The following is a 72,089-nucleotide window of genomic DNA, read 5'->3' as shown; positions in this document are numbered from 1 at the left end:
ATTTAGTTCCTCACATTTTTAATAACCTCCGCTACAAAATGTGGGCCTCTATTAGAGAACATTCCTAAAGGGACTCCAAACCTTGAAATTATTTCTTTCAACAAATGTTTCACAACCTCTTTTGCTTTGTTGGTTCGACACGGGAAAGCTTCCGGCCATCTAGAGAAGGTATTTACCAATAAATATCGGTATTGGTTACGTCGCGGTAACTCTGAAAAATCTATTTGCCAATACTCACCGGGAGTTATGCCTCTCTTTAACTCTCCAGGAGGGGGTCGGATTTGTATTTTCGGATTATTCCTAAGACAAATCTCACATTTATTACTCACACTTTTAGCAATCAATAACATTCTGGTTCCTATCGCATATCGTTTTATTGATTCCACCATTGCCTCTGCTCCCATATGTGTTTCAGCATGGGTTTTGACCATTAATTTCTTCATAATTTCAGGGGTTACTATACATTGTCCACGTGAAGTTATCCACCATCCTTGATCATTCTTCTTACAATGTAATAGCATAGCTAATTTATTTTCTTTCTCATTATAATTTGGGGATTCCACCTGAATTTCTTTTGATGGAATTAAAACATAAATCATAGTATTTAATGCTACACATTTAGCAGCCTCATCTGCTTTCTGATTTCCTTGTATTACTTTTGAGTCCCCTTTTTGATGAGCCTTACAATGAATCGCTGCAACTTCTTTAGGTTTCCGTACTGCTTCAACAAATTTAAAATCTCTGTTCCATATTTTATAGGGGTACCACTGGCAGACAAAAGTCCTCGCTCCTTCCATATTGCTCCATGAGCATGCACAACTCCAAAAGCATATTTAGAATCTGTATAGATGTTGACTCTTTTACCTTTAGCCAAATTTAAGGCTTTTGTCAGGGTTACAATTTCTGTTTTCTGGGAGGATGTATTTGGAGGTAATGCTTTTACTTCTTGATCTTCAGTTAAAGTTACCACGGCATAGCTAGCCCTTCTTTCTCTTTTTACACAAAGCTGCTTCCATCAGTAAATAATTCTTCATCCGGAGTTTGGAGAGGGACATCTTTCAGATCTGGCCTGCTGGCATATACCTGTTCAATGACTTGTAAACAATCATGGTTAAGATCACTCTCTTTTTCACTTGGCATTAAAGAGGCAGGATTTAGAATTTTTCTAACAATTTTTCAGGGCCTTTGGTTGCCTCATACAATGGTTTTGCCATCAAACCATAATTTAGAATCCAAAGGCGACACCATCCAGCCATTCCTAGAAATCCTCTCAACTCTCTTTTGCATTGAGGGGGTGCCATTCTGCAAATGGCTTTTTTTCTATCATTTCCCAATCTTCGCTGTCCTTGGGAAATCTCAAACCCTAAATAAATTACAGTTTGTTTTGCAATTTGTGCTTTCTTCTTTGACACCCTATACCGGCCATTCCCAAAAAGTTTAGGAGGCGAACAGTCTTTTCTTTGTAGATCTCAATAGTATCTGCTCCCAATAGGATGTCATCAACATACTGAAGGAGAGTGATTTGATTTTCCTTACCGGACCACTGTTCCAGTTCCTTATTCAGGGCTGCTCCAAAGATGGTTGGGCTATTCTTAAACCATTGTGGCAGCACAGTCCAGCAGAGCTGAGTCCTCCTCCCAGTCGACGGATCTTCCCATTCAAAGGCAAAAATCTTTTGACTGTTTTCTTCCAGAGGTATACAAAAGAAAGCATCTTTCAAATCTATAACAGAAAAATATGCATTTGATTCATTGATAGTTGTTAGCAGCGTATATGGATTAGGGACTACTGATGTAGTAGGTATAGTTTGTTCGTTTTGTAATTTTGAACATTGTATACTGTTCTGTTCGTTTCTGTAATTTTAAAACAATGAAGATTTGATGCTTAAAAAATTAGGTATTGTGTTTGCAGGTGTGTAGTATTGTTAGACTCTAGTAAAGATTAACCTTAAAATCAAGAACCATAAATGAACGTGATCCAGACGTGGCTCGGAGACAAACCTCGACCTTATAAGGGAAGAAAGGAACAGGTTCATGAAGAGTTCACTACCCTGCCGACCACCAGAGACCACTGGAGACCCTCAAGAAGACCCCAAAGACTTTAGTGCGCATGTGTCTAGGATGATGTAATATTATAATTAGTTCTTGGAAATTTAATGAATATGTAAAAGAGAAACTTAAAATATGTATGAGAAGCATAGATATAAGCAGAAAGATGATTAAACCAGGTGTACTTGATTTGTGGCAAGTCCACCGAGCACCCAGGTCTGAATAAAACAATATCTCTCCTGAGCGTGTGGAATTGGTTACTTGCACGCTGGGCACAAATCCGCTTTTCGGACAACAGTTTTTGGCGACCCAGATGGGACTGCTGTGAAGCCTTGCCCGGATCGACTTGCCGGCTCTCAGTGGGGAGACCCTGCTCTCCGGACTCCAGCGCGCACCGACCTTTTGATCGGGGACTCCGTGAGTATTCTCCCCGACCAGAGCAGGTGAGCGACTCAACGGTGCAACGCTAAGGTAAATGAGATATTGTTCTGGAGTATAAAATTGCGCATACATTTGGTAAGGAATTGTGGCCAAAGGTAAAAAATAAAAAGGTATATTCATATGCGTTTGACAGTGACGACTGGAGTATATGAAATGGCGCCAAAGGTAAAAGGTACATTCATATACGTTTGACAGTGACGACTGGAGTATATGAAGTCGTGGTTAAGAACATTCTTTTGGGGTAAAAATATGGGAACTCAACAGTCTAAAGTAACTCCCTGCTCTCCCCTTGGATGCATCATAAAACATTGGGGAAAATTTGGGGGAGATCCTTTGAGAAAGGAGAAATTAATTGAGTATTGTACTAGATGGTAGCCAATGTATAAATTGGAAGATGAGGAAAAATGGCCAGAACTGGGAACTCTACAGTATAATACTATCTTGCAACTGATGTTATTTTGTAGACGACAGGGTAAATGGGATGAGGTCCCTTAAGTGGACTTGTTTTTTAGCTTGAGAAATGATCATGAGATTCGGAAGAAATGTAAACTTTTAGACTCAGATTCTAATGTAATGATGATGGTGATGGAGGACAAGGAACTAAAAGCGCATTGTTGTTCTGCCTGTAGTATAGGAAAATGGTGTTTAAAAGTAGGAGAAGAGGAAGAAGATTAGACTCAGATTCTAATGTAATGATGATGGTGATGGAGGACAAGGAACCAAAAGCGCATTGTTGTTCTGCCTGTAGTATAGGAAAATGGTGTTTAAAAGTAGGAGAAGAGGAAGAAGATATACAGATGTTGGTAGCACCGAGTAGAAATGAAAGTTCTGAAATTGGAGCAAGGGGAAGTAATACATTTAGTCCAATAGCTGGCAGAACTAGGACGCAGCAGGGGTCTGTTTGACTAGCACCCCTTCGTCAGGCTGTGGGCCCAAGGGGGGAACCCGTATTTGTGAAAGTACCTTTTACAACTTCTGACTTAATGAATTGGAAAGAACTAGCAGGGTCATATAGAGAAAATCCTGAAAAGATGTATAGATCCTTTAGGACAATTATTGAAAATCATAATCCAGATTGGCAAGATATTCAAATTCTTTTAAATAATTTGCTTACTCCTGAAGAAAAGAGGGTAGTATTGGAAAAAGCTAATATGGAAAACGAAAGAATAAATGCAAGAGAAGGTCCTGCTCATTTTATGCCGACACAGGACCCAAACTGGAATCCTAATAGTAATGATGGGAAATTAATGATAAAACAGTATCAACAATTGATTTTATATGGAGTAAAAAATGGAATATCCCGTCCAAAGAATTTGGCAAAATTAACCCAGATAATTCAAGGGAAAACAGAAGATCCATCCACCTTCTATGAACGCTTATGTGAGGCAGCCAGAAAATGGACGGATTTAGACCCTGAAAGTGATGAGAACAGGGCAATATTCACTACTTTGTTTGTTGGACAAGCAGCCCCTGATATTCGAAAGAAATTGCAGAAAGTGGATGGCATTACAGGGATGACTATATCACAGTTGATTGAGATTGCCTATAAAGTATATAATAATAGAGAAGAAGAAGAAAAGAAAAACCAGGAGAAAGAAAAAATAAAAGATAGGAAGCAGAAAGCTGCTATTCTGGCAGCTGCTTTTGTGAATGCTCAAGGATGTGCTGAAGGTAGGCGAAGAAGATATTTGAAAGGAAGAGGCAGAGGCTATTTAAGGGGCAAAGGTAGAAGATGTGGAAATATATTTAAACGGTCTACTCTGTTAGGGATCAATCAACGTGCTGCATGTAACAAACAAGGACACTAGAAAAATGAGTGTCCAGAGAATAAGAAAGTTGCTGTGATTCAGCCACAGCAAATCCCATCTGAAGCTGATTTACTTATGATGGGAGAGGATTCTGAATGATGGGGACTGGGGGTAGAAAATTATATTCTCCCAGCTGAGCCCCTGGTTCCAGTAAAGCTGGGAGATGAAGTAGTCAATTTTTTAGTGGACGCTGGAGCAAAATATTTTGTTATAAATACATGTAAAGGACCAATGAGTAAATTTAATGTATCTATTGTTGGGGTCACGGGAAAGAAAGAGGTAAGGCCTTTTTGAAACCTTTAAAATGTAAAATTGGAGGAAAAACATTGATGCATGAATTTTTATATATACCAGAATGCACCATGCCTCTCTTAGGACGGGATTTATTGAATAAATTGGGAGCACAAATTACCTTTAAAAAAGGAAAAATCCAAGTTTATTTTCCTGACGCTAATGCCTGGCAAGCCCAAGTTTATTTATTACAGACAAACACAGATGAATCTGAAGAAATTCCAGAAGAGATTAAAGATGCAGTTTACCCTTTTGTCTGGGCAACGGAGAAACCAGGAAGAGCGAAGAATGTGGAACTGGTAAAAGTTGAATTGAAAACAGGAGTTCGACCGGTAAGAAAGAAACAATATCCTATTAGTATAGAAGCCAGAAAGGGTTTGGAACCAATAATAAATAACTTTCTTAAATATGGACTTTTAAGAGAATGCCAATCTAATTACAATACTCCTATCCTTCCAGTGAAAAAGCCACATAACCAAGGATATAGGCTGGTTCAAGATTTAAGAGCAATAAATCAGTTAGTGGTGGACATTCATCCAGTAGTCCCTAATCCATATACGCTGCTAACAACTATCAATGAATCAAATGCATATTTCTCAGTTATAGATCTGAAAGATCCTTTCTTTTGTATACCTCTGGAAGAAAACTGTCAAAAGATTTTTGCCTTTGAATGGGAAGATCCGTCGACTGGGAGGAGGACTCAGCTCTGCTGGACTGTGCTGCCACAAGGATTTAAAAATAGTCCAACCATCTTTGGAGCAGCCCTGATCAAGGAATTGGAACAGTGGTCCAGTAAGGAAGATCAAATCACCCTCCTTCAGAATGTTGATGACACCCTATTGGGAGCAGATACTATTGAGATCTGCAAAGAAAAGACTGTTAGCCTCCTAAACTTTTTGGGAATGGCCGAGTACAGGGTGTCAGAAAAGAAAGCACAAATTGCAAAACAAACTGTAATTTATTTGGGATTTGAGATTTCCCAAGGACAATGAAGATTGGGAAATAATAGAAAAAAAGCCATTTGCAGGATGGCACCCCCTCAATCTACAATGTCAAGTTCTGTTAGTGGAACAAGACGACATCATTTTGAAGTAAGTGCGATTTTAAATCCTGCTTCTTTAATGCCAAGTGAAAAAGAGAGTGATCCTCATCATGATTGTTTACAAGTTATCAAACAGGTATATGCCAGCAGGCCAGACCTGAGAGATGTCCCTCTCCAGACTCCGGATGAAGAATTATTTACTGACGGAAGCAGCTTTGCTGTGAAAGGAGCAAGGAGGGCTGGCTATGCCGTGGTAACCTTAACCGAAGATCAAGAAGTAAAAGCATTACCTCCAAATACATCCACCCAGAAGGCAAAGATAACAGCTTTGACAAGAGCTTTAGATCTGGCTAAAGGTAAAAGAGTTAATATTTATACAGACTCTAAATATGCTTTTGGAGTTGTTCATGCCCATGAAGCGATATGGAAAGAGCAAGGACTTTTGTCTGCCAGTGGTTCACCTATAAAGTATGGAGCAGAGATTTTAAATTTATTAGAAGCTGTACAGAAGCCTAAAGAAGGCAGTAATTCATTGTAAAGCACATCAAAAGGGGAATTCAAAAACAATACAAGGAAATTGAAAAGCAAATGAAGCTGCCAAGCATGTAGCGCTGAATATCACACCCCAAATTACAATGAAGGGGAAAAAAAAAAAAAAAAAAAGTTGGCTGAACTATTACAGTGGAGAAAGAATGATCTAGGATGATGGATTACTTCACGTGGACAATGTATAGTAACTCCCGAAATCATGGAGAAAACTGATGGTCAAAACCCATACTGAGACACATATGGGAGCAGAAGCAATGGTTGAATCGGTAAAAAGATATGCAATAGGGACTAAAATGTTATTGATTGCCAGAAGTGTGAGTAATAAATGTGAGATTTGTCTTAGGAATAATCCAGAAATACAAATCTGACCCCCTCCTGGAGAGGTAAGGAGAGGCATAACTCCCGGTGAGTATTGGCAAATAGATTTTTCAGAATTACCAAGGTGCAATCAATACCGATATTTATTGGTATTGGTAGATACCTTCTCTGGATGGCCAGAAGCTTTCCCGTCTCGAACCAACAAGGCAAAAGAGGCAACAAAACACTTATTAAAGGAAATTATTCCAAGATTTGGAGTCCCTTTAGGGATATCCTCGGACAGAGGTCCACATTTTGTGGTGGAGGTTATTAAGAATATGAGTAAGACACTAGGAATCAAGTGGGATTTGCATGCCCCTTGGAGGCCACAATCTAGCGGAGAAGTAGAAAGAATGAACCAAACATTAAAGAGACAGATTTCTAAGATATGTCAGGAAGCTCAGTTGAAATGGATCGAAGCTTTACCACTTGCCTTGTTAAGAATTAGGGTGACTCCGAGAGCTAGAGAAAAAATAAGTCCATTCAAAATTTTGTATGGTAAACCTTACAATGTTAATCTAACAGGAAAATCTGAACAAATGCATGTGATAGGGGAAAAAGTATTAACTGAGTAAGTATTAACACTCTTGTCTTTGAGTAAAGTATAATACTAAAAAGTATTAACTAAGTATTAACACTCTTGTCTTTGAGTAAAGTATAATACTAAAAAGTATTAACTAAGTATTAATACTCTTGTCTTTGAGTAAAGTGCTGAGTTCTTTACACAAGTATGTTCTTTTGAAGACACCTTTACCTCTTGAATTTCCAGTACATTCATTCAGTCCAGGAGATCAAGTTTACCTGCGAACGTGGAAGGACGACCCCCTTGGAGAAAAGTGGAAGGGACCCTTTCAAGTGTTATTGACAACAAACACTGCTGTAAAATTAGAAGGAATAGATTCTTGGATTCACTACACTAAAATAAAGAAAATACCTCCTAGTTTGTGGACATCTATACCTAAAGGACCATTGAAGTTAACTTTAAGTTCAGTGCTACTGAACTATTTGTAATAGTTAAATTTTAACTGTTAGAAGGGAAACCAAATTAATTAGGAAATTGTGAGTTTAGGAGTAGAAAATGTGGAGCCTGTTGATATTAATTATGACGATCAGTAAAGCTGAATCCCAATTTCTATTGCCAAAATGAGATAGAAATCGAAATATCTGGGAACTTTTAGTCCAAGAAATAACCAACATGTCTTCTTTTGGAATTGCAAACAAGTAAAGGACTTAACATCTGGATTTAAGGAACGAGAAGGGTTAGACCTTTCTTGGTTATTTTCGTGGCTTCCAAATTTGAATTGGCTCAGGCAATTGTTTTTATTTGTGATACTGATCGTCATTTTAGTTATAATTACTTGTTGTATGATTCGATGTGTGTCTTTTTGTAGACCAAATGCTTATAAGTAAATGGTGTGATGCGACGAGCGAGGGAAGGCAGGCAGTCGACTCAATGTGAGTGATAAGGCCAGCTTCAACTTTATTGTAAAACCCTACACATATTTATACACTAAGTTCTACCTTATGCATACTTGTCTCACAATCATTGGCTTAGCTCTAAAAATTACATTATCATATTCCTCCTACTTTCGGTTACTGCTACGTGGTCCGGGTTCCATCCTGTTTTTCTTATACTGTACTTTCTCAAAGTTGCTTATCTGCACAGAGCAAGGTCAGCATGACTTTCTTTTCTCCCTTGTCAGCATGACTCAGAATTTTCCCACCGCGGCCTAGTCTAGCTAACTTTCTCCAACAGTGTGAGACTCATGATGCTTAACATCATAAGTCTCAAAGGGGGGAATTGATGTAGTAGGTATAGTTTGTTTGTTTTGTAATTTTGAACATTGTATACTGTTCTGTTTGTTTCTGTAATTTTAAAACAATGAAGATTTGATGCTTAAAAAATTAGGTATTGTGTTTGCAGGTGTGTAGTATTGTTAGACTCTAGTAAAGATTAACCTTAAAATCAAGAACCATAAATGAACGTGATCCAGACGTGGCTCGGAGACAAACCTCGACCTTATAAGGGAAGAAAGGAACAGGTTCACGAAGAGTTCACTACCCTGCCGACCACCAGAGACCACTGGAGACCCTCAAGAAGACCCCAAAGACTTTAGTGCGCATGTGTCTAGGATGATGTAATATTATAATTAGTTCTTGGAAATTTAATGAATATGTAAAAGAGAAACTTAAAATATGTATGAGAAGCATAGATATAAGCAGAAAGGTGATTAGACCAGGTGTGCTTGATTTGTGGCAAGTCCACCGAGCACCCAGGCCTGAATAAAACAATATCTCTCCTGACGTGTGGAATTGGTTACTTGCACGCCAGGCACGAATCCGCTTTTCGGACAACACTACTGGATGAATGTCCACCACTAACTGGATTATTGCTCTTAGATCTTGAACCAGCCTATATCCTTGGTTATGTGGCTTTTTTTTTTTTTCACTGGAACGATAGGAGTATTATAATCAGATTGACATTCTCTTAAAAGTCCATATTTAAGAAAATTATTTATTATTGGTTCTAAACCTTTTCTGGCTTCTATACTAATAGGATATTGTTTCTTTCTTACCGGTCGAAATCCTGTTTTCAATTCAACTTTTACCGGTTCCACATTCTTCGCTCTTCCTGGTTTCTCTGTTGCCCAAACAAAGGGTAAACTGCATCTTTAATCTCTTCTGGAATTTCTTCAGATTCATCTGTGTTTGTCTGTAATAAATAAACTTGGGCTTGCCAGGCATTAGCTTCAGGAAAAAGAACTTGGATTTTTCCTTTTTTAAAGTTAATTTGTGTTCCCAATTTATTCAATAAATCCCGTCCTGAGAGAGGCATGGTGCATTCTGGTATATATAAAAATTCATGCATCAATGTTTTTCCTCCAATTTTACATTTTAAAGGTTTCAAAAAAGGCCTTACCTCCTCCTTTCCCGTGACCCCAACAATAGATACATTAAATTTACTCATTGGTCCTTTACATGTATTTATAACAAAATATTTTGCTCCAGTATCTACTAAAAAATCGACTACTCCATCTCCCAGCTTTACTGGAACCAGGGGCTCAGCTGGGAAAATATCATTTTCTACCCCTGGTCCCCATCATTCAGAATCTCCTCCCATCATAAGTAAATCAGCTTCAGGTGGTATCTGCTGTGACTGAGTCACGACTGCTTCTTTGTTCTCTGGACACTTACTTTTCCAGTGTCCTTGTTTCTTACATACAGCACATTGATTAAATCCTAATGGGGTATATTGTTTAAACATATCTCTACCTCCTCTACCTTTTCCTCTCAAATATTCTCTACCTCTACCTCTCAAATACCTTTTACCTCTTCCTCCAGCTGATCCTTGGGCATTTACAAAAGCAGCTGCTAGAATAGCAGCTTTTTGTTTCCTGTCTTTTATTTTTTCTTTTTCCTGATTTTTCTTTTCCTCCGCTTCCGTATTATTATACACCTTATAAGCAATTTCAATTAACTGTGATATAGTCATTCTTGTAATCCCATCCACTTTCTGCAATTTCTTTTGAATACCTGGAACAGCTTGCCCTACAAACAAAGTAGGAAATATTGCTCTATTCTCATCACTCTCAGGATCTAAGTCTGTTCATTTCCTAGCTGCCTCACATAATCGTTCATAAAAGGTAGATGGGTCCTCTGTTTTTCTTTGAATTATTTGAGTCAATTCCGCCAAATTCTTTGTGCAGGGTATTCCATTCTTTACTCCATACAAAATTAATTGTTGATACTGTTTAATCATCAATTTCCCATCATTACTATTAGAATTTCAATTTGGGTCTTGAGTTGGCATAAAATGAGCAGGACCTTCTCTTGCATTTATTCTCTCATTTTCCGTATTTGCTTTTTCTAATACTACCCTCTTTTCTTCAGGAGTAAACAAATTATTCAAAAGAATTTTAATATTTTGCCAATCTGAATTATGATTTTCAATAATTGTTCGAAAAGATCTATACACCTTTTCAGGATTCTTTCTATATGATCCTGCTAACTCCTTCCAATTCATTAAATCAGAAGTTGTAAATGGTACTTTCGCAAATACTGGCTCCCCCCTTGGGCCCGCTGCCTGGCGAAGGGGTGCTAACAATACAGACCCTTGCTGGGTTCTAGTCCTGCCAGCTATCGGACTAAAAATATTGCTTCCTTTGCTTCGATTTCAGAAGTTTCATTTTTATTTGGTGGTACTAACATTTGTGTATCCTCCTCTTCTTCTCCTAGTTTTAAACATTGTTTTCCTATGCTACAAGCAGAACAACAATGCGCTTTTGGTTCCTTGTCCTCCATTATCATCATCATCACATTAGAATCTGAATCTAAAAGTTTACATTTTTTCCAAATTTCATGATCATTTCTCAAAGAAAAAAAAAACAAATCCACATAAGGTACCTCATCCTATTTTCTTTGTCTTCTACAAAATAACATTAATTGTAAAATAGTATTACATTGCAAGGTTCCCAATTCTGGCCATTTTTCCTCATCTTCTAATTTATACATTGGCCACTATCTAGTACAATATTCAATTAATTTATCCTTTCTTAAAGGATCACCCCCAAATTTTCCCCAATGTTTAATGATGCATCCTAAGGTGGAACAAGGTGTTACTTTTGATGGTTGAGCTCCCATATCTTTACCAAAAAAGAACGTTCTTTACCACAACTCCATATACTCCAGTCGTCACTGTCAAACGCAGATGAATATACCGGTTTACCCCTGGCGCCTACAACTTCATATACTCCAGTCATCACTGTCAAACGCATATGAATATACCTCTTTACCTGTGGCCACAATTCCTTACCAAATGCATGCACAATTTTATATCCCAAAACAATATCTCATTTACCTTAGCGTTGCACTGTTGAGTCGCTCACCTGCTCTGGTCGGGGAGAATACTCACGGAGTCCCCGATCAAAAGGTCGGTGCGTGCTGGAGTCCAGAGAGCAGGGTCTCCCCACCGAGAGCCGGCGAGTCGATCCGGGCAAGGCTTCACAGCAGTCCCATCTGGGTCGCCAAAAACTGTTGTCCGAAAAGCGGATTCGTGCCTGGCGTGCAAGTAACCAATTCCACACGCTCAGGAGAGATATTGTTTTATTCAGGCCTGGGTGCTCGGTGGACTTGCCACAAATCAAGCACACCTGGTCTAATCACCTTTCTGTTTCTATCCATGCTTCTCATACATATTTTAAATTTCTCTTTTACATAGTCATTACATTTCCGAGAACTAATTATAATATTACATCATCTTAAACACATGCGCACTAAAGCCTTTAGGGTCTCCTTGAGGGTCTCGGGTGGTCTCTGGTGGTCAGCAGGGTAGTGAACTCTTCATGAACTTATTTCTTCTTTACCTTATAGGGTCGCAATTTGTCCCTGAGCCATGCTTGGACCACGTTTGTTTATAGTTTCCAAGGTTATTCTTCACTAGAGCCTAACAATGCTTCCGGGATACACAATTTAGACTAGTTACAATTCTACACACCTGCAAACACAACACCTGCTGGTTACCTAACTTCTAAGCAACAAGTCTTCATTGTTTAGAATTACAGAAGCGAACAGTAAAATTACAGAAGCAAGCAGTATGGAATAGTAGATACTGTACCTACTACATCAGTTACATACGCCACATCGACCCCAAGCAAGTGGGCAGGTTGAGAAGATGAATCATTTGATAAAACAACAACTAGCTAAAATTCGTCAAGAAACTAATCTATATTGGTACCAAGCGCTTCCACTTGCGTTGCTTAGGATCAGAACAAAACCGAGAACTAAGGAAAGCATAAGTCCTTTTGAAATTCTGTGTGGAAGGCCATACCAATTGCAATATAGAGGAGAAGATTTGAATCAGATAGGAGAAGGCTATCTGCAACAGTATATGATTGCTCTAGGAAAACAATTGGGCCAAATAGAAAAAGTTGCCTTAGGAACCAGAGCTAGGGGCCTAGAACAACTGGCTCACCCTTTTAAGCCAGGGAATTGGGTTTATGTCAAAGTTTTTGCAGGTCAACCATTGGAAGAATAGTGGAAGGGACCGTTCCTGGTGTTGCTGACGACCTTTACTGCAATCAAGATCAAGGAGCAGACACTCTGGATACACCATACTTGTGTGAAGAAAGCTCCACCTGGAGAATGGACTTCTGAGAGGACAGGACCGTTACAGTTGAAACTTTCTCGAATGCAGTAAATTACATTTGGGACTTTGACGTATTATATACTGATATTAGCTTTTGAGTAAGGAATGAAAACACTAAGAGACTTGATATTCCTTTGTTGCTTTTGGATAGAATTACTCCATGAGGGATCAGGGAATCCATGGAAAGGAAACCTGCATATAGACTTGTTGCAAAGAACAGTCCAGATCGCTAATAAGTCAGATTGTTGGGCCTGTACTCATTTTCCGGAGCATTCAAAGAAGGAAGTTCCCTTAATTGGAATCCCTATACCAGCTAGTATATCTTGGAACACTCTGTGGGTAAACACTTCCTTTAATGTAAGTAAGGAAATGAAAGAACAGGAATGGATAATTGAGACCCCAACTCCAGAACAAAAATATTGTACCTGTGTACAACGGTGTAACCCCCCCCAGAGGAATGGACGAAATCAGATGCCTCACAAAGACTGATTTTGTTGGAAATTATTCCCATTGTATTAGGACTATAAATATTGGGGGCTTAAAACTTGTTGAATCTTTTGAATGGCCGGTACCCGAAGGAAAGGGTTGGTATTGGATTTGTGGAAATAAGGCCTGTAAGGTCTTGCCACCAAAGTGGTCAGGGATATGTGCTTTGGGATATGTACCGTAGTTGAGAAATTAGAATCTAAAAATGTGGCTAAGAACATATCTTCGAAGAAGTAAGAGAAATGGAAATAACCCATTAGTAGAAAGATCCACTGGGTTCCATTCTTTCGCACGATGGTTTATGCCATGGTTAGGAGTTATTGAATTAGAGAAAGCTATAGTAAACATATCTGCTATGATTGAGAAAATTGGGGACGAAACCTATGATGCTATAAAGGCCTTGCAAGAAGAAGTATCTGAATTGGCAGAAATAAGCCTCCAGAATAGAATGACTTTGGACATGATGTTAACCTCTCAAGGAGGAATATGCACAATGCTAAACACAAGCTGTTGTGTATACGTAGATCAAAATGGTAGAATTTCTACTGATTTAGAAGAAATCTGGAAACAGACAAAAATACTCCATGAAATACAGAAAGATGACACTTCATATGGAGTAGGGGAAACATTCAAATGGTTAACTTCATGGATTCCCGACCTTAGTCAATGGGTGAAAAAGTTGTTAGGTATTCTTATGATTGTTATATTGGGTTTTGTTTGCATATATATAATAATACAGTGGTTTTAGAAATGTTGTTCTATAATTGGAAACAGTGAAGTTCTCCTTTTATAGCCTCAAAGGAGCTTAATTTATTGAGGGATATAGCTTTAACTATATACCCTCAAAAGAAAAGGAGGGATTGATAGGGAAACCAACAGCCCCAGCACATACCTGATAGGGATTAAGGTCAAGTACAAAGGAACAATGAAGACATTTACAGTTCTTTGTTGAAATGATGCAGATGGTTAGGAATACCTTATGAATAGGCCCACTGGACACATAGTAGATAAAAAGGCCTTGAAACTTAGTATTCTAGATAAGGAGGCCAACCTTGTATCTTGAGATAAGAGGGTGGTGCTAGTGAGAATTACGCTACTTAAGCCAGGAGCTAGAACTAAGTATGTGTGAAGACTGAGACTTTTGCATATCTTAATAAATTCCGGGAAATGTAATGAATATGTATACTCTAACTGTATATAACTTCTATGGTTAAGTGATTTGGCACGCACACTAGGTGGAGCGATCCCCTGTGCGTCCAGTGCTGCAATAAAGAATACCTGCTTTCTAAAACTCCAAACTGAGTCTTAGAGAGTTTTTCGGAGACTTCTTCGTTTCAGTGCTGATGATGCCATGAAGGAACAACTCTGAACTGGAGACTGGGCATACACTAGCTCTGACACATCCAACTGTCTCGCATAGACCATACTGTCTCTCCCTTTGCAGTTTGGGTCTAAGCTGAAGCCTGAAGCACCGAGGACTGCACATAGGGTGGAAGAGAGCATCGCGGGCACAGCCTCTCAGTCCCCTAGGCAGCACGGTGGCTAGAGGAATATGGAGAGGTGGTGGGAAGTCTGATTTGCTTCCCTTCACATGTGAACAATTCTGGGAATCTCATGTGTGCTGGCTGCCCCAACAAAGTTCCTCCTTTAACAGAGAAATAGAGTGAGAAATAGAGCATGCAAAAGCTCTCATCAGAGGCTGGGCTTGAACAATCCGCTACAACCATTTATGCACCACGCCAGGGTTGTACACCAGGCTCCCTGGCGATTTATTTTCTTATGCGGAGTAGCCACAGACAGTATGGAGAAGGCTCCAACACAGCACTGCCAAAGCCCCGTGGCCTGGCTCCTCAGACCCAGACCAGTCTGAACACTGGATGGCTAACAAGGAATCTCACCTCTCTTCAGTCAGACCATTCTGAGATGTGCTGCATCTTCTCTGTCCTAGTGAAGCTGCTGTTCTGTGCTGACCAACCTTATGGCCCTGTGGGTAAAGGAGCTCATTCACACTGCTCCAGTACTTTTCTTTCCCTTTGCCCTAATCTAATTGAGAAGGCCTATTCACCCCACATTTGTTTTGCTTCACTATTGTGCAGAAGATAACAGGCTAGATTTACATCAGCAAACAGAACCAGAAGAAATTCACAGTGCAGGTTAAACACATTAGGAGCTAAAGCATTGGTTATATAAACGCAACCATGGGCTAAGCAAAGGCTTTCAAACACAAAAGACCTAGAACAGGTATACATTAATACTAAGGCAAAAGGGGCTTTGTAACCCTGCACAAACCTCTCCATTCCTACACACACACGCTTTTAGAAAGTATGTACTAGAAAATGCTGGATTGAGCCACTCACCATAGTCAAGTGAAGTGCCACATAGTAACATGGTGTGACACATGAGGTAGGCAGAATTTTTTACACTCAAGATCTTTTGGATTACAGATCTGCCATCTCTCCACACAAAATGCACCTGGCCAGAAGGTTTTCAAGTAGGCTGAAGTACCAGAAACTGAAAATGATCAGGGAGAGACCTGGATTTGTCAGTTGTTTGGGAAAGTGAATGATTCCTGACCAGGGCTTCTCTGATGAGACCACAGACCACCGGCAGCTGCCCTGTGGTTCCCTGTGTCAGAGTATGTGCCACACTGGTCTGCCAAGCAGCTGTCCAGGATAGCCAGTTGGTCAAAATGCCATGTCTTCTGCGGGACTCACATGAAATACATCTCCCACTGTCAGCTCCAAATTCCACAAGCTGAAACCAGTCTGTTCTCCCAAGCACTCCCCATCACCCTCCACAGGAACAAAATGATGCTCTCCCACTCACTGTTATTCTTTACATGAGGTGAGGGGCAGCCTCACACAATGGGTGCAGAAGCTACACCCCACTCTTGGCCCCATCACCCCAGGGCCAGCACTCACCCATGGGCAGTCTCAGGCCACGACTGCATTGATGCTCCTCTCTGAGGCTGCTGCAACAGGCGAGGCTGGGCTATGGCAAGGCCTCGTGGCGTCCCCGAGGACTGAGGACAACAGCTGCCACTGTCATCGCTGCTGAACGGGCGGCTGCCAACGGTCTGGCACTGGTTCTAACGGCCCCGCGCACAAGCGCCCCCAAGCGCCGGCCGTAGCGGCTGCCTCCGGCACTCCCCGCCGGCACTTCTCACGGTGCCCCAAGCTGCTGGTTGCGTCCTGCGGGGGTTCTCGCCGCACCAGAAAGAAAAGCGTCATTTTCTCACAAAATGCCTCATACGGCTATCCCAGGAAACCGAATCTTGTCAACTGGGAATGACTATCTGTCTTTTGATGCTACATCATTCAATTTGCCTTCAGTTAGCCTTCCTACCTACCAGGAAAACACTTGCGTGGAAGGGTTTTCCTGGTTGCTCCCCTCTCAGCCCCAAGACTGAGGGGACTTTCCCTGGGACAATCATTACATGATGGCCGAGTTCTTCCAGCTCTCACCCTGCCTGTACCCAGCTGAGGGCTTCTCCATCCCATGGAAGACACACAGAAATTCCTCCTGCGGTGTGCCAGTCTCCTGTCCCTTCAGTGAAATTAGCTGCAATATAGGCTAAGTTAAAATGTGTCGGCAGAAGTTGAAGAATATGTAAATAAAGCAGTTGCTGGGTATGGGCACAGTCTAAACACATTTCTTCCTCTGGACCCTCCTTCTCATTTCCTCATTTCCCTCCCTCCCCCCTTTCCTCCCCCATATCTCCGGATTTGTTTAATTTGTATCACAAGAGGGCACTCTTCGCCCGACTACAGTTAAGTTTCCCATCCACAGCTTGAAAGGCGAAAGCTGAAAACAGGAAAGTCCTTGGACTGAAATGGGCTTACAGGGAGAGGGGCACCGAAGGAAGAGCCACCGGGGAACAGCCAGTTGCATCTGCAGTGGCAGTGACCTCTCCTCGGCTGAGAGTGATAAATATTCACTCTCCCTGTAGGAAGACAACTCCTGCAATTTTTAAAACTGAATTCAAAAGTAGCAGACTAAAAATAAGGCATTTAAACAACACAACTATATAACATTCTGCTCTGAAAATGCTCTTTCAGTCATGCTGAAGCTAACTGAAATGCAACTCTTCCTTTCACTGTTAACTCTTCAGACCTCCAAGCAACCCAACTTGTCAAAGCAATTTAAAACTATTATTTTGCCAGGTTATGCAAAGACCATTTGGCCATCAGTTGCTTGGCTTTCTCCCCTGCTGACGAGGTCCCAGGCTCCCGGTGAGCATTGTGCCTGAAATATTCTGTTTGCTGGAGGTACGTGCCTGCAATGGCCATGGCCAGCAAAGGAGGTGACTTTGCCCTCTAGGCCCCTTAGGCCTCTAGTACCATTCAAGACATGCTGAAGGTTTCTCTCAGCCCCTCCCTGCAGTTCCTCTGGAAGGATTTGGGTGTCCCCTAGCTCCTGAGCCAAGCCTGCCAGTCCACAGGTGAAGAATATCTGATACCCCAGGGCACCTGAACCCCTGCTCTGCCTGTAGGCACCTGAAATACACCCCTGGGGAGCCAACTTTAGACAACACTGAACACTCAGCAGCTTTTCTTGACTATATGTCCATTGCTAGTAATGAGAGTTTACATATCCAGCTCAGATGCTGGCACCTGCATTTAGACACCTTCATCCATGAGCCAAGTCCCACCCCTATATTGTAAAGGAAAGTTCTTTTAGACTGGCAGCCCCACAACACGAATGCAGGGACACCTCCTTCCTCTTACATTGCTGTGAATTTTGGTTGAAACTGAAGAGCAGTGTCTCATCAGGTTTACTCCCTCACTAACATTCCTGCTAACACTTTTACCAACATTGACCCTTTCAACACAGTACCATGGGCTAAGTGTCACGGATTGGCTCCTTAAGCTGATGAGTGCTGACCTCTTCCTATTAACAGTGCGCACAGCCTTTCACGCTATTCACAGGAGAAGATTCCTGCCTGGCTAGTTTACTGAGTCCTTTATACTCTGAAGCATTTGAAGATGTATAACTACAAACGTAATTTTTTTTCAGAATAAATTCCCAGACCAACTGTCCAAAATCTTGGGGAACAGAAACCTTTTTTGTGTACCCCCAGTTATCAGCATCAATTGTTCTGCTTCCCTCAGGTTACATTATTTTGCTCATTTCCCCTTGGTTAGTTTTCTACCTTTTGGTTTCTGAGGCCAAGCAGCTGTTTAAAACAAGCCATATTAATGTCATTACTAGCCAACATACTCACAAATAATTACTGAAAACCAGCTAAATATACAACTGCTACTCATCTCAAGACATTATGCAACTAGGATTATTTTGCAAGGCAGTTAATAAAAAGGAAAGAATTTTATTCTTTGCAAAGAAAAGCAGCATTTAAATAATCCAATGAAATATGCTTCTACTATATAAATTGAAATTTTATATAGACAGAAATATAAATGGACTTACATAAATGCATGCTTTGCTTCTAAAGAAGGTGACTAACTGTTTAAGTATAACAAGTATGCAAGTATATAATACAAGTAATACAAGTATATAATACAAATAATACAAGTATATAATAGCACATCAGCAAGAGGTGTACTGTGTCCTAAAACTCTGTATTATAAAAGCAACCTTCTCGGATGAAAATACTTGATTTTGTATGACTGTAAGGAACATTTTGTCTGTTAAAAAATTAACACTGTGATGCACTGTTCTCATACATTTACCTTTCCTTTTCCTTGAAACCTGATCTAATAATGACATACCCTGTGAATATTGCTCCAGAATATATTTTCATTACAGTCTTTTGTGAAAACAGCTCAACAAGTATTGCAGTTTCAAGTTTTCACTGTAAACCTGTTGAAACAGAGATTCACAGATCAGATCTCCTTAATGCTCAACCCTCAGAATCCAAGTTGGGTCTTCAAATGAGATCTGTTCTCTGTGAAGTTGCTTGAGAATATGTAATGCCGTAAACACTTTTTTATGGGGGACAAACAGCCTCTGAATACTAGTTCTGTTGATTATCAAATTGTCTGGGCTTACACAGGTATCAAGGAACACCACCTGCTATTTCCTCTACGCCATACAGAAATGAGTACCAAAAAAGTAATACATTTGCTCAAACAGAAATTAAGGGGAAATGGTAACAGTCTCCATTGTTAGCATCAGAGTAGATTGGCACCCTGGCAGCAGCAGTAGCAAGAAACATCATGTTGTATGCACCCCAATAAACATATCCTTTACTTGTTTTTTCTTATGTTTCACATGCTAATTTTCTAAACTATCACCTAACCGCACTGGTAAGTATATTCTTTACAATTGCTCTGATTTTATATCAACTTCTGCTGTCATATTACCAGGTTACTCTAGTTGGAATTTCACGTTATTTCCTTTTAAGCAAGAGATCACTATTGCCTGGTTTAGCAGTTATAGTATATCTCTGACTCCCTTTATAAAAGAGTCACTATGGAATTTCTAAGTATGAGTGGACCTTCTTTGCTAGCAAACCTGAAGTTCAACATATGTATGTCAAACAAACTATTGTAACCTAAACTTCACTTGCTTGCACTTCTTTTTATTCAATACTGCTGGCCACGATTAGGTGGTATGTCTCAGGAAAGGGATGCCAATTCATTTCGTACCAGATCCTCTTCTCTATTACTCCGTAGATCCTCTACCTTCTTTTACGGAAAAGCAAAACAGCAACTGTCTGAACTGTCCGGGGAAGAGGAGGTCTAAGGAAAGTGTAACTCCTTCTGAAATTACTGACTTGCTCCCAGACTGACTTGCTTACCAATCTCTAGTAAAAACAGTCCTCCTGTGTGTGTTAAGATCAGTAAGAAGCATAGTTTTTCACATGTATTCTGTCTTGTTTTCATACTTTCAGTTTTGAGTAGGTTGGCAAGATTATAAATGTGGAAGATGGCCCAGTTCTGAAAGACACAGCAAAGAAAACATTAGTGTGTTTCTCTGTTCCTAGAGAAATAGTAAACCCTCTATCACAGTTACACACACAAAGAGAAAAAACAAAGGCTCTGCCCAGGAATGTTGGTTGTCCAAATGTGTGAGTACCTTCATGGTTAAATAGAAAACAAAGTTTCAAGGCGGTTGCTTTAATGCCTCCCACAGTAGCTTCAAAACATACTTCTGTCGTTAGAGGCAGCATTATCAATAGATGGATCATCCATACAAATGGGATCGATCTGTTTGATTGACAACAAGATGAGCTGCTTTGAACTTCTTTGCCCACATCATTCACTCTGTTCTGAATCACCAGCCTTGAACTTTCAACCACAGCTCTTTGTGATGGTCTTCTATATACACTTTTCTCCCAGGAAAAACACATTTAAAAAGCAGTGAGGAATCCCAAATGTAAATGCTATCAGACAATAAAGAAAAGCAGTTGAAAGGTCAAGGGACTTTTTTTTTTTTCCTTCCCACTGGTGTTTATTAGCGCTCACTGGACTGGTTTAGGCTTACTGTTTTTTTCTAAGGAAAGCTATTTCCTCTTTTGACCACTAGACCAAAGTTCGGGGCTTACAGAGGATCCTGCTGTAACACCAAGACAAATTCTTTGTTTTGTTTGTCGCTCTCTGGAATGGACTGGCTCCAGATGCTACTTTCCACTGCAGCTAGAAGTCCACCTACGAACCACTTCCCCTTCCAACCTCTGGACTTCACAGGGCAAGGGAGAAAAGCACTAACAGAAAGCAGAAAATCCTGCCCCACAGTCATTGGCACTCAGATTGCTTTGGCTACATAAATAACTGATGAAAAACAGCTGCTTTATTCACATTATCTTTTACATTTTTCTTCCTGAAAAGTCATCTCCATGAAAGAAGGACAGTGTATTTACTTGGCTTATAATAAGACATCCTTTTGGGTCATACTATAGCTAAAATTTTCTAATAAAGGAGAAAGAAAAAAACATACTCCATCAGAGCTTAATGCAGCACAGTGGAATAATGGCAAAGTGTCTGTTGGCATCAGATGATACACTTTCTGGCACTAAACTTGCTTCTAAACTCACTGAACTTTATGAATTTTGAGTCTGAAATGTCAGCTTAGCAGATGCCTAACAACAGTAACTTTGTAAATAGACTAGTTTCCTTGAAAATCCTTATCAGCCGTGTTCTCAAGCTAAAAAACAGCTGATGACACAGGACCACATGACCATAAAGCACAGGTTAAGATACAGTTGCTTGGTAAAAGCAGGCTATCCGGATCGGACTGACAGCAGCAGGACAGATGCAGCTGTAAGGGAATGCATCTCTAGGGACTAGCCTCTCCCTTTATGTGGGGAAAATCTGCTCAGTATGACCAAGATGAGACAGAAAGGAGCAGAGAGAAAAAGCAGACACTGGTGCACTACCAAAGGACTGTTCTTCTTTTCCAGTGGAAATACTGCAAGAAGCCCACAAGGGGTCCTGCTGCACACAACTAGTACAAGGAAAGCCACCCAAAGTGACAAGCAAAATTCCCCAAAAGAATGGAAGTCTTGGAAAATTAATGACATTTTGCCTATTTTCCAGACAAAGTTCTTTTTAGTGCTAGATCAAGTACCAGTTTCAGCTCTGTCAAGAACAGGCTGTCTAGGAAGGCTGAAAAAAAAAAACCCCAACCAAACCCCCAAAAAACATGTGGAGATATAGGTTCTTGCTTGCTCTTTTAGAGATGACAGTTGTAAATAGGCTTTTGCACATTATTGCATGCAACTGACTATTCTTTTCATGATGATGCCATGAAGCTGTACCCAAGTAGGAGAAAAGGGAAATATTTGGACAATAAGGACAGGTATTGTTCTTGTGGGCTTAGCCAGACACCTAAACTCTTTTGAACAAGTTGGTTCATGTTGGTCCGTAAGACTCACAGTTTTTGTCTCTGCACCACAAGAAGAAAGTGCGCCACAAAGAAATAAGCAATGTTTAAGCCATTTATACAGGAGACTTCGATGTTGTTTTTATCCCCATTAAGCACTGGGCAGCTGTCAGCACTGAGCTGGGATTTTCAGTCCTGGCTGAACACTCAACTTGTAGAGTTAATGAGTTCTTGTAACTCCTCATTTCAGAGAGTTTTTGATGTTTCCTTTAGGAACTGGTTAGCCATTGAAGAGTCATTTTCTCTCTCATTTGCCACAGACAGGTGTGAACAACTGTTTCCAAGCCAATGGTTCAACAGTCTGACAGTAGCTCAGGATGTTCAAAATTAAAGCTCAGCACAGTGGCTGCACCAAATGATGGAGCAGAGGGTACAGTACACGATGAGACTCATATCACTCTAACACCAAACATTGAGCTCACTAATGCCCACAGCAGCCGCCTCTGGCTTGCCTGGGGCTAGGGCAGTCCCCTTTCAAGCACCAGTCATAGGTTCCTGCACCTGCTGCCCAGCTTCTGTGCCAAGGCAGCAGCTGCCTCCTCCATAGCAATCACCCTGGTATGTGCTGCCTCTTCTCAGCAAGAAGCTGGCCCACAAGACAACACACAGAGCCCGCCCTCTGGATGAAAGCTGCATAATGCTATTTCTCCTTTTATTTACAAAGGCTTCATGCCAACTGCATAAATAACAAAGGAATTTCTAAACCAGGCTAGTAGTCAAATTGTGTTACAGTGGAGGAGGAAGGAGAGAAGTTATTTTTTACAGGTAAGCTATCCCTTTGTTCAACCCTCTGGCTTTCCCTAGAACTAAAAATGTAAAAAAGCAGGTTAATGAGGATAGCAACTATTGCATCATGGAAGCTCATTTATGTACCTTATAATCATATCATCCTGCTTCCAGAAGATGTGGAAAAGGAATACACAACTTTCCCCAGCTTTTTGCATAAACTAAGTCCTGCCTATAAGCCTTAACAATGGGGGAAGGGTGTAGAGGGGAAGATAAGAAAGACCTCACCTGATGAAAGCTGGGAGGTAAGTCTGTGAACTGCAGAAGCAGTCTCCTCTTTTCAAAGCGTTAGCCTCTTCTTTCTCCTTCACTCTAACTCAGTGAATGGGAGAGGAGGAGAGGAATCCTCCTCCACCGTCAGGGCTCGAGGCCCTGGTGCTGGTGCTCATGGAATATGTCACTCAGTGACTTCCAGCACCTTGTACCAGCGAACAGGCTGTAGTTAAGGACAGCATCCCCATTGATGAAGGCTACTTCAGCATGTTCTTACAGAATTTTAAAATTAAATACTTGCCTGAAAAGGCATAGACAGAACATAAAAACCAGCTTACCTGAAAACTCAAGAGATGCAGTGCAACAAATGGATGTATTTATTCTTATTTCTTTTCTTTTTTAAGTAACAGTGGCAGGATAATTGCAAATACCTTTTTTTGCCAAGCATGTGCTTTTGCTTAGTGATTTTGCATCCAGGGTGATCTACAGCTACAGGGTTTTTTTTCCCTTCGGGTTCTTTCTAAGATAAATAGAGTGACTAAGTATTCAGAGCTACTACAAACTTATTAGATGTGTAACACAGTGAACTACTTCACAGTCATAAACATAATCCATAAAGCAAACACATAGGGAGACTGTTTTGTTCACAGCTGTAGTGGAGAAGAAACCTCATCTTTTTTCTTTTTGGCATCTTGCTATTTCAGTTGAAGTGGGTTATGTTCTCCATTGTTACCCTTTCAAAAAAAAGCAATTATAAAAATGACTTAATAAAAACATACTTTCATATTTCAGTGTAGTTTGCACACCAGTTTCTCAAAGACTATTCTAGAAAAGTCAGCTTGTTCAACCTAATATCAGAAGAAGGTCAAGTATGGAAAATTAGAGTAACAAAACCGTATAGTAAAAATAAGAATGTCTGTAGCATGTAGTGGTTAGTTGTAAACAACCGAAAGAAAGAAAAAACCTCCCTAAAAGTTGTAAAATAGTCCAAGATACATAGCTACTATATTTTTGTAGCAGATGTGTTTTCTACCACAGCCTTGATTTTTATTACTTTATATTTTTTAAATAACTTAGAATAATAATGAGTTTGCCTACCAGCAGCCAACTCAAAAACATAATGGGAAAAAAAAATCACAGCCACCATTACAGCGGTGGGGAGAAACCCCCCCCAGCAGCCAATTTGTTGTGTCCAGTCCTTTCCCTTCTTAGCAATCCCAATCAGGCAAAGTTCCTGGCTATATTCAGCTTATTAGGAATGGAAGTTCTTCAATGCAGACTCGGGTTTCACTGAAAGGAATGGTGATTTCTTACCCTCCGTAATCTACTATCAATTTGCAGAGTCCTTGTAGCAGCAAGCTGCAGCAAAAGGAAGGGGAAAAATATCCAGGTGTGAAATGATCCATAGGCAGCATGTGAGCTCTTCAAAGGATTCTGTCAGTGCTGTCCTCAATCAATACTTAAGCCTGAATCACAGCTGAGTGGGCTGTGATTTTATCTCATCTGTCAGATGTGAGAAGCTGCCTGTTTGTTCTTGAGTTAACTTGTTTCATCTTTGCTGACACAATATCGCAACTGACTGCACACTTTTCAGCATTTTGAATGCCACTCGGTGTACAGAAAAATAAACCAAGCCATGCCCCTTGGTAACCCACATAACGTAGCAACGGCAGAAACAGCAGCCATCTTGTGCACTAGACTCTGCCCAGAAGCGCTGACCTGAAAGGAAGAGGGAAATGTAAAGACAATCATTAGAATGATGTAAATCTTCACAGACAGCTTCAGAGTGCCTCGGATAAGGATCCTGTGAAACAGGTTCGTGTTATCACAGATTTTCAAGCTCAGAGTCTTTGTCTGTCCATCTTGCCACCCTGCATAATGTGGAATGTCTGTGCACTGATGTGAGTAACCCCCTTTCTATCCTCTCCCCAAAATGACTGGGATTAATCAGACGGAATTGTTACATCCCCTTGTGATATGCCAGGAAAAACCAACATGGCCTGAGGACGATCCTTAGGGTTGTGGTGTACGGCTGTCTTTCTGCGGTGCTGCAGAGTGGATCAGAAGAGTTGAGATGTTATATCCATATGTACCTCTAGGTGTTAATGTACCAGCTGCCTGCAACAATGGCAAGAACACCTGACTAATGGTCAGTTCCTTGGGATATCGGTAGTTTTAAGACTAAAGTGGAGATATGGCTTAGGGGTGAAAACACAGACTATTCATACACCTGTTTAATTCTGTGTCTCCATCTATGCACCTGATTAGTTTTCTCTGCTGCCATGAATTCAACTTTTTTTAAAAAAAAAAAGTTGATTGGCAAAGCACGAGCTAAAACACTGCCATAATGGTTCATGTATCCTTCCACAATTAGTAAAATGAAAGAGTTGATGAGGCTATGTTCAACCAGCAGTAGAAGAAAAGCCAAAAATCGGATTTTGCTTAAATTTGTTTTTCCCAGCCTGGACTCTAAATTGTTACCTGATTTCATTAATGCATTTGCCTCAGAGTGATCTTTGGGCAAACCTCATCCCTATCTGAAAGGCTAGGTGCATAAAGGAATGCAATAGCTGCAGAAACATCTGCTTGGAAACCAGAGTGCTCTGTACAGTAGCTCTGTATAGTATATCTCTACTTGTGAGGAAGTAGAGATTTCTTTGAAGTTTAGAAAGTATTTTTTCCTACACTGAATAATACAAGAAATTAAGATACAAAATTACTTATTCTAATTCTCATCCCCTAAGGGAGAGAAGGCTTGAGAGGGTTTAAGATAAAGACTGACTGTTCTCTTTTTTCCAAGAGTCCCAGATTGGAGGGGGGATTTACACTGATGTTGTGCCCCATCTGTTGAAACATGTAGCATGCCATTTGGTTTTAACTGTTTGATGCCTGCTCTGTATCCCATTCTCTTTATTTATTTATGCGGGTAACCTCTGACACAAACCTTAGTGTCTTCCATCTGTCTTTTTCAATGTGATTCTCAGGACTTTCGCTCTCATAGGAAGCCAAGTAAAGTGCTGCAATCAGAAGCAAATACAATATGTTAGGCCTACTGGCATTTTAAAATTTGCTCCCCCTGGAAAGGGACTGAAGTTAAATGAGGCTTGTATTATCCATCCCTCAGATTAGGGCTCCAGAATCCCATTAGGAAGTATAGCATTGCTTATAATTACATCCAGACAATACCAACACATACAGTACATGAGAACAAAAACTACCCTGAGGGGGAAAAAAAACAACTAGCAAAAACTCAAAAGCACCAGAGTGTAAGAAAACACTCAAAAGAAAAAACTGAGCCCAGGGCCATGGTGCTTTGTAAGCAACCAGCAAAGTCCCCATTTTCTTTCTCAAGCAGCACCCTTTAGTGTAAAGTGTCATGAAAGTCCATATAAATACACTTCAGATGATATTTTGGGGACCACATATCCAATCAATTTTTTTCATTCCATTTCAGAGAAAAGGATAATGTCAATTCCCACACACTTGCACATAAAAAGAAAAATCTTATTTTCTCTCTCATTTGTAAGGGAGAAACATTTTTTACTTGCCAGACAGAGATGTTTCAGGACATAGTCTTCCTTTACTGTGAGGAAGCAACAACTTAACATGGAGAGAGACTAAACAGTAGTCAGTGACACCAGACCTGCAGGAAGTCCAGAGCTCCTTACCATCATCACTGAAGACTGGGACAGTGAGCAAGTACTGCAGAATCTTCCGATCCCTTTCAAAAGGACACTCCACTTGCTTCCATGTCATAAATTCACTGACTTGTTTTGCCAATTCCCAAAATTTCTGTCAGAAGAGAAAACAGAAGAGGTGCTATATATTGAACAGTACAATTTACCCTGAGCATTTTTTAAAAAGAGAGAGATCTTGATTTCAAGTCCAAGGCTTGGATTCTCCCCAGCTTATAAGCTAGAATTGAACGTGATCTGACTCAACAACTGAGCTTCTAACTTTTGCATTTTTGTTTCAAACTGGAATGACTTTCCCACTCCTCCACTCTGGTAAAATTGTTGTTATTTATGAATATAAATAGTAGATCATGATCTGCACTCGGTTTCTTTTCAATGAGCTGATAACACTCCTTATGCCCGACTTTTCACTTTGATTATGCTCATGCTTGTTTGTTTCGCAGTGAAATATTTAGTAATTTTCATATCAAAAGTCTCTAGATGCTTAATATTGACATTTCAAAATCCAGATGTTCCATTTTAGTTAGTTAATCTGAAATGCTCAATTTTCTTCCTGGAAATTCATGCCAGAAATAAACATTCCCCATGTAGTGTGTTGATGCCATTCATTGATAAACTCTTTCAATTAAAGTTTAACATGCCTCAAGTGCACGTGGATTCCTTGAGTAAAAGGACATTCCAGATCATCACATAGTCTAGCTTTAGAACCAGGCTAATTCAGGCCAATGACTACAAGTGAAATATACTGTAATTTTGTGCAAGTGACCCAGGCATCTTGAAAGCTGAAAGCATCAGAAAACAAATCATTGGGTAATCCACACTGTCAGATGACAAGCATGAAATCGGAGGCAGAAGAACTACTGAAAGACAAGGGACTCAAAACTCCTTCACTGCTGCTCTATCACATGTTTCTTCAGAGACAATCTGTGACTTCTTATATGTACAAAAATACTGCATATATATCTTGACAAAGGATGAACTCACCTTTTGCATGTAGAATTCAAAAAGAAGCTGTAAAAATACTAATTTGAATGATTTTGTGGTTAAGTGTAATAAACCTGTGAGTTGAAATGTTTAGGTGAATTTGAGCACTGGGAAAAAGCTCTGACCTTTTTCCCCCCACTAAAAATTGTGAATATCAAAAGGATTTCTATAAACATTCCATCTTTAATAAAACTGCTTTTTCCTGACTACCTCCCAGCCCCTGTGAGAAGTAACAGATACACTCAAATTCCAGTCTAATTTTGCTCTCCTGAACAATGATCTGCTTCAGTTTTCTATTAAAGGGGCTGACCCTGTATCCATATCCCACTCAGTGCTCTACTTACTTCAAAATTGACGTGACCATTTGGAAGACGATTGGCACAACCCTCATTAAGGAAGTAAATGTCTTTGATCAAGAGGCTGAAGAAAGGTATTACGATCTAAGGAAAGAACAACATTATTCTCAGTCTGGTCCTGAATCAAAACATAACGCTTTACAGATAAAAATAAAAGGAAGTCAGGTGGTACAAAAGGAAAGCAAAATACCAAAGGACTAAAATCTGTATGATATCTCCCTCACTACACAAAAATTTTGCATTCACTACATTTTCAAATACATGATGTTTCTCTATAAAGAAAGTCCTCCCTTGGATGGTAAGCTAATCCCTATAGTTTTATTTCCAGCTTTGTGCCAAACTGCTTCCACTACATCGAACTCTTCTTGGCATGTAGCTCCCTCAAGGTCACAATTAAAGTACCTGTTGGCACTCCACTGCTTATCAACTGTGGCTATGAGGCATGTTTAGAAAAACAATATGCCTAACTCATTTCATTTCTGTCATGTCCCTCTTGTTTTCACTTCTCATTCTTCCTTGCAGATTCCAGAACATAAGAGCTCAGAGGTGTCTACTTCTTACATGTAATTCCTGCAGGGTATCTCTTAGTGCAGCTCTCCCTCTTGACAGGGACTTTTTTGCTAAATGAGAGGAGATGCACGTTAAAGCACAGCATGGAAAATTTGGGGCTAGCAGCACAAACAGCTTTTGAACTACAATTCCCTGAGTTCATGCAAGAAATTGAAACTTGGCTCAAAACGAAGCATTTCCTGCCAACTGAACAAATCAAAGTATTTCTCTGTGGAGAATTTTGGAACATTCTTACATTCTTAAAATGATTGTATTTTAATTTGCATCCTACAAAAATTTTCACAGCTGCACATCCTTGTTGCAACTGGGGATAAAACAAATATCGCTTATCACTATTTCCATGGAAGACTTTGCTGCACCATTTCAATATCTATAAGTTCTTTCTTTGAAGTCTTAAAACTCACTTCTCTCTGAAAAGAAGTAAGCATCTTATATTTAAACTGCTGATACTTCGAATGATATGTGAGCAGATCCTTACAACTCAGAAAAAAATCCCTGTTTTTATTTATACGTGTATTAACAACAATATAGACCAACAGGCTGCACATGGATTTGCTTCATCCTGCCTGGTAGTTTATTCCATGAGCACCAAGATCAGGTTTATTAAACACACCAAGTCGTTAATATTATAAGCAGTTGATGAGCAACGCTGCTAAGTGGGAAGCAGTTAGGAAGCTATTTGTCTCCTTTCCACAAGAACTACAACTGAGATTCTGCATTAATGTGGGACCAAATCCAGTTTATTTCTCAAAAACTAGTTTATTTTAAAGAGTAAAGAAAGATGCCACTTTTATTAATGCACATTTCACAGCCACTCTTGAATCTGGAAGGTGGATTTTAACCCTCTGCATTACACAAAGACCTGATTCATCTCACCATTTCCACTAAAAAACTCTAGAGTATATTTAAAGCTCATCTAAAGACTTCACAGGAAGGGGACTCCACAGAATCTAGACAGAAGCTCTGTCTAGATTTGAGTTTTAGAATACCTTTTCTGAGTAAATTTTAAAGCTTTTCCACCCTAAAATTGACCATAAGTAGCAGCTATAAGAACAAATTACTGGCAACCTCATTTCAGTCCTTAGCCTTTCCATCTGTAGCACTTTTTTGCAAGATAACGTTCTCTTGTCAAAAAGAGAGGCAATGTACTTATTTTATTTAAATAACCAAATCAATCACTTAATGTTTGCAGCTTTCAGTCAGCACCAAACTGAATTGGCAGCCCTAAGATGGTAATTTTCATTGAGCCACCTGGTTTCTTCAAATATTCCGTTTACTTTCCTGGTGGCTTATAGGTAATGTTTAGACATTCCCAGTAAAGATGGATTCAGTTTTGAGGCTTTTTGTTCTTTTTAAAAGCTCACCAGGGGTAGAGTTGCTGAGAATCAGAATCCCAAGACAAAAGCTTATCATGCAACTTAACAAGCACATTTCATTTTTGCCCACTGCCAAGTCAAGGCACTGTAAAACATACCTTCTCTCTGTTGCTATGAGCTGTCAAGGACCTTTGAGCGGCTCCACGCAGAGCAGTTCGGTAATTATAAAAATTGCTAGAAGGGTCCATCTGATGCTACAAGGCATGAAAAAATATAAATAATGAGCCAGCGTCATCACCACACACGATTCTTTTTCACTTGAGCAACTATTTTAAAAAGCAAGAGGTCTGCTGAACAGCAGCACGAATACGACCTTTTAGAGGACTGCAGTATTTCTTTATCTGTTCATTCGATCAGAAGAGAACCTTGTTTTAAAAAATGTTCACTCAGGACAACAAGGGATCCAATACAAGTCAGGGGCAGGAAAGCAAAGGCAGGCTTCATGGACCTTCTTTACCTCTCCACAAAGAAGATAGCTCACCTTTAATTCAAAAGCCAAAATCATGAAACTAAGACAACAATGGGTCTTGGCACTAATACTAGTATGCTGGATTCTCAGAGCTGATTCAGTTGCAATGGCAAAGTAAGGTCAGACACCTAAAGCTGTTAGTGCTCCCACCTCATTGCTCCAAGACTGACTGCTGCACCTCAATGACTAGGATGACTGCATGGCTCACAAAGCACATCCTTAACCAGCAAAGTCCAGTCCGCATAATAAGGTCGAATGAAATAGGGCTGTAACTTTAACAGCAACTTCCTAAGCTATGCAGCCACCCTTGACACAAGGAAGGCTATTTCCCACCCAAGGGTGGGGGAAGGAAGTGTGAGGTGGCTACAGCCATCCAGTTTTAATCTGTTGTCATAACACAAGTCAAATCTCCTGATGATATTAATAAACATTTCATGCTTGCGTCAAGTACAAAACATCACATTTTCTTTATCTTACTCATAAATAACCTGAATTAACCGATTACCATTTACAGCAGGATAATTAACTTGTTGGTAAATAATCTGTTGGGTAAACCACAAACTCATACACTGCTGCACCTACATGATCTTTGACAAAGTTCTCTACTACCTTAAGGTAACTGGCAATCAATTAGTTCAAGACAAATTTCTCTGAAAGGGCAAGGCAAGCTGCCTTACTGCTCAATTTGATTTTCAAAGGCAGAACTGCATTAGGTTAATCCATACCATCCCCCTCAAATACATCTCCCTTTCAAGACGTTACCTACATTTTTTTTTTTTAATAATTCTTAGGAGGTGGGTTTGGGAATTAAAAAAAAAATTACTTCAATTTTCTTCTTCCAAATCAAAAAAGCCTAAGTCAGCTGAACAATTCTTATTACATCTTCTAGAATTTCCATTAAGAGCACAAACATACTAAATTAAACATGTCATAATGAAGCCAAACTCGCATTTTAGAGCACTTAAAAGTAAAATGCTATTAACAGCTCCAGTCCAAATATGGGCCAAACTTACCTCAAGAATATCAAATTTGGCTGTCTTCACTTTTGCCCAAGTTTTCTTTAACCGAGACACAGGACTCATGTTCATGCCAGCTTGATATAAGAGAGAGAAATTGTTGGAGTATTTAAAAAAAACATTCTTGCAAGTAGCTAAGGCGAGTAAGTATTTCTAAAGCAAAGGAACTATTAACAATAACAAATATTTTCAACAGAGCTACTCAGAAATCAGACTCATCGTTTTCTTGAAATTCCAACGTTAAAAACAACTTTGGAAACAAAATCAACATCTCTTACAGAATGAAAGCTCTAAAAAAATGCTATGACATTATTTAATGTGGTTTTGATAAAAGATGAATATACAGTAGAAAAGCGCAAATGAGTTTCTCAACACCATCTCTTACATATTTCACATATCTATGAAGTTTTAGCATTTCAAATTAAAAAAATATTCCCAATATTTTCCTATCGGATATAAAAAAGGTGTGGAATTGTTAAATCACTAGGATATTTGTGGTGCGGTATCAACCCTCCACATTACAGGAAGAGTTTCTATTCCAATGTAGCACTAAAGTTGGTTTCAAAAAGTGGGGATTTAGATCTCCGAACAGTTTGAAAACTTTGTTTTTCTGTAATTTACACTATGGCAGTAAATAATTTCTTACACACGTAACACTACAATAATGTTGAGCAATTCTCCACCACTTCCCCTCCCAACTTCACACTGCTGAGCATGCTAAGCAGCAGACTTTTGTATAAACCACCACGCTTCCTTTATCCGGATTCAAACAGGGACAAAACATGTCTCAGGACACATACTTACAAATAATAGCCATTAAGGAGTTAAAGTTGCCAATGTTAAAACATTCCCGTGCCACATCAATGAAATATTCTATCACTCTTGCTCTGTGCTTCTTCTTCACAGGCTGCAAGAGATGCCATCGGAGTGTTACGCTCAGCAGGAAACAGAGCACTCTGACCCATCCCCAAAAGAAACAACACCCCTGTTAAAGTCTTTTCCACATGTACCACAACTTCACACTATGCTTTACATGTAGAGGAAGCCACACTATTGTATTCAAAAGCCCTCAGGACAGCAAAGATAACCCAGATACCAGGCAGGTAGAGAGCAAGGACAACAGGTAAAGAGGCTCTGCCAAGAAGAAGGGTACGAAGAACAGTAGAGCAGAGAAGGGGGTCAGCACAGAGGACAGAAAAGATGCCTCCATTCACAAGGGGCATTCACAGGAGAGAAGGGCAGGCCAGATGCACTCCTGTGCCCAGAAAGGCTAAGCCAGCATAACATCACCACTGTGTCACATGAACAAGGCTGAGGCACAAGTATGATGCTGAAAACATGGAACTTATTTCCTCTTCAGCCCTGCGCTGACTTCATCCACATATGAACAAGTACAGAGCTAAGAGAATAAAAAGTGAAAGGGCACACTGAAGGGGCACCAACGCTGAAAAGGCTTCACAGTTTTAGACAACTAGACTAAACAAAACCTTTTAGCAGAAAAAGTCTTTGCTCACCATACAGATTTCTGTTGCAACCAAGTAACTGAGCCTATTAAACCATTCCACATAGGCTTCCAGATTCTGGGTCTTCTTTCGATCTCTGTAGCAGTTCTGCAGACAGAAGAAACATAGCAACTTTTAGTGTAATCTTCATCTTTTCCCTGAGAGAGACCTTTTGGCTTTCTGCCTTGCCATCCCCAAACACTGTCAAGTAACCAGGAATAGTTCAATTACCCAAAGTGATCCCAAAAGCTTAGAGGGAAAGCAGCGGTGATAGTATTTGAGCATGTATAATTTCTTCCTGAGCTGTTGGCTCAGTAAAGCACTCAAGCAGGCATGCGAAATCCATCACCTGCTGCAAGTCCTAACAGGATGCTTTAAGGACTTAGGATAGATTTATGCAAACAATCAAAGCTAAGTATCTGCTTAAAGCTTCCTTGAATATGTGCACTGTTTCAGTCCTCACTCCTGTCCCATTGATACAGTAGAGACAACATTATGCCCTCTGCAACTGTGAAGGAAAACAGAGGCCAGCCCACTCCACTGGCACATTATGTTCAGTTGTTGATGCCAAATTAACATACTGCATCCTAACTTAGGGAGATCAGCTTTACCACTTTGATTGGCTTCTCCCTTTCCTAACCAGTACTATTTGTTCTGTAATGTCTTGGAACGATTCCCACACAACATCTCAGAATTGCCTAAAAAGGGGTAGACAGCAGTTTTAGTGATCTTTACCTACAAAATCATTTTCAGAGACTGTCTGACGGAATATCAAATTGTAAACTTGAGTAATTCTATTGTGTTTGTCAGTTTTAGGGAGGACAGTAATTCAAGTTGTAACTGCCTGACTTTGGCGCAGTTTATTTACAGAGCATAAGCCATCTTGAAAGCAGCACTCAAGGAGATGACAACTCTAGCACGGTTAGCTAAAAACACTGCGCCTTTGCTGTTCACGTCACATGGATCAAGAGCTCACTGCCCCCTTTTTGTGATCTACCTGCAAATTGCCCCACTTGCCAGTTTGCTGCAAAGAGTTCAGTTTACTAAAAGGAAGAACAGATGTTGAAAATGAGTAACGCAAAAGCCAAGGTTAAACTCAGCTTTTTCCAGCAGTAGACCACATAGGTGGCCTGGAGAAAACATGCACAGGATTAAGTTCTCCCTTAGCTTAAATCAGAAAAAACAGCAAATGTGTTAATTTAAGTCAATTTGTCGGCGGAGTTCTGAAGCTCCAGGAGTTGTCCTCCAGAAAGAAAAAGCATCAACACATTTTTTAAGAGGAATACTAAAGCATTTTCACTACAAAGCTAATTTCTGCTGGTCCTCATTTCTTGCTGGACCTCACTTCCAGCTTATGGGGCACCTGAGCTCCAGGATGTTAAATGCTGCATTTCAGAGCTTCTCCAGATCTGCTCCAATTACCTTGTCATTATCCAGAGGATCCTTTTGCACAAATGCCTGGACAAATTCTTCTGGTCCAATATAATTGAGTCTCTCCTAAATAAAGCACAGAAGCAGCCAAGTCATATCCTATGTTAACCTGCATTTCAAAAAGAGGGGAAGGATGAAATCATGCCTGAAGTGTAACAACTCACAAGCTCTATGTGTGTCAGCTGCTGAGCTAATGCGTAGGGATCATTGCAGACTGTGATTATGTCCCTCTGGATGGACTGGGGCTTGGTCTTTAGAACTGTGAGGTGATCTGTGGACGTGGCATTAATTTTTGCAAGTACTTCCTCATACTGGCTAACAGCAGCGAGCTTCCGAATCAGGTTCTGGAGGAGCTGCTGTACGTTCTTCCAATACATCTGTCATGACATGAAACAATTGGGAGATGTTTTCAAAATGTGAGAAGATAGTATTAAAAGTCTGCATGACACCAAACCAGATTGATGCTGATACCTGTATTTGTTGTCAACTTAAGATACACTCTACTATGTGAGTTTCTACTATTGGCATTTCATCAGACCAAAAGGAATCCAGCCAAGGATTTAAACACTGATTGTCTCACAGATTCAACAGTGACCTGGTTAGCTCAAGGAACAGCAGAGAAGACATGCACAATCTACTGCATGAAAAGTACCACCAATCATCGGACAAAATGCAAGAAATGAAAATACTCCATCTTCTCCTGCTTAAGACCACAGAAAAAACAATATATGGTCATTCAATGATGAAAAAAGGGCCTGCTTCTCTCTGGAGTAAATCAAGACCAGTTTCACTGAAGTCAGAGTTAAAACTTGCAGTAAATCTGAGAAAAAAGAGAAGATAATAAAACCACCTCTCTTTTCTTTCACCTTGCAGGCCTTTCCATGTGGCAGTTTAAGTTAACAGGAGTGACAGATTTAAGTAGGAGCAGGACCCAAACCTTAAGTAGATAGATCTGTATAACTTACCCAAAGTGATTACTCTTCTAAATTTCACATACCATCCTAAAGCCATTTAAAGCCAAACTTAAGTGGCTGAAAAAAGAAGCATCCAAAACCTATTGGCAGCATAGTATAGTGTGATACTATACTGATAGGCAGGAAAGTTTCCTGTATTCTAACGAATTCGTCATTCCCTCCAAAGTTGCCATTTATATGGATTTCCAAATTTACCAACAACCTTCTTAAAACGAAGATAGGAAACTGAAGTTCAGTTCAAGGAAAAGTAGTAAGATTGAGGACTTGCACCCACTTGAAAAATACCCACTGGCACAAAAAGAAAGACCAAGCTGTTTAGCCTGGGGGAAGTTGAGTTGGTGGATGCAAGAGTGAAATGGCAACAGGGACGGGTTGTCTACGCTGAAGTTTCTGGCAATACCAGAACAATCTAGAAATATCTCATGAGCATGATGACCTCTCAGGGCACAGAGAGGAAAAAAGTGGAAGAAATGGAATTAAATTGAGGGGGAAAAAATAAACCCACCACCGTCTTTCCAAAGACCTTTTTTTGATGGAGCAATATGTTAGCGTGGTGAACTGTTTTAGTTGGACTCTTACTGCTAGCTCTCAACAGTACTGGAGCACAATAACTCGGGAAGTGGAATAAGAAGCTACAAGTAGAAGAGCTGTATTGAACAGGAATAAGAAACACTGATTCTTTTGTATCCTTCAAGTTAATGACTCACACAAATCCAAGCAATCTGTAGAAAAGCAAGGTCAAGGAAGTTACCATTTCAAGTAACGTTTCCAAGCAGTTCACAATAATGCAAGTCAATTTACTGCAGTGTTTGCTTTTCCTTTGTCTTTCTAAAGGAAACCTCAAAGTAAAAAAAAGCTCAAAGCTAGAGCTAGAAAAGATCTATAGCTTGCTGCCAGAGTAAGATTGCTCCCTAGCGCTCATTTTCTAGCAGTTTGTACACCTGCCTTTCCCCTCAATAGATGATTTCACTGTTTAAACTGACTGTATTGCCAGAAACTTCAGCGTAGACAACCCTTCCCTGTTGCCATTTCACTCTTGCATCCACCAACTCGACTGAGGCAAGATATCCTGCTGGGAGTCTGTTATAGACCACCTAGCCAGGACGAGGAGGCAGATGAAATATTCTACCAGAGGCTGGCAGAAGTCTCCCAGTCGTTAGCCCTTGTTCTCGTGGGGGACTTCAACTTTCTGGATGTCTGCTGGAAATACCACACGGCAGAGAGGAAACAGTCGAGGAGGTTCCTGGAGTATATGGAGGATAACTTCCTGACGCAGCTGGTAAGCGAGCCCACCAGGGGAGATGCCTCGCTTGACCTGCTGTTCACGAACAGAGAAGGGCTGGTGGGAGATGTGGTGGTCGGAGGCCGGCTTGGGCTTAGCGACCATGAAATGGTAGAATTCTCGATACTTGGTGAAGTAAGGAGGGGGGCCAGCAAAACCGCTACCATGGACTTCCGGCGGGCAGACTTTGGCCTGCTCAGGACACTGGTCGAGAGGGTCCCTTGGGAGACAGTCCTGAAGGGCAAAGGGGTCCAAAAAGGCTGGACGTTCTTCAAGAAGGAAGTCTTAAAGGCGCAGGAGCGGGCTGTCCCCATGTGCCGCAAGAACGGGCGGGGAAGGCAACCGGCCTGGCTGAACGGGGAGCTCTGGCTGGGACTCAGGGAAAAAAGGAGAGTTTATCACTTGTGGAAAAAGGGGCAGGCAACTCAGGAAGAGTACAGGGATCACGTTAGGTCGTGCAGAGAGGAAATTAGAAAGGCAAAAGCCCGGCTAGAACTCAACCTGGCCACTGTCGTGAGAGACAACAAAAAATGCTTTTATAAGTATGTTAATGACAAAAGGAGAGCCAAGGAGACTCTCCATCCTCTATTGGATGCGGGGGGGAACGTTGCCACCAAGGACGAGGAAAAGGCTGAGGTACTCAATGCCTTCTTTGCCTCAGTCTTTAGTAGTCAGAGTGGTTATCCTCAGGGTACTCAGCCCCCTGAGCTGGAAGACAAGGACAACGAGCAGGATAAACCCCCCATAATTCAAGAGGAAGCAGTTAATGACCTGCTACGCCACCTGGATGCTCACAAGTCTATGGGGCCGGATGGGATCCACCCAAGGGTACTGAGGGAGCTGGCGGAGGAGCTTGCCGAGCCTCTCTCCATCATTTACCAGCAGTCCTGGTTAACTGGGGAGGTCCCGGACGACTGGAGGCTCGCCAATGTGACTCCCATCTACAAGAAGGGCCGGAGGGAGGATCCGGGGAACTACAGGCCGGTCAGCCTGACCTCGGTGCCGGGGAAGATCATGGAACGGTTGGTTTTGAGGACGCTCACGAGCCATGTCCGGGACAACCAGGGGATCAGGCCCAGCCAGCACGGGTTCATGGAAGGCAGGTCCTGCCTGACCAACCTCATCTCCTTCTATGACCAGGTGACCCGCCTAGTGGATGAGGGAAAGGCAGTGGATGTGGTCTACTTGGACTTCAGTAAGGCCTTTGACACTGTCTCCCACGGCATTCTCCTAGAGAAGCTGGCGGCTCACGGCCTAGACAGGTGCACTCTTCGCTGGGTAAAACACTGGCTGGACGGCCGAGCCCAGAGAGTTGTGGTCAACGGAGTTAAATCCAGCTGGCGGCCGGTCACGAGCCGTGTTCCCCAGGGCTCAGTGCTGGGGCCGGTCTTGTTCAATATCTTTATCAACGATCTGGACGAGGGGATCGAGTGCTCCCTCAGTAAGTGTGCAGACGACACCAAGTTGGGTGGGAGTGTTGATCTGCTCGAGGGTAGGAAGGCTCTGCAGAGGGACCTGGACAGGCTGGATCGATGGGCCGAGGCCAACTGTATGAGGTTCAACAAGGCCAAGTGCCGGGTCCTGCACTTCGGCCACAAGAACCCCAGGCAACGCTACAGGCTTGGGGAAGAGTGGCTGGAAAGCTGCCCAGAAAAGGACCTGGGGGTGCTGATTGACAGCCGGCTGAACATGAGCCGGCAGTGTGCTCAGGTGGCCAAGAAGGCCAACGGCATCCTGGCCTGTATCAGAAATAGTGTGGCCAGCAGGAGCAGGGAGGTGATCGTGCCCCTGTCCTCGGCACTGGTGAGGCCACACCTCGAATACTGTGTTCAGTTTTGGGCCCCTCACTACAAGAAGGACATGGAGGTGCTGGAGCGTGTCCAGAGGAGGGCAACGAAGCTGGTGAAGGGCCTGGAGCACAAGCCTTATGAGGAGCGGCTGAGGGAACTGGGGTTGTTTAGCCTGGAGAAGAGGAGGCTGAGGGGAGACCTCATCGCGCTCTACAACTACCTGAAAGGAGGTTGTAGCGAGGTGGGTGTTGGTCTCTTCTGCCAAGTAACTAGCGATAGGACAAGAGGAAATGGCCTCAAGTTGCACCAAGGGAGGTTTAGATTGAACATTAGGAGAAATTTCTTTACTGAAAGAGTGGTCAGGCCTTGGAACAGGCTGCCCAGGGAAGTGGTGGAGTCACCATCCCTGGAGGTATTTAAAAGACGTGTAGATGAGGCCCTTAGGGACATGGTGTAGAGGGCATGGTGGTGTTGGGTTGACGGTTGGACACGATGATCTTAGAGGTCTTTTCCAACCTGTATGATTCTATGATTCTATGATTCTTTTGTCTCTCCCCACTTTCTCAACATCAAAATGTACTTCAGCTTCCACATTCAGTTTAGGTTTGTTCTCTTCCATCTTTGTTTACAGTCTCTCAAGATCTTTCCAGGCCTTTGGCAGCACTCGCTACTCCTCCCAGTAAAGCTTACCTACATGCTTGTTAACATGCCTCATCCATATCATTATTCAAAAGCTTACATAAGGAAGACTAGCCCTTGAGGAACACTAGAAACACGATGCCATTTAGCAATTGCGCTTTGCGTTTATAGTTCTTCTAAATGCCACTGCAGTGTCTTTTGTAATCTTAATATTATGCCTACTATACGATCTGTTTATTGAAACCTTGTTAATTGCCTTTCCACTAAGTGAATATAAGCCTTGGCTTTTGGCTGAGTTTATTTCAGTACTTACAAGACAAACATCAGTTAAGCATCAAAATATTTCATAATACCTCTGTGAAACTTTACTTCCATGTGAGAACTGGGACTTAGAAAAAGGTCAAGTGATTTTCTCGTGTACTCCATCCAGAGCAAGGAATACGCCAGACTTCCTCTGAGTCCATATCTGATGCTTTAAGCTCAAGACAATTCTTCCTGGTCCAGTTTTCTTTTAGAAACTTTTTCCCAAACCTGCTATAACTCTTCCATTGACCTACAGGTCAGAGGCCCAATTCCAACACACCTTACTCACACAAATCAAAGAAATTATCAACGTTCGCAGGGATTTCTCAGATATGCAAGGCTTCCCACTGTCTTATCTAGCTTCTTCCAAGCAGAATCACTAAAATTAAAAATACTAACACCCACCAAGTTGTGTCTGTCTGCACAATATGCAATTATATCATGCGTTTAGGGATGGCGTGAACCTTGCCTGTGCTTTGAAAAGGATCTGCTTATGCTGTGTGGTTTCTTCCTAGGCCTAGATACTGGACAGAACTTTTTGCCTACCAGCACCTTCATAATAAGTTAGCTTAGCCACCCAGAGCCATACCATGTTATTAACAATAACAAACCTGCAATATCAAAGCATTAAAGGAATGCCTTTTTATCCAATAACTTTCTGCACAGACAACTTACCTCATCACCACTGGCTATTCTTTGTGCCAACTCCTTCAAGTTTCTCATCATTCTTTCATCTCGGAAATCATAAGGAAACGTTTCTGTCCATTCAGTCAACAACTGTAAGATTTTGGGTGCAATTTTTTGTAGCCGGTTCTATTTGAAAACAGCAAGGAGGAATGTTACATGTAACAGCAATACAGCACATATCTAACCCAAAGAAAATAGAATTCCCTTCTGTACGATTCTGTGGAGCATAAGGGTATGAAGGTCAGTTAAAATTTTCAAGCTTAATTTAATTCAGCATTGGACTACAGGCCAGAACCAATACTCATTGAAGCCAATGAAGAGACTCTCATTGGCTTAACTGACCTGGAAATTAGGCCCCGGGTAGGTGGAAATCTTAGAATGATTCCACTCATTACCAGGAGTGTCTCAGTGCAAGACATTTATTAGTGTTTCCATAACTTATGGCTAACTACCAACAATGAAAGTAATAAGCTCCAGTTCTGCCAAGACTAATGCATGCACTATACCTTACAGTGAGAAAGCAGTGGAATTATTCAAGTATCTTAATTTAATTTGTGTCATTTTCTACTGGGGTGGAGGTTCTATACAAACATCCACATCCTGCCCCTTTCAACTCTAGACATGACACAAAAAAACACATATTCCCATGCAAAGGGACCAGCAATCTAAGCCACTCTGCAAAGACTGTAGCAAGAGTGTAGCTTAAGCACGCGAGACAGGTTAACGTGCTTAATTCATTGTTACATCTTTCCAACATTTTGGCATTATACGTCAAGACGTTTGGAACCCTAAAACAAAAGCAACCACTGCAGGTCCAGTGCAGGATACATCATTAACAGCAAGCACTTTTGTTTCTGGCCCATGTACTGGTAAAAAAGCAGTGCAGCAGCAGCAACAGTCTTCACAGAGGACAGGCTGAGCAGTGTGGAAATTTCCCATGAATGTCAGTGAATGAAGGATCAAATTCTAGTTGCTTGTACCAGGTTTTCAATCTGTTTAGCCCTCTCCTAAGTAGGAACATTTTGCTGTAGGCAGCATAGAGACATTTGACTGGAACTAACAGGAGTCCCTAAGAATGACAGATCTTACCTTGTCCAGGCCAGGCTCACTTAGTCTCTGCTGCTGAATGCACAGATGGCAGACTTTGGCCATGAGCTCATACGGATGCATGAACAGGCGTGAACTGAGAAGGAAAGTGAAGATGTATGTCCTCTGCAAACAAGAGGAAGACAGAAAAAGGGATAAATTACCATCAGTTTTATATTTTCTTTAAATGCATTCCTGACAAATAGGTTCCTAATACTTTACTATCTGCAGAAGAAAACTCTGCACGTGGCTGTGCCAAGAGTTATTATTACAGCAATAAGCATTTAATTTGACATTTGTCATTGCTCCAGAATCAGTGTTAAAAATTCGTGCTTGAGCCAATTTATGCAAGATTTAACCAAAATAAGGCAGGGCAGGGCTGGTTTAGCTCTCCTATTGCACACAGCCTTATTACAAGCTCAGTACCTGAAATTACTCAGAATAAAATTTCAACTCATCTTCTCTTGCTCTACAGTAAACCTTTGCGAGAGCCATTACCAGATTATATAACTCTTTCTAGCCCCACAATGGAATAAAATTCATGCTGCAAGTCCAAGTCACTTAGAATACCAACAGATAAATATTGTCTGCTTCCACACTACTAGTGAAAGTAAATAGTCTTCAGAAAAAGAACACAAAAAGATGCCAGTTGACCAGATTGTTGAGCTGACTCAATTTTGCCACATACACCATCTTTACTACACTGTGTTTGCCTGTCTGACCTCAGCAAACCGCACACTATCACCTTGTATTTCCTTCAAGAATCCCCAAATACTGTTCATTTCTCATAGTATTGCTTGTTTCCTGGGTGAAAGCAGAGGGAACTACATAGCTTAATTTTACAGAATAAAAATTAGTAATTCTTTCTGAAGTTACAAGAAGAGGCTCCTTATTTTGCTTTAATTTTCCATATATCATGATTTGAACTTATTGGGAGATGGATATTCAAAATATCCACTCCACTCCCCACATTACCAGTAATTATATTCAAAATATCCGCTTCACTCCCCATATTGCCAGTAGTTAAGTATCTATGGCACCCACAAGAAAGATTCTACAACGTTTCAGTTCTAGGGACTTGGAATAAATCACCATGTTTGACCAATTAAATTGGTCTAAATTGCTACATGTTTAAATTTTACATTAAGAATTAATGGATAAGCACTAGCTTAAGCACAGTCCTGTGCTGCTGTTATCTCTGACCCAAGTTAAAAAAAGATCCTGTCTTGGAAACTTGAATAGATCTATGACAATAACAGAAGCTGAATATAGGCAGAGTTATGTCTTCAGTGGGAGCCTTTCAACAAGCAGAGATGCAGTTTCATCATCCTTCAGTCATCCCCAACTGCCCCGCCGACCTTTGGATATCATTCTTCTTTTCTAAGAATTATATAAAATGTCTCAATACATAGATTTGTCTAGACAGGCCAAAAATTCTCAGATGACAAACATCCAGCCTTTGCTAATTCCGAACAGTGTGGTACTTGTTCAACACTTCAGTTGCTCATTGCAAGATACATGTGGACCTCAGATGAGCAATGGGAAATATACATTAAAAACTGTTAGTTTTTAAACTAAATACATTCATCCTGTCACGCCGGTGGTCATGCCTTTCTCCTCAGCTTGCCTGACAGATTTTTAAGGGTCAATGGTACATACAATTCATCAAACAGTAAGCCAAACTAGGTACTTACTTTATAAATGAGTCATCGGGTTTGCACACCTCACAACAGGAGTAATAAAAATTAGACTTCCTAGGTTAGGTGAGTTACTGCATGCTGCACTTACATGAAGCACATGTTTATCCTATCGTTGCTGATCAGTCAATTGAACCCCTTCCTTAGCAATTTGATGTAACACATTCTCCTTTTGCTGCACATGTGAAAGTTCCCCTTTATGAGATGCATCAGGCCTAGCCATATAGTTAGCTGGGTGTATGGACTTACGTCAGGATAGTAATCTACATTGGGTACCAAGTGCTGGATCAGAGCTTCCAGAGACCCCGACAGGAGGTTGTTGTCATGGTAATAGAGCCCTCCAGAGTTGTCCTCTTTTGACTGATACAGGTTCCTGGTGTAGCCGCTGCTGTCAAACATAGCAGCAAAGGGAGGCGTCTGTGGCATCCTTTCCTGAGGAGACACACAAAAGAGATACGGCATAATTACCAGAAGGTGCAACATAAGAGGCTTTCTATATTGCAGAGATAGCACTGCACTAGGAAGAAAAGCCAGTGTCATACCCTGGGTTGCTTGTACACAGCAGTAAAGATTGTATTGTCTTCCAGCCCGTGCATATTTCTCAGGAAAGGGCCAACACAGACTCTCATCACTGCCTGTCTATCGCAATTGCCAGGCACTTCTTTTATATCTTGCTGTTTCTTCATTAAATGACAGATAAGTGGTCAAGGTTAAGAGTTAGAAGGAGCGTACAAGAATCCTGACAGGTGTTGGGAACTCAAACTTTCTGTAAAGCTTTTGGGGACATGGCATACCGTTCATTGACATCTTTGGGCAAATCCTGACAGTAGCTACCTAAAAGCAGCACTCTTGATGGGGAAGTGTATTCAGGCTGTCCCGGGCTGACAAAGCCCCAGTCAGTGCAGAGGGAGAGTGACTGAAGTGAAGCCCTGAAAAGGTTATGTGTGAGGACAGTCTCCTTGTATGACACAACAGCCATGTAACTGCAATCAAAAGCTCCAATTTCCCAACTCCATCCTGGTAAATCAGTGCTGGGTTTTTCCAATTGCACGGTGACAGGTGTGACCCAGGCTAAAGCCTAACACTTCAGTGCATCTGTCTCCACCTACTCTCTGAGTGACTCCACAGAGATTTGGAAAAATATGCCTGTGCATAGTTGTATACCAATATTGTCCAAGTTCACCAATGATATCAAGGATGTGACCAGAGTCAGAGATCTGTTAAATCCTCTCCAAATTCTGTGACAATGTGAAAAATCCAGCCCTGTGTTTTCTGGCTTCAGATTTTCTTAATACTTAAGGAAAAATAAAGCAATTACTCATCAGTCTGTATTTCAATGCCTGTGGAATAAAAACGTCTTACCAAGCAAAAGATCAGCCAGTGCTGCAGGCTGTTCAGTCATCCAGAGTAGTGGGTGGGCGATGAGGGGGTTATGACCACCCAAGAGCTCTTTTGGTCATGCTGTATGTGAAAAGGCCAAAAGATAAAATCTCTCTGATTACTTGAGAGTTGAGTTATACCCTCACTCCCTCTTCTCACCCCTCCTCTGCCTTCTGGGAGTAGCAGTTCTTGTCAGTTTAAGGAACCTGGGTTTTATAGTCTTGACTGCGAGCTAAGTTCGTGCCCAATTTTAACCACAAATGCGTGCTGGTTTTAACTCCTGCAGCAGTTATTGGGCTGTGAGTGCTAATGGGCCAGCTGCATTCAGGGAACGGACAGATCAAATGCAAAAAGGTATCGCACACTGCTTCCCATCCTCCCCACAACTGGGAGGCAAGGGAGATCAAATTGAGAATATCCACAGGCTGCCGAGCTCGTGTGTTGGCAGAGCATGTGTGTGTGCCTGAGAAAAGCATTAATGCCTCTGAGCCATCATTGTAAGTGCAGATGCTATTGCTTTTCTCTCCATTGTATCAAATCCTATTTGAGAAAAGGCTCTTTAAAGCCACAGACCTCAGCTAACACCAGCCTGTGAAGGCACCCTATTTTGAGAACAACTAGTGATGTGACAGCCTGGAGATAAATAGCGTGCTGCCATCTGTGTGCTCCGCAACTCACAACAAAGCACTTTTCAGAGTGAGCTCAGTGGAGATGAGAAGCTATTAAGTTATTAGCTAGATTCCTGGGAACCTGAAGCACCTCACAAAGAGGCACAGACTTGCTGCTGCTGGCAGCATGTCTGGACAATGGAGGCATTCAAACCAGCACAAGACTGAGGGATTCAGTAAGTAAACAGTAAGAGAAAGCCAAAAACGGTTGCAAAGACAGAGAGGGACGATGAAGAGAGCCTCCTGGCCTACATGACCTATGCTAATCCTGCTTTGCGAGATGCCAAAAGATATCTGCATTAAAATGGGAAAGAGTGAGGAGTCTCCATGTCTGAAAAGTGACATTAGTCACTCTGTGCAGCTGTTCAGCCAGCAATTCAATTCCATCCAGCCCAATGAATTGGGAGAAGATAAGAATAAAGTAAATACACGTGCCGCAGCATAAGAGCACAAGGTGCAGGAGTGAACAAAAAAGGGTTCCCGTACAAGAGAGTTCAGATCACTGGGCAGGCAATGTGCAACCCAACCATGGCCATGCTCTGCAACAATAAAGCATTCTGATGCATAGACTCTTGGTCCTTCAGGATCTTTGCAAGGCTAGCAAAGTTTAAGAAACAAAGTATTATTAAGGAGCTGACAGGAGCTTTCTGCAGCATTTCCTAGGTTTTCATACTGTGTAAAGCTCACCATGTTTTAATTGCAAACCACAGACTTAAACAAATCAAAAATATTCTGCAGCCCACTGGCACTGAAAGATGTCCTGTTTGCACCAAAATTCAGAAGTCTTTTCAGCTATTGTAGCAAAGTTTATTCAGCCAAAAGGCAAGTGGTAGTGGACAATGTGTAAACACTGCCACCCACCAAACATTTGCAGCCCTGTGGCTCCAAGGTAATACTCCACAGGGAAAGTGAGAAAGGCTAGTTTGCATCTGTAAAACAACTGGACATCAATATTGGCACTGTAAAAAACCAAGGAGAGTAGCTGTTTCAATCCAGATCTCGTATTAACCAAACCAGGACAATTCAGGGTAAGACTGGAATCTGCAGAGGTTTTAGCCAGCCTAGCCAGCAATTGTGATTTCATACAACCCTCACCACCCAAAGCAGACTCAGGCAGTATCTCACCTTACTGGTGATGCAATGTTTGGGGAAAAACCTCCACTTCCACCATATCACTAACTTCTAGCATGGTAAAAACTGAAACAGGTGTGAATCACAGAAGGGTTTTTCTCCAACATATTTTACACATACACACTATATACTACTGCCCATTAAAATACAAGGCTTTTTAGAAGGTCAGCAGGCAGTGCTTAAATTCTAGTAACTAACTCCCAAAGGGAATGAGACCTTTTTGAAGCTTGCAGTCCCCTAACTTTCAGCACAACAATTACTCCCAGGACCACATGGATCCTTCTTCAGACAAAACTAAATTTGAGGCAGAGCCTCCTAGTGCCTCATCGAGAGGAAAGAAAACAGTCATCAGGTCATTAATAGATATACTGATTCATAACAATAAAATAAAATTCCCAAAAGTCTGGCCCTGAAAGGTACATATTGGCTCACTTGTTTGCTATCTATTTCTGGAAGCTGCTTGATAGAGATGGTTAGTTCTGCTTCAGTGAGACATCAAGTTGTACTAGCTAAGAGATGTTCTGTATGCTCCACATTCAGACTCTGAGGATTTCACCTGTAAGTGAACAAGACACAGGACACGTTCTCTATGCAATGAAAAAGGATGATATCGAAGTGTGACAGAGATAAATATAGCATAGCCAATAGAATGATTCATACAAACACATGTGCTTTTCCAGCAGGACTCTTTTATTACCTTGACCTTGACTCTTCTGCTGTATTTTATATGGAGGTGGAGATAAAAAGCAGCATGCTTAGTTCTAATTAGCTCAGGAGCTAAATACATAACACCAAACCCGGCCTTCAGAATAACTTGAGTGGAATTGAAATTTGGTCACAGAGCAGAATCCAGTCCACAAAGCCTTGGCATATAGAGCAGAGGTATCTTGGGACCTACATATACTGATAAACCACAGCAATACATCGTCTGACAAGCAGAAATTAAAAAGGAAATACGATTCTAGTGAAAAACATTCTGAGAGTTAAAACTGGAACTTTTAAACTGGGTTTTGGAAACATTTGGCTACCACTAACATGGAAAATATTAATCTCTCCTCTCTTCTTTTTTTTTTTTTTTTTTTTAAAGAAGGAAAAGAGTGGCTTTTTTTTTGGTTAAAGATCCAGCTTGAAGGAAAGAGCAATGAAATAATTTCCTGGCTCTACCAGTGATGTTCTCCTGCGACAGAGCAAAGTCGATAACTCTCTGAGTTGTGGAAAGAGGAATAAAACGTTTTTTCTGCATTAAGTGTCATTATGGAGAACGTGAGATCTTGGACGTTAAGGTCCAAATTCTGACTTTGAGTAGCCTCTGACATGAAAGAAGTCTCAACCTTACCAGTAACAGTAGTGTAAATAGAAAGCCAGAGCCAAAGATGTTGTGCTCAAAACCCCACCATTTCCTGCAGGACTTGAGTTCCAGTTTGGCAAAACTAAAGGAATCAGACGTAGCTTCCAGGCTGCCAACTGCTTGTCCAAATCTCTATGTTCAGCAACAGAAAAGAAATCTGTTTTCTACTAGCAACAGTGGAAGGTTGCGTTGGTTTGTTTTCTTTTCATTTTCATTAAAGAGCTCAGTCTGCATGTCAGGTCTATAAAACAAAACCAACAATATGGACAGCTCATATCCTTTATAGAAGCACCCACTAAGGGTTCAGTAGTAACCATGAAAGGTGCCTTAAAAGCCACTGCCAAACATTTTCAGCTCCTCTGTTATGCACAGGTATCTCCCATACTACATCCCTCAACCAGAGGAATGGTGACTGAATTTGTTATGAGTCCCAAGGCACACCTCCTCATAGAAGATGCAAACTTCAGGTGTGCAATTACATCCCCTCAGAGCTGCTTCACCATACAACCAGAAACCCCAAACCACATTTAGCAGGTGATTACCATCCCCCATTGTTCTTAAGGACGCCATTATAAAATTGAGGTATGGCAAAACAAAAGACTGCTGGGGAAAGGACTACGAATCTTAACAGCTTGCACCAATGTGGGAAAGTCTGAGCAAGTCAGAATGACCCTCGGCTTTAACATATAGAAAGGAAGTAAGGACTTGCCAGCAACATCCAGCTTTCTTTTAAGTGTTTCTGAAAAGTGTGGAGTATTTTAGACAATCACGCAGGCGACCCAAAACAAAAGCATACCAGACACAGAGGCCACTGGCTGCATTCCATACAGCTGGGTGTGTTTGCTTTGCTTACAAAGCATTTGTTTTTTGCACTGAAAGGTAAAGTGAAATTCTACAGCCCAAGCTATTGAGAAGATAAACGTGAAAAACTCCCAGATCAGCGTTTCATACGCCTTACTTGCAGAAACTATGATCACAGAACTACCCCAACTCAAGTCTTCTTGCTTCCATTCTTCCATGAAGAATTTGCCATACAATTCTGACAGTGTGACTTCAGCACCAACTTTGACTTACAGTTCCTTCGTATATATTCAGTTCCTTCGTATATATACAGTCCTTCGTAGAAATACTTCTTATTAACTGTATCTTGTAAGAGGCAGAGTACAGAATGGTATTTCATACTCACATGGGAGATGGGAAGAGGAGTGATACGGGCTTTTTCCTGGCTGAAATCGAGAAGCAACTCAGAAGGAATCCACCACAGAGTAACAGGAGGACTAAAAATATCCATAGGTGATACTGCTGGACAGTGATATAACAGTAGAAGTAAGTCTTGTACACAGCAGAGACCAGTGAATTGCAGTCTCTGGCAGGGCAAGCAAAGACCTGAGGCAGGCATACCAAACCCAACTGAGCCTTGAAATACTTCTCAATTTTCACTAAAACAGCAGAGGATGAACAATTTTGTAAAGATCTAAAAAAATTACCCAGGCAACAATAGGCTGCAAAGGAAAAAGAAAAACCCCAGTAAGCAAAGAACAGACCAGCAACTGAATGTCAGTGAAAGGCATTTTCCTCCTGAATGTGCAAAGGAACTCTTTCTTGGATCTATAAATAGATCCATCTGATGATGCGGGAAGGTCAGGTGCAGCACTACTGACTGATCACTCACGTATGAGAACTTTGGCACAGTAATTAAGCAGATCCTGAATCACTCAAAACTAAAGACCTTGGATACTGAACTGCAAAAGTGTGATGGATATGAATACATTTGTGTGTATACTTGGGAGCATTAGGAAAAGTGCAGGGGGTTTAAGAATGCCTTGAATTTCTCAAAATCTGCAAGGGTGGAAAAAGGGAAGAAAGCAAACAAGTTCCTCTTGATGCTGGTGTGCTGTAAATCCATGTCCCCTGCTTAAGCCCCAAGAACCAACCCCCCTTCCACCCCTTCCCCATGCTCTTCTTCTGTGGGGCAGGAAGAGCAACACGAGTCTAAGGATGCTGAGGGTGGCCATGCCACAGCATTGCTGCAGTGCCAGACAAGCACACACAGGCAAAGTACATCACGGCAAAAAACCCAATTGCAAGAAAATTTCCCAGACCAAAGGAGAGAATGGGACATATGTTCCTCCCAACCAAAACACATGAAACAATTTGTCTGTATTGCTGGACACACAAAAGCAGCAGCCTTGAAACACAGAACATAAAAAGAAGACCACACATATAACATACTAGCTTTCTCAACACACTTGTATCTTACCATGATCACAACGCAGCTGAGATTTCTACCTGTAGGTTGAAACTGAGGAGGCCACAACTATTAAAAAAGACACTCTATGAAAGTGCGCTCCATCACTGACTTGTTAATCTTTTTATTAAGTTCATTTGTAAGTTATTTTTAAATGTATGGACAATTTCTTCATCTGGATGATGTCCTTTTAACATTTTAATTCAATTTTTAGTTCAAAGTAAGGCTCTTCTCCCATAAATGTTTGTAAATCTCTTTATAATCCCTCATCTTTTTTTTCCCCTGATTTCAGAGAAGTTTAAAACATGAGCCATACAGGATAAGTATCTGTTATAAGTGACATGCAGTAATTATATATCACAAACCACCGAAGATTCCAGAAAAGTTCAGTCCATTGCACGCTCCATAGCAACTCCTGTAAAGCTCAAGTGATTTACAGAATGAATGAAATGGAAAAGGATTCACAAAGACCTCAGACCAGCCAAAGCATGCAATGAAATACCACCCATCTTAAACAATAGACAACGCGTGTAGCTACTCTTTCTACCAAAATTTATAAGCAGACAGCTGAACTGAAAAGCAAAGAAGTTTTGATAGACAACCAATACTGGGATCATATTAAGAAACAACTCCCCCACCTCCCGCTCCGGATCTATTTCCTGTAGAAAAATTCATAAATGGACTGTCCTCCAAGCACTTTGTTTAAAACCAAACCAATGCACAAGCTGAGTATGATCATCTCAGTCCTCCGTGTTAAATTGCGCTCAAAATCAAATACCATCAGGAAAGGCAGACAACCTACTGGCTGGCCAGCACAAAGTGTTAAGAAATTGGCTGGAACTGCTGATGGCAAAATTGAGAGCTTTGAAATAAGAGTACAAGTATATGAAATGCAAAGGAAACACAAGCACGCTACTAAAGCCTTACGCTTTTTTAACTTACTGAAGCAGGGTGGGGTTTTAGAAGATCACAACATTCCCCTCATTACACCCAGTGAAGTACAGAAGAGTTTTGTCATTTGCTCTATTGAGAACAGAGGGCTCTTAAAAGACTAAAATCCCACCTCTCTATTCAGCCAGCTGCAGACTGGCTCTGTCAAGGCTCCCATCCACCAGCAAGGTGCAGAGCTCTACAGACCTGAGGAGGTTACCATCCCAGCCTCCCGTGCTGCTGAGTGGACAGCTGAGCTGCTGCTCATCAATCAGCTGATGAATTGCTGCAGTTTACAGTCAGGAGGTTTAAGGCAAGTGAACAGCAGTGATGATTTACTTCAAAACTTCACGCTGTAAACCGAGTGATTCAGCAACTGATTCACAGTGGCTCAGCTGTCCAGGAACAGGGCGTGGGGTGGGGTGGACAGCTGGGACCTGCGATGTCATCTATACTATGCCATCCCCACTAGTGATTCAGAACCCTGACACTTTATCATTTCCGTAGCATGCTTTGTGCCTCCTGCATACTTCAAACTGAAGAAACAGAAAATTGATGTTGTCAATAGAGACAGCAGCAGTTTCCCCTACACTAGCATCAGAAGAGTATCACTGATTTCAATGTGGTATTAGACTCCCACTAACCTTGGGGAATATGATCCATTTTATGCGACAGGGAAGTGAACCTCTGTAATCCTAACCCACCTCGGGTAACCAAGGCCAAAAGATAAACCTCTATCTGCACAGTCAGTAGTTAACTGTGGGTCCGAACTAGTTCACAGTGATAACCAGCTTCATCAAGAACTGTTCACACATCCGTCCACAGAAAAACAGTCAACAGAAAAAGCATCATTTCAGTGCTTAGACCTGGCAGCTGGGAGCTTGGATCTGCTTCTGACTCTGCTACAAGCTCCTCATGTGGCTTTAGTCAAGTTACTCAGTTTCTCATTACTGCATTGCTCTGCTTGACAGTAGCAAGAGGGATTAGTGTGGGGTTACTTCCTTTCATTAAGTTCCAAGATCTTTTTCCAAAAGGGGTACAGAAGGTGTATCACACTATATTAATGCCAGAAGCATAGTACTAGCCTTAAGCATGAAGCTCTCTTGACATGGTTCCTTCTTCAACCTCATCAAAGCAAGACACCTTCCAAATCCAAAAACTGTTGCTCTTTGCAGACATCCATGCTTGGCCTTTTGGTGAAAGCTACAATATGCTTCAGAAGAAAGCACCATTCCCTTTTATAATCATAATAGACAGCCAAGTTATAATTTACAACAGCAAGCTGTAATAGTGTTAAATAACAGTACTTAATTTCATTTAACTGGTTCTACCTAAAACCTCATCGCCAAACATCTCTTTTCCATTTAGAAGACGCAGAAAAAATTCTGGTTTAAGGCGAACAGTTGCATAATCTGTTTTTCCATTTCCTAAGACCTTATGTTTCCATGAACAGTACAGAATTTTTACTGACACAGGTTGAAAGCAGTATATTTAGAGTTTCTGCAGTAGAAATACTTCAGTTAAAAAAACACAACAACAAAAAAAATACACCTTCCAATGTTTAGGTTGAAGATAAAAAGGGATGGTCCCACTTTGGCAGTTAAGAAAGCAAATACAGCTCTGTATCCAAATCAGTTATACTTGCCTCACACCCGTTTACACCTGGGCTGAATATCAGCCAGTGGTTTCTAGACCAGAGCTAAGTCTGAGGTATAGGAGGCTTGTAAAACAGTTGGTTCCAAACAGCTTGACTGGTTCCTTGGGAAATCAATGAGAAGAACAGTCTAGTCAAACTGACTGAAAAGAGTTTTTTCCCTAGTCTAGGCAGGGCTATAGCAGAAATCTCCTCCACTCACATGCTGCATCTGCTGGTTTGCCTCAGCCTCCAAGACCCGGCAGCAGTTCCCATGCTCGACTGAAGGCGGACCCTCGGGCTCTGCAATCTATGGGTCAAAGTCTCCTTGCCTTGAAACAGTTACATCTATTAAGTCAACACACAGTAGGTATGGTATTGAGCAAACGTAAACCAGCTTGGGTTTGAAAGGATCATTGTAAACACGGGCTAATAGCGTCTGAATCCCTGCAAGATGTTTAAGGGAGGATCAACTCACAGCCCTGATGGGCAGGTACTGTCAGGTCAGCACGCTGCTTTCATGCAGAAAGCACCTGGCCTGGTATCAATGAGAGCAATTATCTCAGAAATATCCCACTCTCCAATCTGACTCAAGCATATTTTTCCTCTGTCTTATTGCTCACGAATCTAAATGTCTCATCGTGCTGGCTGGTGCAGGCTCACAGCTTCCCAGGCTCATCTCTCTACTGGCATGTAACCTGGTATTTCTGGCCCTATTTCCCGATGTGACAAGACGCAAGCAGAGTACCTGACCCCACGGGAGGGGCAGGTGACCTGGGGAACATTTTACTCTGGGGAGAAAAGCATTTTAATGAATCAAAACCAAAATAGTCAGAATACGTGGATCTGAGTCATGCAGTGCTATTCTAGAGCTGCCTAGGAAGACTGAGCTGTATTGTTTCCATGATCCTGGTCATTTTCTAATTAAAAATACACCCGTACTGAACACCATCCATTCACGTTCCTCGCTGTAGTGATTTAGTTTTTTTAATACTATTTCTCACAGCAGCTATAATGGAGAAGAAATTAGCAATAGCTTTCAGCTAGAGGTAGAGTCCTTGCCTCCTGTTTGTAAATTATGTATTGTCCTTGCTGCGGCTGCAAAACACACTCTGGAATTTTTGTTTGCAAGCTCATTTTCTAGCAAAGTGTTTATTAGATGATGTGGCTTGGTCCCACAAACCCACACCAAGCGAAGGGCACTTGTCAGTGCTTGCAGAGTACACCTGTATATCTACTAACATTTGGGAAAAGATGTTTAAGTATGAACAATCACAAATTCTGCCTCCTTCATTGAAATACAGGCATCCTATTCCAACCAACAGCTTCCTCCTGTACTACCCAATCATCTACTGAATGGCAGAACAGTGCTCAAATGACTGAAGAAAAAGAAGACACATTGAGACAAAGGCAAAATTAGCTTTTCATTTAGAAACACTGCATAAAGATACAAGGAAATAAATGGTTCGGATCATCTCTATCTCCAAAAGTCGAGGGCTGTCTTCCAAAGACTATGCTTTAAATTAAATTTCCTATAACAGCAACCCTGCTCAACGCTGGAGCTTTAACACTAATCTCTCCAAATGGGTGAGAAGGATCACAGTTAATGGAAGGAGCTCTACAAACTGACCAGGGACACAGTTGCAAAGAACACCACACCCACATCAAGGATGTGCAAGAGGGAAGTGAGCACCACAAGCTTGCCCTTTTCCAAGTCATTTGACTGAGCTCCCACCACGTTTTCTAAGCGTAATGACACTCCAGTTAAAATCGGTACTAGCTGACCGACTGCAACCTTGCGTAGAAAGAAAAGTTTCTAAACCCTCTCATTTAGATAGGAAATCTTTGGAATGTGAACCATCCAATACTTCTTCCACTTCCCCTCTTTGCACAAGACACCTAAAGCTTGATATTTAGAAAAGCTTAGAACCACAATGCATCCCTTTTATCAGCAGCGTTCAGCATCTTTGGCCCCAAGCTTCACTTAAACCTTTCACAGATGATCATTTCAGAGGCGCTTGAGAGTACCAGTTCTACAAAGTTTTAACCATTTAGCTTTGTAGCACTTTTCCAAAGGTAACACCAATGCCCAAGTAGCCATATAGCCAAAGGTAGCCAAGAAAGATCCCTCCCACAGAATTTTGTCAGCTCTAGTAGGTGTCATAACGCCAGACCCTTACAGCAATGTAGCACAAACTGGCAATATGATCCCCACACAGCTCTTTCCCATCTTCACCCCAAGAAAAACTCACTTTTTAACTACTCTGAGTTACAAAAATAAACTCCCATGTTTTCAGCTTTTTCAGTTCACATTCCTTCACTGATGGGACTCCAGTGTTGAACTGTGCTTGTCATTTCTGACACAGTATGACAGCAGCTCACCCTGCAGACCATGAACAGGTATGGTGACTCACTGCATTCCCCAAGAACTGTTTAGATAACTCATACAACTGCAGCACAGGTAACAACACACTGTGCTGTCCCCAAGAACCTCAGCAGAAAGAAACCATGAAGAACGTGAACCAACAGAGATTCATTGTACTATACAAAAAAGCATTTTACCCAGTGTGTGGCACCGCTGTGAGCTTAACCCCCGATAAACCAGTACTTTCTTTCCTCTTTTACAAGGAGTTAACAAAACCTACAGTGGCTTGTTTCAGTCCTGCCTATTTAAAGGAGTGATAACCCCATCACTAATCCAAAAATCAGAGCTGGGTCTTACCTATTAGGTCTCTCCAGCACAGCTCACCAGTTAGCTACTTGTCTTGAGTATAGTTAGTATTGATTTTCAGCTGATTAGCAGCTTCTCTCCAAGACATCTCATTTGGAAGCTGTAAGATAAGCCTGAGGGACCCATCCCTCAAATGCTGTTCTTGGCTTTCAAAATAAAGAGACAGACTAGCGACCCAGTCCTGCCTGCCCAAGTCCCCATTTCCCACAGATGGCACGTTATCTCAGCCCACCATAGCTGTTAATATCACTGAAAGCAACCCCCTCAACTCTCCTCAGACGGATAGCTGTCTGTCTGAGGTACAGAGTACCTCTTTGTTCACGGCTCTTTTGATTTTTCAGGCCATTCTTTCCCTTTGAGAGGAGTCAGCCCTCCTCCGCTCTATTCAGGGGAACTCCTCTGAAAGAGTTTTCCTCACCCCTCAGTGCTATATTTAGCTTTACACACAGGCAGACAGGGAGGCACTGCTTGTTGTTATGGCTGCCTTAGTTTACAGTCTGGCCTAAGCACAACATAGCAGACGTAGCTGACGAGCAACACATTGGTTTTGGGTCATTTAACAGCCGTTACTCTCCTTCTGCCTCTGAACTGCTCCCACCTCACTCAGCACAGGGGCCTGAAGTTCTACCACAGTCACACACAGCAGATGCCCAGCAAAAGTGAAGCGCATAAACACACTTGGGTGACACCACTCACACAGACCTGTCCCGCCCACACAACCATTTTATGCAGCCCTACAACAGCAGATGCCCAGCAAAAGAGAAGCCCATAAACACACTTGGATGACACTACACACACACCTGTCCCACCCACACACCCATTTTACGCAGTCCTACAACCACAATCTGGCAAATTAGTGCTTTTTCATCCCTCCCATCCGAAAAAGCATCCATCAATTGAACCGATGGGCTTAAGGAAAAACGGGGAAAGCTTCTCCGAGGATTATAGCCACAGAAAGATCACATCGTGCAGTTTTAGTACCCTGTTCCATCTTAATACAGGGAAAGGGACAAGGAGAAGGACTCAACCACTGCACTGCCAAATGCTTTTTCTGCTGGGCTGAAGTCTCTCTCCCCTCCCCAGTATCCTGATCCCCCAGAAACAAGCAGTTCTGGCTGTACAGAACTGAATAGCTAGTAAGGAGATAAACACCAGGGGGAAAGAGACCATCCTGCCGGGGTTAGAAAGAAGACGGATGGATGGATGGATGGATGGACGGACGGACGCACACTCGAACACCGCAGACGCCCCGGACCGTACCTGGAAGTGGCCGCAGGCGCTTCCGGCCCCAGCCGCTGCTTTACCGCCCACAGGCACGCATCGTCCACGGCACGGCACGGCTCAGCTCGGCTGGGCTCCCCACACCGCCGCTTCCCTCGCCGGGACTCCCCAGGCTGCAGGCGGAGCGCCGGGAGGCGCTGCTCCCCCGCCCGCCCCCGCCCCGCCCCGCCCCGCCCCACCACCTCCCCCGGGCCACGGGAAGGGCGGGAGGCGCCCGCGCTGCAGCGCCGGTGCCGGCGGAGGCGGAGTGTGAGCGCGGTCTGTCCCGGCTGCAGAGCCGGCTCCTGGAAAGGCTGTTGGACCGGCTTGACCAAGTCCGCTCTGGGTGCCACCAGCGGGCAGGTGTCGGCGGTGCTGGTTTCAAACCTGGAACTGAACCGTGTGTGACTGGACTCGGCTGAGACGGCCTGAGAGCGGCCACTGTCCACCCGGCCCTGCATCTTGCCGCTGGCAGCGGTTGTAAGTGAATACTTACAGATGGGCAAGAACAGGACGTGCATACACGATACTTCCTCCAAGCAGTGTCTCAGCTTGTATTTTCAGCACAGGGGATTTCCTGAGCCCGGTGCTGTTTGTCTGCTCAGTGACCCTCAGCAGGTCTCTCTTTCCAGTACTTGTCCAGTTCCCCCTGCGGCCCATCCACAATAGTCTTCAAAAGGACTTGCGCAGATTCACTACAACTCCTCAGAGAGGCATCGTCCTTCGTTTCTCTTGAACTCGGCTTACTAGCTTCCATCTGATGTCCCCTTGCTCTTGCATGGAGTAACAAACACTTTGCTCCTACACACTCTCTCCAGAGCACTCCATTCTCCACTTCTTGCATTCTCAGTCACCACTTTTCCAGGCTGAAAAGTCCAAGTCTACCCAGTCACTTCACAAACAGCATCCAAATCTCTGATGATCCTTGTTATCCTTCTCCAACCTTTTTGCAGTACTTCTAAACCTTCTGAGATGAGGGAAACAGAGCTGCACGAGCACAATTCAAGGTGCAGTTGAACCTCAGATTTAGGGAGCAGTACGCCAATTTTCCCTGCTCTCCATCCCAATCTATGCTCAATTTCCTTTTTTGACTGTGACTGGGCACCGAGCTGGAGCCACCCCTCAGAACACCCAAGATCTTCGGACCCAGTGGCAGCAGCCAGGTGAGAGCCCATACTCTACATGTGAAGCTAGCTACGTGGATCATATCTTTCACTAATTGAAGAAAAACTGTCCCCGGTAGTTAAATGCTCAAAAGACAGGTGCCTCTGGCTACTATTTCTGCACACAAGCACATAAACCTGAGTTCCTTTGGCCAGGACGATTTTCGAGGCAGTCATAAAATCCTGCCCACCTGCATTTCCATTTCTTTAAATTCAGTCTCTAGACAGAAATACTTTAAAAATCTGTTTTTAAAATAATTGAGCTGGCAAGACAACTAATAGTAAAGGGACCCCAGCACAAAGGGCCTCTGCCCACACAACTCCCTTTCTGGAATTGGGACTTGAAAGTGCATGTGATCTCATTGTGGATTCTAGAAATTACTTGCAAGTCTTCGAGTTCTGGATTCACACAAAAGCCGCTCTGTCACTTTGCACAGTGTCACATATAATTTGAAGTATAATGAAATGACATTGCAATGTTTTTTCTGAAGGAAGATGACACAATGCCAAGTCGACGTCACAGCACTTACGTATCCCAGTCCTTTTCCCACTTTGGTGAGTATGTCAGAGGATGGTGCTACGTATCTTCCTCAGACTCTGCTCTGTGATGTTTCTACCTCCGTTTCCTCTCTGTGACAGGTTTCCCAATGCAATAAACTATTTAACTTTGATTCCTGTTTACCTCTACAATTCCTTTCATCAGACAACTCTTGTTGCCGTACCTACAAGAAATCTACTAGAAAAAGATTTAGATTTCATCCAGATAAAGGGTATTCCCTTTTTCCTTTTGCCCCTCTCAGATTCGAGGACAAACATTTATTTTTCCCGCCCCTTGTCTCCTGTATTCTCAGACACGATCTTTTATTAAAGCAGAAATATTTTACTGAAGTAACTGCATGTACAGACATGTTTATCCTAGTTTGTTTTGGTGCAAGCTGACAAGAGTGAAGGCAGCCTGTGGGCTCTGTGGCAGAGAGAGGAGGGGTGGTGCAGTGAACCAGAGGAGTGACGGGTGGTGCAGCGGACACATTGTGTGTGAATCAGCAGCACTGCGCTGCTGCAAGACTGGCAAATGCTACAGCTCAGTGGGCTGTAGTCTAGTATAGTGTTAAGCAAGCGAGGTAATTTGTCTGCTGTGCTTGGCATTGCTCAGGCCTCATTTGCAGTAGTGCAAGCGGTTATGAATAATTTGGCAAGAGTTGAGAGGAGATCAAAAATTGTAAGTAGGTAAGAAGTACAGTCATGAGTCAACGTTTCAAATGCAAAACATGCCCAGTCTGCATTGCTCAGATGCTTTTCTTGTTTATTCTTCCCGTTTTTGATATGGTAGTGCTCACAATCTCACAATGCAGATTAAGGGAATTAAGCACAAACAAAAACTAAAAAACTAGATGGGGCTGATTAAACCAATTAGACCAATGCTCACTAAACAAGTTCTGTGCAGGTAATGTTCTCCTAAAATCCAGGCCCAGGTCCCATGGCTGGATCTGCTGGCATGAAACCCAGCATCTAGGCTGGGCTTTAACATGCAACCGTCCACTATGGTAGAAATACAGACTACAGACTAGGACTGCAAAGCTGGCCTCTGCTTTGCCTGGTTATTTGAGTTGTGGAAAATTTCATCCACAGACCCATCTTATCTCCATTATTACTATAAAAACATATTTTTCCTCTGAATGTGAAAACTGAATGTGTTACTTCAAAACAAACTGGATTTTAGGAAAGAAGGCACTGGAAATCTCTGGGCCCAGAGTTGTTAACTCTATGCAACTTCTGTTGTGGACTAACTTCCGTTACGTGGTTAAAAATCTGCCTACTGATAAAACAACCTCCCCTCCCTCCAGTCTCTGGGTTTATCCTGATCCCACGCAGCGTTGCTTGTGCTATATGCCCCAGCCAAATATCATAATTTCGAAGTGATAAACCAGAAACCACTTCCCTCAGTTTACCTAGTAATCTTTTACTGGTTAGATCATGCAAGCATGGTCTGTAAAAGTGATGTTAAGTGATGCTGAATTTTAAGGATAAAGAGAGAACATTCTCTCTTGTTTCAGCAAGTAACTGTCTGGACAGTTCTCCGTCAGAGCAATGTGAAACAATTGGCTGAACTAGCTGCTCTCTGCCTCCTGTAACTCCAAAGGATCATCAAAGAAGAATAATTAAGAGAAAACAGCCAATATCCATTCTTTTTTTCATTTTAATACTTGTTGCTGTGCAAATACATCAACCCTTACCCTGTGGTTTGTAGCACTTCCCCACATAAAGCAGAAAGACATCAGGTTTCATTTAAGCCCTACGTTTATTCATTTTGAACTTGAACTAGGATCATATTAAAAACAGATTACAAATCATTTAAGAGCTATTAATGCTTGCCAAAACTAACCTGTGGTTTTTAATCAGAGGAAAGTCAAAGTAAATGAAAAGTAGCATTTAACTCACTGTAGAGAAGTCATGTTACATAAAAAGTACACAACGTATTTGGTGTTTCAAAAAGTACTCAGCAGAATCCCATACACAGAGAGTACTCTTGATACAAATGGATGGAGAGAAGGATTTAGAGTTTGAAGTCAATTGTCTGAAATTCAAAAGTAAGCATTAGTCTGGCAATATTAGCACACATTTAAACCCGTGCACAGAACTCCTGCTGAGATCATTGAGACACCTGCACAGGTAGAATTATTTACAGAACCAGATACCAAAACTCTTGACCACCTTGAATTTTCAAAAAAACTGCTTCAAATTCAATTCACTGTAAACATTTAGATTAGAGGGATCAGTCCAGCAGATCACTTAAACCTTGCCTTGGCTTCAAGTTTGAAATTAAGTGCATACTTCAGTGATTTGACAGAAGGATTCAAGCACAGCCTTCAATGTTTAGATGAAGTGGTGTGACAGTGCAATGGTTGTGTGTTGAGATTAAGAGATGTACAAGCACTCAGGGCACTTGACTGGTAAGCAAACAGTAATTCCTGTGACAGATTTTTTGTAATGAGACTTTGATTTTTACAACTTTGTCAGAATTTAAGCAATCGGAGTTAAAAGTGTTGATGGCAGGTGCCTGCTTCAGGCTAGGGCAAAATTCAGGTAAAATTATTTATGCTCTTCTGAAACGGTGGTGGACTAAAATCTAAAAAGCTCATGCTCTGGTGTTGATTACAGCTTTTATATTTGTTACTGTTACCTATTGAAGGAAAACATTCTGTGACAAAGCCTTGGACAGGGACTTGAAAATTGAAAGAATACGGTCCCTGTAATTTGCCTTTAATGTTTTGCCTTTAATGCAAGAACTGTCCAAATTCAGACAAGCTCTTAATTTCTGAAAGCTGTCTGCCCTACAAGCACATGTGAGAATTTGTCAGCATAATACTTACAGACCTTCTTGTGACTGACAGCATCAGTCCCAGGCTTCAACGGCTGAGCTGGACTTGCACTGAAGTGACCCCCTTCTGTGCAGTGGGCACCAGAGGTGAGAAGATAGAGTCTTCTATATTCTCAGTGCCCTCCATGTTAGCACCAAGACAGTGTGAAAAGGAGGAAAAAAATTGACAAAAATGTGGAAGGATCAAATACTATATGTTGGAGAGAAACAAGATGTGATAAGGAAATTGAGTATTGGGATAATATAGTTAGGGAGGAATCTTAAAGAAGAAATTAGAACTGTAGAGGACATCTCTCAAATGGAGGTATCTCCATTGGAGCTCAATGCCATTTGCAAAGGAGGTAAGCACTGCCCAGATGAGCAAAGCAAGGCACAAAAGTATCAAATTCTGTATCATCTGGCAGGCCAGCAAGAGGAACATGCAACTCCTGAATCCCAGTCCATGAGCCAGTGCCTCAGAGACAGAGAACTCTGAAAGGAGGACTCCATTCAGACATTTCACACACCTGAGCTTGACCTGGTACTTCCATTGTTTAAGTGGGTGACAATCAATGTGTAAAAATGGACATCAAATCTTTAAAGCCATTCACCTTTGAGAATGACATGGCTAAGCGCTGACATGGGTGGGGAACAGAAGGGAAAGACAGACATCCTTGAAGAGTGTTATTTTCTCTCCCAAGTGTCAAAGAAAGCCAATCTGAAGCATTGCTCACCATGATGAAAAGTGTCAGGATTTGGCCTACCTTAAAAACGTATTTATGCAAGGAGCAAATGGCTCTGTCTCCTTTCGAGTGAACATAACTTTGCCAGTACTATTGGGGCGCTTTACGAGTTCAAAACCATCAAAAGAAGTGCAGCTCGATGCATGATGTTTCACTAGTTCCTGATGTCCCTTACAAGCTGGGAGATACAGAAAGTGGGTAAAGTCAATCCCAACTCAGCATGGCTTAATCCCGATTTTTATCTCTAAGAGAAGTTGTTGATTCATTGCAATCACTTGCATTATTTATGGCCTCTATTTAACTGTCCCCAGAGGAATAAACAGTGAAATAATTAAGTTTCCTGTTTATTTACATAAAACTTCCCCAAAGTATCTTAACTAATAAATCTTTACAGCTACCTGCAAATGTGAAAAATATTCCACCTTGTCTTAAAGACAAAGAAACTGAGGCATTTTCAAAGGCAGATGATATAGCGTGTGAACACCAAGAACAGAACCGATTCCCAATCCCCAAGTCCTCTGTGGCTTGGGAAGTCAGAACCTTGTGGATTGGGAAGTATGCCTAACTGCAAAGCAGACTATCCAGAAGAAATAACATACCTTGCACAATTACTATCTTCAACTATGGGTAAAAGCTCTCATTTAGGACCTTGTCTGATGATATACACGTGATGTACGAATACAGGAGAAACGGGAGTACTGATGAACGTGATCTGGCTTCTGCTCCTGGTGGATAACTACAAATGCTTCAGACTGTGTCAATACTACATGCCTTAAGCTTTAAAAGCCCTGAACCCCTCCTTTAGTAGCATTATTCCAAAACTGGATGTTGGGATCTTTATTTCTGTTTAGTTATTGATTTACAGTTGCTATTGCTGGAGGCTTCTCCCTCACCCCCTCAAGACAAGGGAACATTTACAACTTCTCCTGTATCCCCACCCTTTCTTCTTTCAGCCTCTCAAATGCTACCTGACAGACTGCAGCAATCACCCTGTGAATGGTAATTTCCTTGCTAAGAGCCTCCCATTTACTCTGACATCTGCCAGCATTCCCTGACACTTGAATAAGCATTAAGACATTAACAGTCTGGCACAGGTTTAAGGGTTTGAATAATAATGTTCTGTGGACTCACTACACTCACACAGGCAGTCAAAAAAACCCTTGTGCACTAAACTTTGCCATCCTTGGGGCTGGGAAAGGCTGCTGGAGGGGTGACTGCAGCAACAGATCACCTACGTGGATGAACTGCCACCTTCTGCTATTCCAGACAACAAGGCCTGATCTCTGGGCAGTGATGCTTTGAACGTCTTTCCCTGTACTGCAATACAATTGGGATCTGGGCTACAAGAAACAGACTCACTGGTTTGGGAAAATAACAGGAAAGAGCAAACAGAAACAAAGCAAGTCTTAAATCTTCGGGGAGGGCAGGGGGGAACCAAAACCCCAGATTAAAACAAATAAACCATCTCTTCCCAAGACCAAAACCAATCCTTCTTCTGAATTTTGTAATGTTCATAAACCCTCCCTGAACTGCTGAACTGGAATTGGAGAGCTTTGAACTGCCTTTGGAGTGCAGAGTCTTGTACTGCAAGTATCACAAAGACAAAATAGTCTCCATTTCAATGGATTATCAAAATGAGAAAATGATCCTACTATGTTTGCTTAAAGTTTATACTAGCACTTGGTTTATTTCTCTTGTGTGTGTGCCTAGCATGTAGCCAGTCCGGGACTCTGGTATAATGGATGATTTATTAGCTTGAAAGACGTTCTCTTCTGTCACTTCCAACCATACCAACCACGTCAGACTATGTCATGGAGGAAATTCATCCTTTTAACCTGCAGCAGTGATGGCTCTTAGACAAACCTCAAAGTACTGGTTATAGTAAGAAGCTTCTGTACCAGATGACTTGCAGGAAACCTGGTATGCCTCCCAGATGTTTAATAAACTTGACAGTGCCCTCTCAAAATTTTTGGCTAGAGTTCCATCATCTCTACCCACAACCAGTGCACAAAGGATTCAAAGACTTCACAAACCACAACTTTTGTTTTGAAGTATGGATAAAGTATGCACACACATTTCTCTGTGCTTGCTATTTTGTGAAGGGAGCTGGTACGTTTTCCATCATTATGTGCTGCAAAATAGGCTTATAGTTCAACAGAAAAGACAAGGAAAATGAAGCGCTGTCCTGAAAACTATGCCTTTATGAAAATAATGCCTTTATTACTTCAAAGGTGTTAGTTCAGTTGCAGGTCAGTGAAGAAAAAGGAAGATTTATTACGAATGAAAGCAGTTTGACAGCCTACGTGAAAGGAATTTGGTGGGTGACCTCTGTCAAGTTCCAGGGAATGAATCCACATTTTCAAAACTGTCACCACAGCATCCAGCAGCTGCATGGGGAATGGCTTTCCTATTCTGCAAGTATTTGTAAGATGTCGAAAATCCCTCCCAAACCAGAACACGAATTTGAAATCACCCCAAAAATATGCATGTTCATGAACCAACAATCCCAAACATATTTCAGACTGAAAATTTTATTTATATAGTTTTTAAAAGCTTAAAATTCAAATTCAAAATTTTGTATTATTTAAAACCTTATTTAGTAAATTAACCAAGGTGTGAAAACGAAGGTTGGCTTGAAAAAAAACCAACCAATTTTTAACATTCAGAAATAACTAAGTAGAAAATCTCAAATCTCTGTCACTTCTTCTCCCAGAAGAAGATTATGAGATTGTTTTTGCAAAAACTACCCTTTTTCCTAACAGTTCTCAGTTTTGCAAATTTGTCTGGTCAAGAGGGGGAAAAAAGTGTCACTGGAAAATTTCCTACTCTCTCCACTTAATTGAAAGGTTGCCTGCTGTGTTCCCAGCTGTCCCCTTCCAGCTTCCAGTGGAGAGGAGGATTACAAAGCTCTGCAGAATAAAACCTTTCTGGAGCCCTCCCCCCAGTGCAAACACATGTAATGGAGCAGCTACTACACCCGGAGCAAGAAAAATAGCTGGCGCTCAGCCTTCAATCCCTTTTTTAGCATGGTGTATGTCTCCCAGAAAGCTTGGAACAACAGTTCCTGAGCTCACAGGCTGCAGGAGGTACTATCCACCAGGCAGGACATACAAGGCAGAAAACAAAACTAAGCAAAACAAAACCTTCTCCAGCTACAGGTAGAAGCCCTGGCTATGTATCTGTCTATTTGGATAGGCATCTCTCCCTGCATAAATCTGCTAAGACTTTCCTTTCCTGAAAAAAAAAAAATGCGGGGTAGGGGATAGAAACTGTTACTATTGATGTTTTTTCTGCTGTTATTCTCTGCAAAGAGTTGCCATTGAATCAATACTTTTGATGGGCAGAAAATGGACACATAAAAGTCTTGAAGGAAACAATGCAGGCTTAGTAGCTTATACTGACACCATTCGACCCTTCAGTGTTTCATTCTATTAAGCAAGTAACAGTCATTTGAAAACTGTTTAAATGTTACTTCATGCAACAGAAATGGCTTCAAAACAGCCATTCTTGAAACAGAATAAATAGTGAACGCTTCAATTCTTGTCTAAATATGGTTTAGCAGGCGTATTTTTACATCCATGATAGGCTGCAACTCTAATCTGCTGTGTCAGTTCACTAGCTTTCAATGGCAGTTTGCTTTTTCCCCCCTCTTACACCATAATAGAAAGGAAAGGCACTCTGCCAGAAACCAAGATTCGGATTCTGAAAACTGTTACGCACACGCTCAACATTAATAGGAGCTGACGAGAGAGAGAGATCCTCATTAAACATTTACACAGTACTTCAGATGGAATACATGAGTACAGGTATATAAGACACAGGCTGAAAGGAAGGACATGTACACTAAAGAGTGCAATTTCTTCCTCAGATTTACAATAGTATTTAAATATTATTGTTTTATTGTCATCTACTTAGCAGACATGTACTACTTTATCAGAGCATAACCTCAGCCAAGTAAGATGTTTCTCATCACCTCTGACTTTAATGCTGGGATGAACAACACTGCACGACAGGCAACTAGGAGAAATTAATCAGAAGACTACTTTTAAAAAAAGAGTGGCTTTGAATCTAATTTTGTTTTTTTAAAATTAATTCCTGCCTCTTTGTTGTACCTAAACGATGGTACAGTCATAGTGTCAGAATTAGACAACAATAGTTAAATGCAGAAGTTATTATGAAAGGATCTGAAAACAAGTCTCTGGAAATCAGCAGGGCCACAATTTCCAGTCTTCTGGGTTATTGGGGTAACACTATACTCACCTTTCGTATTACAACAAAAGCCAGAATTGTCCTGCATTTTTCAGCAATTCAGTTCAATTTGCCAGCTCCAAAGATTTTATCAGAAATGTTATAGCATGAAAATATTTGCTTCCTTGCATTGAAAGAAAGCAAAAAATCTAAGGTTCCCTTCATTTGGTTTTACCTAAGTTTCATGTTTATAGAAGAAGCATGTATATATGACCCAAATGTATTTTTAAGGCTCAAAAAGGCATGTAAAAATAACCCTATTTTTACATCAAGATATTTCAGCTCATCTGTCAATTGTTTGGGAGAAAAAAGAGGCAGAGAAGGAGGTTCTAGGTGTTATCCACGATACCCTCATACCTTTCACAACCTATGTAGTAGGCCTTGTTTTAGGCACAGGAAAACACAGCTGGCAAAACACATCTACTCTGGTTTGTTTTGGATCACGTGGGAAAAAGATTCTGTGATTTTTAAAAGTGATTTCTATTTCATATTTCAAAGTAAATAAAATATTTTCACAAAATAATTTCCATGTGCTTCCAGCTAGAGAATTTCAACACAAGATTGACTTTTACCCATTAGTCAAATAGTCAACTATATATCAGCATAGCTCTCTATTTCTGAAGAATGAGCATGAATTATTGTATTGATCAAGAGCCTGGCCTATACCTTCCTTTTTCCAGCATAGGGAAGAATTTCCCTAAATTCAGATTAAGAAATAAGAAATTAAGAAATATGTACAGATTGCTGAGGATAATCTATGTAAGAGAGTACTTCCTCCTGCAAAATTAATAACCATTCTCTGAGGGCAGCATTAATTTAACAGTAGGCTTAGACGTAATTCACAATGCCAAATGAGCAGGTGGCATTCTACATAGTCATGCAGAAGTTTCTGCCTCTCTTGGCAAACACAAATGTTTGATGTCATCAAAACCAAAAGGGTTTTTGCTTTTGCTGAACAGTCAACACTGGCTCCCATTTCCAAGGTCTCCTTCCCTTTTCTTCCTCTGTCTGCGTACGGACAGGGACATATGGGCCTCGTTTCGCGGTACTCGCTCACACAGATTAGAGGTTATCCTTAAAAGTATTCTGACTACGGTAGCACAAAGCTCTAAGAAGGTTCCCACTTCTTAAGAAATGCCCTCAAATATTATGCTTTGGGAAAGGGAAGGAGGGAGGGCATTTGGATAAACAAGGACTGGCTAAGGAAGAAATCCAATCACAGAAGCAACAACAAAACTCCAGGCTGCAGAAGATAATTAAGAGGGATTGCAGTTCCTAAGAGGAAATCAGAGGTCATTATGTACAGTTGTCACTAAACCATTTTATTGCAGTTTAAGCTCTGTACAGCTGTGTTGTAATCAAACAGGAAGAACGACAGCAAGGAACAGTGTGAAATCCATGTGCATGAAAGTCTGCTAAAAGTCTCTGGTTGCCCACATAGAAAAACCCCAAGCCTGTTCTGAGCAGCTTCAAAACCACAGGCAGGTAAGTGATTACATACTGTTTTCCTAGAGTATACGACAGATTAGTGGACTTCAGTTTTATAAACATCAGGGGCCTTCTCCACCCTGCAAAGGATATAAATCAAAACTGCAGAAAACACTGAATCATGTGTGTCTGTCAGGAAACATGGACAAAGGAAAAGATGTTTCATGAAACCTTGGATATAAGATTGCCAGTGGGTATTGATAGCTCTAATGAACTAGAGAGCAAGGAGCAATGTTGTTTTCCTGGTTCTGTCACGAATGCTTTCTGTAGCTGTATGTGCATCATTTCCCTTCTATGCCCCCATTTCCCTTTTTCTGTTTCCTACAGGATAAGCCCTTCAGTGTAAAACCAGCTTATTTCTATGTAGCTGTCGGACAACCCACAGCTCCAAAGTAAGGGCATCATCATGCACACAGATTTCAATGTGCTTTCAAAAAATAGAACCAGAAATGAAAAAAAATTCCTGAACCAGTTTCTAACAGTTAGGAGAACGTTTATGAGCATCCTTTACAACAGCAACCACCAGACTTCACAGCATCAAGACAAGCTGCAGAGTACCAGTAAGACATAGCCTCTTGAAATAAAAACAATGCTAGCAAAGCGGGGTGGTGGTTATATCATCAGTGAATGATCATCTCACTAGTTTTAATTATTTAACTTGATCAGAGGAGGAACTTACTCTGGATTCTGGTATCCTACAATGCCATGGAGTTTGAGGTGAAAACCACAGAATTCATATTTCAGTAAACATCATGGAGAACAATATAGCATGACTATAATAAAAAGAACCTACTGGCTTGAGCCCTATGGGATTTCTTTCCAGAATTGTTTACCAACAGACCTCCCCTGCATTCTACAGAATAGATTCTGCTTTCATTTACCTGCACACAACCTCTGCTACAACGCTTTTCCCATTGTGAGTCTTGAAGGCCTGCAGGTGATGCACATAAAGGGGAACAGAATTTGTCCTTCTGCATTGCTGAATGACATAATATGGGCCCATTTGGACTGAGATATCAGCCATTGAAGGGTGAACTCTTGGTGACACTCATTTTTAGAGGCCATTTCACAGAAGCTACAGGTGTGAAGAATTCCGATAGCCTGGAAGCTAGAATGAGTAGTAAGATGTAAAGAAATTCAACTGGTGTTAAAACTGATATTTATAACTGAGTCCTGGGGGCTGAAAGAATATTCCCTCCTCCTCTCCCTTCCATAATTCTTCTATATACTAGCATCACCCTGAGCGGAAGAGAAACTGCAAACTCAAAAACATTGACAAGTAGAAGAGCCTTTTGTTGTAGGAGCCCATAACTTCAAATGGCAGCCAGTGCTGCAACAAATCACCCATCTGCAGTGTGGTTGATATAAAAATTACTTCAGAGAGCCGATATATGGACTAAAGGTATTATTTAATGTGCCTTCCAGAAAGCCCTTCATAAAAATTCATGACTCCAGCAGCTGGTCCTAGTTGCCATGAGACTTCTTGTGTGTTCTGCTATTGAAGGCAGAAAAACCAAAACCATATTCCACGTCCCATCAAAAGACCTGTGCCTGATTTTAACTAAATTGAAAAAGGAAAGGCTCCCATCACCACCCGTTACAGAGATGGCTTTTCCATCACATACAGCTCAGGAGCATCATTCCGATCTGCTCTACTCTCCATAGGATCAGGCAGCAATGGGCTTTAAACATTATGATCAGACCCAGCAGAAGCAACCCAGAAAGCTTTAGGGGTTTTGCTTCATTCATCCAAAGGAACAAAATCCTCAAAGAGGCACTGCTACTAGTACCAATGTCTTAAAAATTGTTCAAAATTTTTACTCAACAGTAAGCACAAATCTTTACTGGGGAATATAAAAATCATGTCATATGGTGGTATGCAAATAGTTCCTTTCTGGTCAAGGCCTTACAAACATTTCTTTTTATACCCCTCTGAAGTTGTTCAAATTGATCTGCTTTAAAGGGGAGCTAAAAATACCCAGGTGAAGCAGAGGGACATAATTTCCCAAATTGTCCTACTCAAGCAATAAGAAATAAGTGATGAAGTTTAATTAAAGTTTAATCCGGCACATTAACCATCCCACCTCTCCAAACACTCTTTAGAGATTACAACTCACTATTAACACAGTCAGAAACTAATAATCCATAGGAGGAATGAAGCCCATGGCTCCCACACCCTTCTCCTTCATGGATGGATGGCTGGGTCCTGGCAGCAGCAGTCACTGAGGGTGCCCAGTTGCTTCCTCAGAAACACACTGCTCAAGAGATCATTGCTCTCTTAGCTGGAGTTAAGACACTCTCTTAGCTGGAGGTCTCGGAACTAGGTATCTGTATCAGGAAAACACATACCTGTGAATCATTTAAGCATTTTTAAGCTCTGGTCTTCTAATGCTGAGGCTGACTTGTTAATGACAAGGTCATCTTCCCTTCCAGAGACAAAGAGGGTCACAGACTACAAACTGCTGAGCATAATAGCCTAGATCAAGACAAGGACCATGAGTTTCTATAACTCCTGGGAGTTTTCCTTCTGCCTTATGTGCTCATTTCCAAATCTGGCTTGCATGCCATATGTAAGTTTACCACACTGCCTTGGATAACAGGTTTCTTCTTTCCATACATTTCCCTGTCCCTCCTTCCATCACCACCATGTGTTATTAATGCATATCTGTGGAATAGCTACCAGTGCATTTCTGAAAATCACTTTCCTGGCATTTCATTGTTTTATTAGAAAGTGCAACTGAAGCAAAAAGAAAAATGATGCAACAGAACAGGAGAGCTCTTTGTTTTCAATTCAGTAGCTGGCAGGCCAAAAATGTGCTTAGATCAGTAGAGGTTTCCTGGCTGAGAACTGGCTTCTGCCTGGAAGCTGTGTTGCTAGAGTACAGAAGGTCTGGAAGACTAGAATTGTTTTGTTTTGCCCTCCCAAACTGTCCTTTCCTCCGTGGTTCTCGTGTGACTTTTTAATACGAGATTTGTAACCAATGGAGAACAGTTTACTCCTGTTTATACCAGCATTAAAATTCAAGAAGACAGACACTTTCAGAGAAGGCTTGCTATAATTACAAGATTGCTTTCTCCCCCTCTAGTTTGTGGCATTGCTGTAACAATGACTATTATTTTTAATACTGAGATACTGAAAAATAAATGTGTAAATTTCCCATCTCTCAAAGTGCTTTCAGCAGATAAAATGCACTAACTTAAAGAACTTACCATGCTGGGATTTAGAAAACAACACAGGAAAAGAAAACATCCTTTTAATTGACATTTTACCATTTGTTAAGTCTAGAATAGCTATACTGATGAGAGATTCAGCATAATGTGAATTATTATTATTTTACTGATGTCAGTGTTTCTGGTATTTAGGACATTAGTGGTCATTCAGCTACTGTTTCAGAAACAAGAAAAATCTTGTTATTCTGCAGAAAATATAGAGAACTACATGTGGTGGACTTCCTATGGAGTTATTTTCATTGAAACACAATAGCTTATTCAAAAGCAATTTTTTAAAAATAATCTGCTGGCTGGGATTTTTCAAAGCTTTCTTTAATTGACTGTACTTACAAAGTTTTTCATTTGCAGTAATTTTTTTTGGTGAAAATGGTAATACGGACAATGAAATTTCAAGTCACACAGATGTTTCCAAGTTTAAAAATCACGCAGCACATGGAAAAATGATACTATTCAAATTGTTCAAGAATAATTGAAGCAACTTCAAAAACTGCAATCTTTTCCTATGTGGTACTTTTCTGTAGCTCTAAATGGAGCTAACTGGTTTTCTGTGGCCTATGCAACTAGGCAAAGAGAGATGCAGGGGCTCGTAAAATGCAGTATTCTTTGGGATATATTTTTCATTAACATGCACTAACAAGATAAAATTTGGTGGCTACTCCACCAAGCATCAGCAAAGTGAGTTATGTAGCTTTTTTTCTGAGAAAGCTCCACAAAGTCTCAACCCTCCTCTGCCTCATGCCTTGCAAAGTCATTACTGCCTTTGCAAAGCAGACAGACAAACCATTCCTTAAGTCCAAAAAATTGGGGATGAGAGTTCTGAAGCTACTGTAAAAAGTTACATCACCTTATAAAACTATAGGGTACGCTGCAACAGACCACTGGGTCCTTCACATACAACTATCGCCTATGTGCAAGAAGGGAACTCTGAATTCCTGGCTAAAATTGTACCACAGAACAGAAAAGGTGATTTCTCTGCTTCTAATGGGATCATGGTCTCCAGCCATTTCCTGAGACCACCTGTAATCCTGCAGAAGTAATAAGAGAGAAAAAGCAAAGAAAAGCAACAACAGGAAGGAGCTGAATCCTGACTAGAAGCAAAGTGTTTACGTTCTGTGTCAATCAGTTATCTTCCCTAAGTAAAATGGCCTGTAGTCTGTAGAACACACTGGGGAAGGCTTCTGGCTAAGGGATTAAATGAAGGCTTCAGAGTAGTTAAGGGACTCCTAGACAGATGGAGCTGAATTCCTGCATCTGAAGGATGATGATCTGTGTGAAAGACGTGCTGGCTCTCCCTAATGTGGCAGCTCAATCTGCCCGCATTCAAGCAGATTTCTTTCTCTTACTCTTTGTTGTGACATATGGATTCAATCAGTGTCCTGATCCCTTCTGGATATCACATACTTGCTTTGCTCAAGTTTTACCATCCCACCACACACTTCCTTTGAAAGCCTGCCTCCCTCTCTGTTGCTCACTTCCTTCAGTTTAATAGTTCCCAAACTCTGTCTGTGTTCTGGGCACAAAGGGAAAGTTTTATTCCTGCAACCAGATCCAGACTGAACAGCACATTCTCTTTGCCACTGTGATGCTGCAACATTGGTTAGCTCCCAGGATGCGAGATATGGTGGGGCTTAATGGCTCTAAGTCCCGTCATTAATGCTTTAT

General features: G+C 41.4%; 2 protein-coding genes across 2 annotated transcripts; one reads left to right on the top strand and one right to left on the bottom strand.

Moving 5' to 3' along the window:
• The first annotated feature begins 5,637 nt into the window (after positions 1-5,637).
• Positions 5,638-7,426, top strand: LOC142081544 (ribonuclease H-like). Its single transcript, XM_075148212.1, is given in 2 exon segments — positions 5,638-6,149; positions 6,151-7,426. Coding segments are annotated over 2 exon segments (693 nt in total). The 3' UTR covers positions 6,332-7,426.
• A 15,243-nt stretch (positions 7,427-22,669) lies between these two features.
• RASGEF1B (RasGEF domain family member 1B) lies at positions 22,670-56,325 on the bottom strand. The gene is made up of 14 exons (XM_075150614.1): positions 56,197-56,325; positions 43,117-43,299; positions 41,174-41,296; positions 40,073-40,210; positions 34,574-34,786; positions 34,401-34,475; positions 32,991-33,086; positions 32,281-32,383; positions 31,474-31,553; positions 30,090-30,185; positions 28,034-28,129; positions 26,679-26,802; positions 25,955-26,027; positions 22,670-24,729 (listed from the first exon to the last, which is right to left on the bottom strand). Exons 2-14 carry the CDS (start codon positions 43,291-43,293, stop codon positions 24,705-24,707), a joined length of 1,419 nt encoding a protein of 472 aa, XP_075006715.1. The 5' UTR covers positions 43,294-43,299; positions 56,197-56,325; the 3' UTR covers positions 22,670-24,704.
• Between the last annotated feature and the right edge of the window lie 15,764 nt (positions 56,326-72,089).

Source organism: Calonectris borealis, chromosome 4 (genome assembly GCF_964195595.1).
Source record: "Calonectris borealis chromosome 4, bCalBor7.hap1.2, whole genome shotgun sequence".
In the NCBI taxonomy this organism is placed as follows: domain Eukaryota; kingdom Metazoa; phylum Chordata; class Aves; order Procellariiformes; family Procellariidae; genus Calonectris; species Calonectris borealis.
The sequence above is the reverse complement of the archived record's forward strand: the minus strand, read 5'-3'. Positions and strand labels throughout refer to the sequence as shown.

What these genes read in the sequence shown, in the direction of transcription:
- RASGEF1B (XM_075150614.1), bottom strand. Translation starts at nt 43,293, where the DNA reads ATGCCACAGACGCCTCCCTTTGCTGCTATGTTTGACAGCAGCGGCTAC. An exon ending in ATGTAGATTACTATCCTGAC is followed by an intron (nt 41,297 to 43,116) that starts GTAAGTCCATAC and finishes TCTTGTTTGCAG; the next exon opens with AGGACATACATCTTCACTTT. An exon ending in CCCAGTCTTCAGTGATGATG is followed by an intron (nt 26,028 to 26,678) that starts GTAAGGAGCTCT and finishes TTCTGATTGCAG; the next exon opens with CACTTTACTTGGCTTCCTAT.